Genomic DNA, 71,559 nt, shown 5'->3' with positions numbered 1-71,559 from the left:
GATATCATATTATTCCTTATTAACAATTGGAATTGTGATTATCTATACTATCTATAAGAGGATTCCTCTCTTTAGACTGAACTTTTATATGGTTTAAAAATACTCTCATTAATAAAGGATAATTTCTCTTAGAAATAAGTTCATAAATGTCAAATAATAAATTTTATTTTGAATTCAAAAATAAAACTTCTAAAAATTAGGATTTGTTTCCTTCACGTTTATCCTTTTTATTCCCTAAAATTTATTTTTTTTTATTCTTTTTTCATCCGAATAAAAGTAAAACACCCCCATTTAAAAAATAAAAATAACCATTGCGCACTCTTGTCGGGATGGTCACTCCACAACTATAAGTACTTATGAAGTGTGGGACCGAGATTTAAGTTTTTAGAAGGGAGCTTCACAAACATACACTCTTAGATTAAGCTAAAGTAAAATTTTTATCTTGTATAAAAAATATAAATATAAATATAAAAAACTAAGAGAACTCCTAAAATTTAGCATTCTTTCCTACTCAAATTTATTTTATTTTTCCTATCCAAACTTTTCTCTATATTAGTACACCACTTTCAAATACACATTCAAAATATCTCTAAAATTTTTCTTTTTTATTTATTTAAAATATATATATTTTTAAATTATAATATATATAACTTTTACCCAAAACAATTATAATAACCTTTGAGTAATGCGCGAGCTTAAAAGCTAGAATAAGATAGGATTGTGATCTTATCAAAATATTATAGGATTGTGATGATTATATTATAATAATGATAGTACTTTCTCTGGCCCCTGTTTTTGGACTTGGGGTGCAATGATCGTTGACATGATATTGTATTTGCGGCTAGCGAACAAAGAGATAGGGGTTATATATATATTATAAAAGAAAAAGAGACCTTTTCAACAATATCATCTCTTTTCAACAAAAAAAACAAAAAAACAATATCATGCATCAGTAACTCGGTCAAAACTTTTGAATCCTAACTTTAGGCTTTAGCCATATCTATCTTTGATAGAGATTGGCATATGTTAGAATACAACCAAAAATGCTGAACCATGACAACTTGGCAACAGGCAAATACTTTAAACAAGGTGGATAAGATTGGCATTCCAAGTTTTTTTTTTTTTTTTTTTTTTAACATATTGACAACTGAAAAACAGGATTAGTCAAAGTTCTTATCTTTTTTTATCCATATTGTGTATGGTGGTGATCCTACTATGTCTGTCATGTTAAGTTATTACTTATTATCCTTGAAAATAATATAGAATTAACACTATTTTTAAAAAAAATTATATTTTCTTTAAAAATAATAATGATTGTGACAAAATCTAAGCCATTCATTTAATCTTAGAATTGTAATTATTTATTTTCATTTTGGGATAGGACGTTAGCCTAATAATTTTAGAAGGTTAGGATCAACGGTGTGTACATTAAATTGTGTAATCTCTTCTTATCCACTAACAAAATTAGAGAGGATTGGCAGTGTGAACCGAAATCTCTGCTATATTATAGGAAAAATAATAATAATTCAGAGGAAGAACACAACTGTGAGAGAATGGTATTTGGTTTAGCATTAGAGAAAGAGAGGGAGAGTACAGCACAGCTGTGTCTAAATATATCCATCCAATTAGTCTGTTTTAAATCATTGTAACCAATATAAATATCTCTGAAGCTGAGGAAAGAAGCATCTATTTTGCAAAGATAAGGGTTTCTACCCGCTGGCATTAAAGTGGGGGTGTCCTTGTTTATCTATCTCTATTTATTTGTTTGTGTGGGTGAGTGTTATACCAAGAACAAAAATCCTGGTAACGTATCACCAAAGATTCCATGAAAATGAATATGTTTTTTTTTTTTTTTTATATGCATTAAACTATATGATAGATTAAATAAATACATTTAGTCAATGCATGTTATTGTCATACACATATGCTTATCTTTTCAAGTAGTATCAATCAATGGGTTTGAAAATTTAAATACTAACGTTTATTGAGCTTTGTTTCTTTACTTGACCTTATTTGATAGACTCTAGCTGTCGGTGTTTATATAAACATATATTCTGAACTTTTCTGTTCATATAAAAACAGATACTTTGCAAAGGTAAAGATCCTCAAGAAACTCTTGAGAGATGGCAGTTGGATTTGCAGTAGATCAGAGCGCTCTTAAGAGGGCCCATCTGTATGAGTACAAAATTACTGGATATTTCATCTTTGCTTGCATAATTGCAGCTCTTGGAGGGTCTCTTTTTGGGTATGATCTTGGTGTTTCGGGTGAGTTTTTTTTTTTTTTTTTCGTTTCATTGACTCACAATTTATTTTAAATCTTTTGGCCCGTTCTTTTGATCTGGGTTTTCATTCTTATATAACATATGGGTTATGTTGTTTTTGTTGTTGATGATATTGTTTGCATTATTGTTATTTTTATAGTTAGAAAGTAAAGCCCAAAAAAGAGAATGATAATAATTGTAATTAACATCATGATATTACTCAATATCACCCAAACAAACCATAGATTTTTAAATCATATAAAGGTTGGTGATAATAGTGAGATTCATTTGAAATTTTGACTTGACAGATTTTGGAAAAAAGAAAAAAGAAAAAATTGAGGCTCCTTCCGCACATGGTGGGGTGAAGAGAGAGGGGAAGGAAAATGGAGCATGAATTATGTTTTTCTTTTCTCTCGTTTGGTAGAAGAGAAAATGTGGGTAAAGAAAAATGGTCGTGCGTAGGATTTTCCACCGGAACCCTTCAATTTTTTTTTTGGCAAATTACCACTCTACGAATCAGTTCCATTTTTTTTTTCCCTGAAGTTGCTCTCTTACAAATTTTTTTTTTCTACATCATTATTATTTTTTCCCTGTGTGTGTATTGATCCAACATTAATAATTTTTATTATTAATATTTTACATAACTAATTATGTGTATCTATGATTTTAAAAATATTTCATGATTTTTCTATTAAAAAATATTATTGTGCCTATCCTAGGCATATACTACTAATAAAAATTAATTCCTTCAAATATTTTCTTAAAAGGAAAAAAAAACAATCTTCTGCCATATGGGCATAAGAGTAAATGCATACATTACAAAATACAAACTACCTTTTATATGGTCTCATTTTTTTAAACCAAAATAAACAAATCATATTAATTATCAGTAATTCCATTTTTCCATCTTCTGAACCAAAACCATAGGAATATTATAGGAACACACATGGCAGCTACATTATGATCTTATGGATTCCATTTTCCAGAAAGTAGGTTTGGAATAGCTAGTTCATGTGTTATAGACCTTAAAAATAGCTTCATGACGTGCAGCCTCACCTACCGTTGCACAAATTCCTTTTACTGAATTCTTATTTTATCAAAACAAACAAAACAGATCTATAAGGATCTTTATTTCCCATGCATGGGGAGATAGATACCACACTCTCTATTGTATGTGAATGTCATTATTTTCTTAATTCCTATTTACAAAACAGAAAGAAAAAAGATACTTTATTTTTCAGATTACAACATGAGGGGAAAAAGAAAAAGAGGAAAGAAACTCTTCCCATATAACATTAGGAATTGAAATGCTTTATGCTGATTTCAGGTGGAGTAACTTCGATGGATGATTTCCTTAAGGATTTCTTCCCTTCCATTTATAGAAGGAAGCAAAAACATCTCAATGAAACCGATTACTGTAAATATGACAATCAGATCCTCACTCTCTTTACATCCTCTCTATACTTTGCGGGCCTAGTCTCCACATTTGCAGCTTCCTATGTAACCAGATCATGGGGCAGGAGAGGCAGTATCCTTGTTGGTGCAACCAGTTTCTTCTTAGGAGCAGTAGTTAATGCTGCTTCAGTGAACATTGCAATGCTGATAATTGGTAGAATCTTACTTGGTGTTGGCATTGGATTTGGAAATCAAGTAAGCCTGATTCTCAACAATTAACAAAGAAACTTTTTTTTTTTTTTTAATTTTATTTTATAGAAGAATTAACAAAGAAACTTGAAATATATTTATTGCAGCAACTTCTCATTCACAAACTGCTTTCTTCTGATGGTACAGGCTGTTCCCTTGTATCTTTCAGAGATGGCTCCTGCAAAAGTCAGAGGAGCAGTTAATCAACTGTTTCAATTAACTACTTGCTTGGGGATTCTGATTGCAAACTTAATAAACTATGGTACTGAAAAGATCCATCCATGGGGCTGGAGATTATCTCTTGGTTTGGCTACAGTCCCAGCAACTCTTATGTTTATTGGGGGTATTTTCCTTCCTGAGACCCCCAACAGTCTTGTAGAACAAGGCAGATTAGAAGAAGCAAGAATTGTATTGGAGAAAGTCAGAGGTACCAACAAAGTTGACGCAGAGTTTGCTGATCTCATTGATGCAAGCAATGCAGCAAGAGCAGTGAAAAACCCATTCAGGAATCTCCTAGCAAGGAGGAATCGTCCCCAGTTGATAATAGGGGCTTTGGGGATCCCAGCATTCCAACAACTCACTGGCATGAACTCTATACTCTTCTATGCACCCGTCATATTCCAAAGCTTGGGTTTTGGATCAGGGGCATCTCTATATTCATCCATTTTCACCAGTGGAGCACTTGTTGTTGGTGCACTTATATCAATGGCATTGGTGGATAAGTTCGGTAGAAGAGCTTTCTTCCTGGAAGCTGGCTGTGAAATGATGATCTGCTTGGTAATTGCACTTTCATGTTTTTTATCCCTCAACTCTTTTCTAAAGAAAACTTCACTGGCTTAAGTACTTACACAAGTGTGTTTGATCTCTGCAGGTGTGTGTGTCAATAACTCTGGCTTTGAAGTTTGGAACAGGAGAAGAACTCCCAAAAGGAATCGGCATCTTTCTTGTTATTGTGATCTGCGTGTTCGTCTTGGGTTATGGAAGGTCTTGGGGCCCTCTCGGGTGGCTAGTTCCTAGCGAGCTCTTCCCATTAGAGACAAGGTCCGCTGGTCAGAGTGTTGTGGTCTGTGTCAACCTCTTCTTTACAGCATTGATAGCGCAGTGCTTCCTTGCAGCACTGTGTCATCTGCAATATGGAATTTTCTTGCTATTTACTGGATTAATTCTCATCATGAGTAGCTTCATCTACTTCCTCTTGCCAGAAACAAAGCAAGTTCCAATTGAGGAGATATATCTTCTCTGGAAAACTCACTGGTTCTGGAAGAATATAGTAAATGAAGGTGAGGAAGCCACAGACTTGAACGGAAAGTCTGGAGGACAAGTTTAAACTTTTCTAGGAAAATGTTTCCTGATTTTATTGATACAAATTGTTTCTTGGAAGCATACTTATGTATTTTGAATGCATTAATTTTTCGTAAATTATGTAAACCTGGTGTTAAATTTAAAAAGTTTCGAGGATTGGATATCAATGTGATGTATGTAGGACCTCTGGGAGATGTCTAACATATATATTTATTTCAATATGTGATCTAAGTGCAATTATAAGACTATGAGTCAGGCTTGCTATCAAAATTTTCTGGTTGGTTTATTTTTTCGTCCATTCTTTCAAATTTGGATTGAGCAACAAAATTTATGTAATTTTACATCTCAGAACACACCCTTTATGCCAATAGTTTAGCAAGTTCATCTACTCTTAAGCTTCCTTGTGGTACTACATCTTGATAAAGTTCATCAAAATCATTGTGTCTTTTGACATTAGAACTCTTGTTCTCGCTTTTTTTTCCTGAGGGATCTCGCATGTTATTCATCACTTTCAAATCTCCAGTTTCTTGTCCCACTACCTCCTTAAGCTTTTGAACTGCTACCTTTCTTGGTCGATGCCTAAAAACAGGACCAGGTGGGGCAGACCGGGCAAAGGTAACTGCCGTTTGATAAATAACATCCGCATCCAAGGAAGAACCATCCAAAATAACTGCACTCCCATTTTCAACAGCTTGCTGTTGCAGTAGGAGAACTCCCACTATGCAGGGTGCACTCAAACTTGCAGGCTTATTGAGATCAGCCTCTTCTGAAACATCTAGCAGCTTGTCATGAGTAGTAGGATCCACTAGAACAGCTTCCACCCTACTTCCATTGATCCCTAAGGTTCCTGCATTGATGCCATATCCCATTGTTATTGTCTGAAGTCCTTTGTAAGTGCAGCCTGCTTTATCCAATATGGCATCACTTCCGGATTTATTGCTCAGAGGTTCTGAATTATCATCCACATCCGTAGAAACCAACATGGTTTCACTATTGCAGCAGCCATTCCTCCTAGGTTGTGGTCCATCATCAGAACAGCCTATGATATCGGATAAGGTTTCACTTTTATAGGTGTTCCTCACATCTGAAGCCTCATCAGCACCAACAGATGGCTTAACATTTTCCTCACTTGCCTCTACTCCCACATCTACAGTGTCCATAGGTGACACGCTGGTTTCAATTGTTTTGAGACTCGCATCTTTCAGTGAGATTGCTGATACTTCTTGGCCCTCTAAGGGCAATTCAACAGAAGTTGCATCATTGACATTGGATATTTGGGCTTCCTCATGATCGTTATCTAGTTTTGGGAGGGAAGAATTCCAATTTCGTCCTCTCCACATAAGTATGTGCTCATGTTCAAATGATATAAGCACACATGGGACAAGATCCTGCAGTCAAAAAATTTATGGGAAACATTTTTAACCTTTTTGAACGTTGATTAAAGAGAAAAGTAATATAACAAAGAAAATTTCACAGACCTTGAGTTTAGCACCTATTCTTCGGTAGTCACTCCCATTCACCCCTTGACAATTTATACGCACTAGTTCGCACTCTTCAAATGCCTCTCTGACATTTTTTACTAGGTCACAGTACACACCATTTTTCCCTGAGAGCCATACACCAAAAAAAAAATTCTCACTTTACTGGGGAGCAAAAATTAATATTTATTGTAAACTCTATACGAAGAGGATACCTAAGCAACAAAAGACTGACTTGACTTGGAGGAAAAAATTGAAAAGTGTAAAGTGCAGATAAGGAAGATACCTAGTTTGCATATTGGAATAAGTTTGCGTCCCTTTTTGCGCATTTCAGTTGCTTCTTCGAGTGTTAGACCCTCAGGAACCCGCTGAATGAGCCTTGGATATACAGGGGGAATAGGTTTCCACAGCATGAGAGGAAAGCGGGGACGAGTTCTATAGTTGTAGTTTCTTCCTCGGAAAAGGTAGATCACCCCACCTCTACAAGAAATAACCTTCCCCCAGGTTCTTTCCTGTCAAGAACTCAAATATTTATATTGTACACAATTAGTATTGACAATTGACAATTGACAATTGACAATCACACACATATTCCAAAGGAAGGAAAGGAGCAGTTAAGTAAGTGCAGGAAGAGTAAACATTGTTTGAGAAGTAGAATCATGAAAAAGCACCTCCAATTGGTGGCGCACATTGTCCATGTCGACTGTACACACTCCCTTGCATTTTATCTTGCATACTCTCCGCCGCTTCCAGTGAGCATGTATGTTATCCAACATGTTGTGTGTCAAACCATCTCTCCCTAACAATAACAACAAACCTCCACAGCTACTTTTGACAAAATACACTGGATGGACTGATATACATACCCTAGGCCTATATTATTCAAATGAAAAAAACAAAACAAAACAATACCATACCATACCATACCTATATTCAATTGTCGTGACGTTTTCATGCACCGATTCACCAAATCGTCGATTTCCTCTTTCCTCAACGGCTCGCCCAATATCTCCTCCCTGGACTTGGCCTTGACGTACCGGCTGGGGGGACCCGACCCGGCCAAGAATGGGCCGGGCGCCTGGACCGGTTTGACGCCCTTCTTGTGTGGCGGAGGAAGCTTGAATGAATCAAACTCCTTGAGCTTCTTCTTGCTAGGTGGCAATGGGGCCCGCCCTGTCCACGGCCGAGGCATCGTGGTGGGCCCAAACGGCACATACGGCGGTTCTCGTAGCTTTATAGGCTTCGCTTTCGGCGTCTCGGTGTAACTGTACTTGAACTCAAACGGAGCTCCGTCTATGATATATGAAACGCCGTCGTCTGCGATGGTCACATTGGCATTGGCATTGACTTGTACTGGATTAGTTGCAATGTGGATTAGGCGAAAGGCAGGGTGGGAATCGGAGGAGCTAGGGTTAGGGTTAGGGTTTTTGGAGTACTTGGATTTTTTGCCTGGGATGGAAGGGGAGGAAGGAGAGGAAGGTGTGCCAATGGATTTGAAAGTTTCGTTGTTGGCAGCGGCAGTGGCAGTGGCAGTGGCAGTTTCGTGAATATTGGTGATTCTGGTGGCGGAGTTGAAGCGGCGCTGGAGGCGGATATCGTCTTCGATTTCCTTCTGTGCTCGACGCCGGTCTTCGAATTTCTCGGCGTTGGCGTTGTTCCAGCGGGAGAACCTCACCTCCGTCGACGGCCGGTGGTTTTCCGGTGGTGGCGCCAAAATTGGGAACAAGAGGATAGGACATTTTAGGCTTAGCGCCATATGATATATGATTCTGAGAATTTGGCTTCCCCTTTTTGATCTTTATAAAAAACGAGAGTGATTTCATTTTTTTAAGAAGACGAAGAAAACGACGTCGCAAGGTAAGAGATTTTAATTATTTACTATTATAATAGGAGTAATTTTTGAATGAACAGGCCCACTCACTTCCAGCCACTGCCACAGACAGGTTGGGTTTTTTCATTTGCTTTCTCTCGTCTCATCTCATCTAAACTCAGAATTAATTATACGCTAATTTTTAATAAATAATACTACTACTTACTTACTTAGTTACTACACTACTACTTAATTAATAATAATAATAATAATTAATAAGAACGAGTGAGTGAGTGAGTGAGCTGAGCTGAGTGCAGTAAGCAGTGAGGAAACAGTCTTTTTAGTTTGTGTCAGTGGCTTCGGCGTAATATTTTGAAACAACAAGGGTACTTTCTTTCTGTAGCTGTTACTTTTTTCTTTCTTCAGTCAATAATAATAATAATAATAATATAGAAATGCAATGGTAGTTGGGGGTTGGGTGAACCATGAAGATTGAAGATGATGTGAAAGCCCTCCTCAACAGCCACACCCCAAAGCCACAGCCACAGCTACAGGTACTTTTCTTGATTCGGCTCACTTCAACTTTTCTTTATGGTTGTAATTGTTTCCTTGTCTAGTAGTAGTAGTAGTAGTAGTAGTAGTAGTAAACACCCAATTCTGAAATGTTTGTGCTTCATTTCTTCATGCATTGCCCCATTGTTCTGTTGATTTTTATTATTTGTTTTACAAACCATATGTGTATCACTGTTTTTTGTTTTGGAATATAGTATCTCTTCTCACCCAATCATTGTGGAAATGAATATATATATATAGACATTCCATTGTTCAATTTGGAAATGCTGCATGCATTGCAAATGCAATGCATGATTGGCTAATTAATGTCGGTTTTATTTATTTATTTATGTTGTCAATTAAAGAAAGGCGACGTGCTTAGGATTTTTATGGAACTTCACTTTTTAGTTTTTATTCTACCAATCTTTTAATTTGTTCTTCTGTTCTGGAAAGCCCTATTATGATTTTTACTAGTATTAATTTAACTGCCTTTGCTTGATTGATATCCGATCATTTTGTAACCTAGTGAAGTGAGCTCAAATTCTTATAATATGGATATTGCTGTCCTTGCCCAGAGGCGGCAGCTATGTCACTTAACAATCTGGAAACTTCCATTGATCATTGGAATCGTAGTAATTGCTGGTTTGGTCGTTTCTCAGTGTTTTGCTTTTGCATTTCTCTATGGCAAAACATTTTCTTTATATCCCTCTAATAAGGTTTCAATAGTTATGGTGGTTCGCAATGCCACAGTTTTTAGCAGTTCACAATCAAATAAATCTTTTGTTCTTGATGATACTTATGCTTCTGATTCTGGTAAAGAAGCTAGGTATGAGAATGAAACAAAAGAGCCAGATAAACGCAATGATCCAGCTTCAGTTGACAAGGTCAAGGATTTCAAATTTGAGAAAGATGACCCTAAAGCAAGCACAAAGTTAACATTGAGCAATGTTCAAAATCAAGCTGGTATCTAGCCACTTGTATCACAAAGAACTTCTACAAAGGCCATGGGAAGCTCTGATGCAGATTCAAGGACTTTAGACTCATTAATTGCTGACAAGATTTCTGTATCTTCAGTGCGCAATGTTAAACAAACTGAGGGATGGCAACCCAAGGATAGAAAGATGAAGCCACTGCAATTTGTTTCTATCACCTTCAACAATAACAATTCTACAATGACAAGTATTTCCAGTTCGGTATTGAAGAGGTGGGAGAAGCAGCCAATATTCATATCTCAGATGAACTCAATATTGCTTAATGGTCATGTGTCTTCTCATTATGTGGTATGACACTAGCAATGAGGTTTCAATATGAACAGTGGATTGGTTAAGTTTTCTAGATTTTTTAACTTAAATTCTTATTCTTGATAGAGACCCAGGTGGTTTTCTGTACGTGATCGTGAACTCCTATCCGCAAAATTACAGATTGAGAATGCTCCTGTGATAAGGAATACACCAGGGCTTTATGCTTCTCTTTTTCGAAATGTTTCTATGTTTAAAAGGTATATTTATTTTTATTTATATATGTTTAGGTATATAGTATTTTCTTTTATGCCTAATTTTCTTAAATTTTGGTGAATTAGGTGTACAGATTAATTGATGTTTAAACCAGACCAATACTTTATGACTAGTTGTAAACCAGATTAATGCACCGATAAAAAAGAGTGAATTGATTACAAAAATAGGTAGAGGAAGACCAAATATAACATTAGTTGAAGTTGTTAGAAAGGAAATGTGAATTAAGGAAATAACAGAGGATATGACTTCAAATATAATAGAATGGAATGTAGGGAAAAATATATATTTGGTCAACTTGAACTAATCTGTTGAGGATCTGTAGTTGACCCAAAAAATTTGGGCTAAGGCTTTGTTGTTGTTTTGTGTGGGGGGGGGGGGGGGGCGCTCTCTCTTAAACTCAGAGCATTATCTGTTTGTGGCCTGTAAGACCAACAATATCTGTGACAAGCACTGAGAAACTAATAATTTCATTCAATAGTTTTGATTATAGGCTTAAGATGAAGAAATTAGCAGAAATAGTCTTGTTCCCATGGACTGGTTCTTCCATTTCATTCAATAATTATTACTGACATTTTTTTTTATATACAATTTGAAAAATGAAGATCACCGATGACAGATGTACATCTGTAAATTGTATTTTTGTCAATGAATCAATCCTTTCTTTACAAATCCAAGGACTATGCTGAATCATAATTGAATGAATATTTATATTATGACATCTTGATAATTTTCAATCCATTGAAAAGTGTTGGTAATTTTCTAAACTACTTGAAAAAATCACTGGGCACCACCTGATCGTACTTATTGACTGAAGAGACACATTGTCTTGTGCCCTCTTTTTATAAGTTCATCCTTTGAAATTTAAATATGTTATACGTCCGACTTGCAGGAGTTATGACTTGATGGAACATACACTCAGAATTTATTTCTATAGGGAAGGAGAAAAGCCCATATTTCATCAGCCACGGATGAGGGGAATTTATGCCTCAGAAGGATGGTTTATGAAACTGTAGAGGGAAATAAAAAATTTGTTGTGAGGGACCCCAGAAAAGCTCACTTGTTTTACTTACCCTTCAGTTCACAAATGCTAAAGACTGAACTTTCTGGAAAAAATATACACAGTCAGAAGGATCTAGAGAAACATCTGAAGAACTATATAGACTTAATTGCAGGAAAATATCGTTTCTGGAACAGAACTGGTGGGGTAGATCATTTTCTTGTTGCTTGTCATGACTGGGTATGCTTTCTGTGCATCATTTATATTTTATAGTTTTGTTGGATAATATTGTATATGGAGTGATTGTTGTTGTAGGGAGAAGTAGCTCTGGGCCATGGCTTGCTCATTTTATGCACCTTGTAGTTTGGTCTAGGCAGGACATATGATTGGGAGCAATGACCAGCACTGGTCAAAATTACTTCTCAAGCCATGAGCTACCCTACCTGCTTTACAGATTATGCCTTAATTGGAATGTTGAGGTAATAGGAATTTTGTGTAAGATTTCCTAAATAATGAAGCCCAGATTTACCTCTGGTTTACTAAGGAAATTTTGATAAGCATGAGCTGTACTGAATTGTTCCCTGCTATCCTCTAGCTAAGCCTGATCCTAATGAAGCCTCTTAATATTCTGACTAATAGATGAATTAATGTATCATATGAAATTTCAGGCCTCCCAAGTCACAAGGCAGCATATGAGCAATTGCATCAGATCTCTTTGCAATGCCAACGTTGCGAAAGGCTTTAAAATAGGGAAGGACACTACTCTGCCAGTTACATATATACGTTCTGTGGACGACCCAGTAAAAGATCTTGGAGGTAGACCTCCTTCACAAAGATATATTCTTGCCTTCTTTGCAGGAGGCATGCATGGTTATGTTCGACCAATCCTGCTGCAGTACTGGGAAAATAAAGAACCTGATATGAAAGTTTTTGGTCCAATGCCACGTGATATCGAAGGCAAAAAAATCTACAGGGAGTACATGAAGAGCAGCAAGTACTGCATCTGTGCCAGGGGTTATGAGGTTCATACGCCTCGAGTAGTTGAATCCATTTTTTATGAATGTGTCCCAGTCATAATTTCCGATTATTATGTGCCTCCATTCTTTCAGGTATTAAACTGGGAGGCATTTTCAGTGTTTATTCAAGAGAAAGATATCCCAAATTTGAGAAACATTCTGTTGTCAATCCCACAAGAGAAGTACCTTGCAATGCAGTTGAGAGTAAAAAAGGTGCAAAAGCATTTCCTTTGGCACAAAAAGCCTGTGCAGTATGACTTATTTCATATGGTGCTTCACTCAGTATGGTACAATAGAGTTTTCAGATAAACCCCAGAGGATAATGTGACGAGTTCTTGATATCGGAAAAGAAAGAAGATAAGCCCAGCTATAGATTAACTGATAAGACCAGGGCAAAACAAGACAAAATGAAGAAACATGGGATGTAACTCAATTATTGCCAATACAACCACTTCTATGCCATCGTGATCCAAATGAAACTGACAGTTGAAATGTACAGAGAGCTTATGGCATGAGCACCATCTTTGTGTAATCTGCCTCTTAGTTGCCACTCTTTGATCAATTTTGTTAAAAGCTTGTTGCTATACTCCTGTTTAACTCATATTTTCACAGTGCAGCCACTGGTGAATTGGACATAAAATTCTTAGCTCCAATGTGATTCTACCAGTGAATTTTGGCATTTCTATTGATTATCTAGATAGGTTCCCAGAATCCAGATTGGTTGTAATGAGTGCGTTCAGATACATACCCTAAATGGTACACCTGTAGCTTTGGGCTGGGCCTGGGGTATGTCAATGATACACTATATTCATAATGTGGAAAATTGAATGTGTGCATTGTGTTTTACATGATATTTGCATACATTATGTTCAAGATAGAACTTAAATAAAATGAGTTCTGCTCGTTCTTTTGTTGCTATCATGAGCTGGTAATCGTTTGAATATTGTAAAGAGTCCATATAATGTTATAGACGGTCAGGCCAAGCAAAAAAAAAACGATGAGGAAAGGATGAAAAACTTCACTGATCTCATTAGACCCTTGACCCTCCTGTCCATTGACTACTGGATAGAGTCTGCATTTAAATAATGGATAATGTTATTAAATAGTGCAAGTTAACTTCAATCATTGAGAGATGGTCAAGACTGGATTTTTTTTTTTTTAAATAGTTACAACATGCTACTAAAAGTCTAAAACCCACCCACGACTTGAATTCTTTCTTTTTAAACCTCTGAATACTTTGTAAATGAAAGTGCTAATTAAGCTACAAAAATTGATTATGCAAAACGATATATTTTACTAGTTTTGTCAATTTATCAAAAAGAATCAAAACAAAATAATTGTAACTTTATGAAAATGAAAAGGTTTACACATAAACAAAAAGTTCGATACATGTTGATGTGAAATTAAAATAGTTATGTTAATAGTTTGAACAAATGAAAATTAATAAAAATTATACTCCATAGAATTTTACATTAGTAAACAAATTTAGAAAACTTTTTATAAAAAAATAACGGATTAATTTAACAAATTTTTCAATTTTTCGTAAAATATTTGAATAAACCCATATTAATATTATAGGCTCCAGTCAAGTCTTGTATTTCCAAACAAAATAAACGTGATCCTGCGCAAAATGTCAATCCCACTCTCAGAGTCAGTGGCACTCTTGTGAAATTAAAAACAATTTTTTTTTTTTTTGCTAACTAAATAAATAGGAGTTACAGAAAAGAAGAGAGAGACAAAGACAATCCTTTTGGCCGTCCATCAATAATGGCGATCAGAAAGCTTTTATGACAATTTGTTTCTTTCTTTTTTGGTTCAATTTTCTTTTCTCTTTTAACTTCAAGAGGCAATTCTCAAGCATAAAATATTATTATTATTATTATTTTCTGTTTGGCGTATGAGAGAACTTAACTTTGTAAGTCTTGACTCTCCAGTCCAGTGCATGCAGAGTTGTTACAGTGTAGGTGAGTTCAAATTTTTCCCTTTCGTTTAGTGTTATTTTCACTACAACCAAACACCCACTATGTATTTTCCTCTGCTTTCACGTCACTTCACTTCTCTCTCAGGCACACATAATTGTTGCTCAAATCTCTTTTCCCCCGATCCATTTTTTTGCTACTTTATCATTTAATTTTTTGGATTAAACTTGAACTGTAGTCTGTAGCTAGAGCTTGAGCTAATGAGCTATTGCCTCAATTTTGTTTTGAGTTTGTCAATTTTCCCATTTTGCTCTTTCTATCGTCTCTAACTATCTGACATTCCCATAATTTGGTTTTCTTCTTTTGGGGTGGTGAAAGGGTGTTTGGTTATGTGTTTTGTGGCTACTCTAGGAACTTAACCAGCATTTAACAAAAGGAGATTGTAGATTGAAATAATTTGTGCTTTGTGGCTGAATTTTAATGCTCTGGGAACTTAAGCAGCATTGGACAAAGGGAGATTGAAGATTGAAATAATTTTGGCCAAAAATTATATGAGTAGCAAACTATAATTGTGGGTGCATGTGCATTGCCTGGGATGGACTCATTTCACTTTCATAAGCTATGTCACAATAAAAAGCAGAGATGGGTTTTCATGGTGGTGGTATTGGCTTTTACTTATATTTTGTTTGAGTCCCTGCTGCTTCCATATGAGAAAGCTATTCGGTCATTGTTGCCGGATGATGAGGTTCGGATAGGTGGTGAAAGTAGCTTTCTGAATATACATTCTGCTGCCAAGTCTTTGATGGTTCGTTATCCAGTAATCGTTAATGCATCGGAGTTTAGTACTGATTTGATGTTAGTTGGGGTGGTAAAAAATGAGGATAACTCTGATGCTGGAGGAAAATTTGGGCATGGTGGTGGGGTAAATCACAAGGCCATTGATATAGAGAACGGTTTTGCATCTGAAGTGAAAGGCGTATATGATGGCCGTGAACATGTTGTGGATGGAAATTTAAATGGCAGTTCTCCATCTGAGGTTTTTGTATATAACAATGAGAGTTTATCATTGCATGGTGTTAAAAAACAGGAAAATATTTCAGTTCTGGATGAGGCAAATGAAGGTACAAATGGTGTTTCTCTAGAGCAGTTTGTGAAACCAAATGATGGGGTTTCTATGAGCAAAAATATAGAAGCGAATACAAGTCTGGCTTCAGAAAAATATGAGGGAACAGATACAACCATCCAGCCTCTTCCGTTGGCACCTCCTGTAACAGCTTCACCAATCACCATCACCTATCTAGAGAACGTGGTATCAAATGCAACCTCCTCAATTGGTTCTGCTGTTCGGCCGGGTGATGGTGCAATTTCAAAAAATGATTCTGTAATGACGAATAGTACTGCAAAGAAGGAATTGAGGTGTAACATGCCACCAAAGTTGATAACATCAATATATGAGATGAACCACATACTAGTGAGGCACCGAGCTTCTTCACGTTCAATGGTAATGAATATTTTTTTATTTTTAATTAAACTTTTCGCCCAAAACTTTAGTTCTATGCAGGAAACGTTTACTTCTTCTAATTGATCTTGTAGAGACCACGACGGTCTTCTGTACGTGACCGGGAAATGGTAGCTGCAAAGTCACAGATTGAGCATGCACCTGTTGCAATAAATGATCCAGAACTTTACGCTCCTCTCTTTCGAAATGTTTCCATGTTCAAAATCTAAGCCTAATTTACTTGTATAGGATTGATACAAATTTTAAGGTCGAAAGGTAATTTTCCATTTTCATAAATGGGTTCTGGAAAAAGTTTTGGTTGTCATCACTTTGTACATGCTTTACTTTCATGAATGATGTGTAATGAATATTACTTTAGGACATTGCTTAGATGTAGAAAGAGAATAGATAAAACACCAAAGAAACACAACTATACTAGTCAGTCATATATGCAGTGTGCCCCATAATCATGGTAAACTTATTGTTATACAAATTTTCACCAAATGAATAACCAAATCTGATAAAAGAGACTCAGTACAGTGAAATAAGGGGGTCCAGCTGATTCTGTTCAGGCTTCTTGACATTAAAAGATGTTGAACTGCAATTGTATTTTTGACAGCTCTTTTATATATCTGTGCCTAAATCTTGCAGCAACTTTTGGAAAACAAGTTAAGCCCACTGATGGTGGTCTTTTGAAAAATGAGTTTCATTTTCAAACTTCCATTGGATTTCTTTTTCAGAAGTTACGAACTCATGGAGCGCACACTCAAAGTGTATGTCTACAGGGATGGGAGCAAACCCATATTTCACCAACCAATACTAAAAGGATTATATGCCTCTGAGGGATGGTTTATGAAATTGATGGAGGGAAATAAGCGTTTTGTTGTGAAGGACCCTCGAAAGGCTCACCTGTTTTATATGCCATTTAGTTCGCGGATGCTGGAATACTCCCTTTATGTACATAACTCTCATAACCGGACAAACCTACGGCAATATTTGAAAGACTACTCTGAGAAAATTGCAGCAAAATATCCTTACTGGAACAGAACTGGTGGAACAGATCATTTTCTTGTTGCCTGTCATGACTGGGTATGCTTGCTGTTTAACTTTCCTTTCTCTTGCTTTCACTATTGTGCTAAGATAATTGAATAGTAATATAGAAGTGGTCTAAGTTTGACAATTTGATGATGACATTTTTCATGTCAACCATCTCCCATCACATTGTATCAATTCAATACCAAATCACAGCATTGGCTTTGCTTTAATCATTAAAATGTGGAGATCTGATCTGGTGAACTTTTTTCTAAACATTATGTATATAGTGAGTTATTCAACAATTGTGTATACTGTATACTAAAGTAGCTCATATCACACCACTTTAAGTCTATTTAAAATCAACTAAAAACAGTATGGGTGTTTGTGTGTTGGTTTGTGTTTGCACATGTATATTTAATATGATTCAATATTGGACTCTTATAGGCTCCATACGAGACAAGGCATCACATGGAACATTGCATAAAAGCCCTCTGCAATGCTGATGTGACAGCAGGCTTCAAAATAGGAAGGGACGTGTCTCTTCCAGAAACCTATGTCCGAGCCGCAAGAAATCCTCTTAGGGATCTTGGAGGAAAACCTCCATCTCAGAGGCACATTCTAGCCTTCTATGCTGGGAATATGCACGGGTATTTGCGTCCTTTCTTGCTGAAGTACTGGAAGGACAAAGACCCCAAGATGAAGATATTTGGTCCAATGTCTCCTGGTGTTGCAAACAAAATGAATTACATCCATCACATGAAGAGTAGCAAATACTGTATCTGCCCCAAGGGTTATGAGGTGAACAGCCCACGCGTGGTTGAAGCCATCTTTTATGAGTGCGTGCCTGTGATTATATCTGACAACTTTGTGCCTCCATTTTTTGAGGTTTTGGATTGGGGAGCATTCTCATTAATTCTTGCAGAGAAAGACATTCCCAATCTGAAAGACATACTACTTTCAATACAGGAAGAGAAGTATCTTCAGATGCAACTTGGGGTTAGGAAGGTTCAAAAGCATTTTCTCTGGCATGCTAAGCCCTTGAAGTATGATCTTTTCCACATGACTCTTCATTCAATTTGGTATAACAGAGTTTTCCAGATAAAACTTCGATAATGATGTGTTTTTCTGATAAGCATTTAGGATGTAGAGCACAGATAGAGATGCTAGCCTACCCATGAAATGGGAATGAGGCTGTTAATTACCATCTCCTTTTACATCCTTATTGTCAAGCTATAGAAAGAGTTTCTGTTTGCATTGGGGAGGAACATGTGGATCACTTGTAAATGGATTGTCACAATGATGCTTTTGTATGTGTCTTGTAACAATGTTTTTAGTGAGATTCAGAATTTTCTTTTAAAAAAAAAAAAAAAATTCCTGCATTCCACCGGACCAATACGTGGTATCTTACCATTTTCAATTGCCCAGCTCTTTTTACCAAATGAATCTTTAATTGACATAATATTTATATTTCATTTAGAATTTATAAGGACATACCAGAGAACCTGAATCTGACTGAATCCTACTTAAATCACTGAAGACGATATGAACTTGCAGCAGTTTATTTTACTTTACAGTTTTCTATGGCAAGCTAAGCATCTAGTTTGATCATTCAAGTACTTCCATTCCTCTTATTTTGCTGCATTAAACCCGTTGTTCTCTCTTATATTGATACTAAACCATGTTAGATGATTTTAAAAAAAGAGACGGTCTATTGATGACGACATTGTAGTTCACAAATATAGAAGTGAATATAATGCCACATAATTTAAAATCGGTTCCCATTTCGTTTACTACCACGTACACCTTAGATGCGTGGAAACTAAAATCTTCATGGAATGTACCCTCTCCATTTTAAAACAAATGAAAAGGATCTTAAGCTGTTAGAATAAGTTATCAAAGCAGAGAGTGAAAGTGGAGTAGTGCACATACAATCCTCCAAAATTCATGTTAAAATTAAATACTAGCTGCTATAGTTGCTTCCACAGCCTCCCAAAGTTTGGTATTTATGATGGATGCACCAGGTAAGCATGGCGAGTTATAAATTCTTCATAGGATTTCTAAAGTTGTAGTCTCTGCAAATTAGCAAGTAGTTTTAAAGCTGCATACCCAATAACACATATGTACGTGTAGATACTAATTACATGCAGCAGACAACTTTGGCTGCAAAACTGAATTTTGGCGAAACGAATATTTTTTTTTTATATTCAGCATTATGTATATGGATTCATTATCTTGCCACATTTCCTGATGACTCCTACCCAGTGACTTCCAACAAACCAAACAGAAAGCAAGACACAGCCAAATTTATAGGAGTGTTTTTTGGGTGCTAAACTGAGACTTCCTTAAACCAACAAAAGAAACAGCAACAGGGAATCAACTTTGCAGGCATGAGAGCAGGGGCATCCGCATCAAGCTTATTTTATTAAGCCAGCACGCAAGTGACAGACGGATGATGAGAACAAAAAATTTTACAATCTAATTTGATGATGCCGAAAATATCACCAGTGAGTTGCAAGCTCCTCGAACAAAAGCAACACCTGCAAAAAGAAAATAAAGGACCTAGAAGAGAGCACCGGTGTGGTGTCGGCCGAATACCCTCCGAAGGTCAAGTTAGAATCTTGTTTCTTTAACCCTAGAGTGCCAGAGTTAAGAATATTATGCGTACCTTCGTATCTAGGGTTTCTGGGGTATTTATATTGAGTGGAATTACCTTTCTTTTAGGATACAACTTCCTTCTCAAGTTCCTTTCCATATAGGAGTCTTCCTAAACGTGTGTCGCAAGAAGTCCAAGTATGCACGTTTGCGTGGGGATAAAGCAAAAGCTCATCTGAAATATATCGAACGAAATGCCACGTGGAATCCACAATTTTATACAAGACGGATATTCAGCAATACTCAACCGTCATAGCCGAGTCACTTACGGTGTCAATCCGTCCTCATTATCTCCGTCCGTTTACTATTTTTATCCCCTTCAGTTGCCCCCTTCAGTCCTTGGATCCGTCCTTAGAATCTGACGGATCCATGGAATGACTAAAAGCAATGTATTAAATGGGGACGGCCTTGGCATACCACGACGGATGACACGTGGCCTGTATTTCTGACGAAGAGCACGTGGCCCTCGTGGATTGGCTATTTCCCCAAAACGAGGCGTCGCTTCGTATTCCGTGCCTTTTGTTCTATAAAAAGCCAGGTTTTTCTCTCTTCATTCTATCTTCATATCAAAAACTTGTGAGCAGAGCACAACCGTCATATCTATCGTGTCTTCCTGTAGTTCAGTAGATCCGTCCATCGTTCCTCGTCTGAAACAATCTCGATCCGGTATGTATTCCAAACCTTTCTCCGTCTTTCCTCATTACGTAGTCTGCTTCGTCATGGCCCAGGCATCTTAGATATGGTCGGGAGAATCCTCTTTTGTGGAGGATGCCTTTGATCAGTATGAATCGGGCAGCCCTAACCTTCAATTTCCTTGCTTCTTCCTTCCCATCTGGCAGCTTGCCGTCCTTGAGGTACGCCACAATTGGAACCGTCCAATCGTCTTTAGTGGTTAATTCCTACACCTGAACGTTATCTAGCAACGACGAATATTGGACGAAGGACAATACCTGTTCTGGGACGACCATAGGTTCGGCCGAAGCAGCCTTTGCGAGTCGATCCACTTCTTGATTCTCTTCTCTCGGGATTTGAGTTATTGTGAATTGGAGGTCACTCGTTCGACCCTTCACTTCTCCGAGGTACTTTCTCATTCGTTCACTCCTACAATCATAACTCCCATTAACTTGGCTAGCTACGATTTGGGAATCAGAGTAGACCATTGCCTTCCTGGCCCCAGCCGCTATTGCAAGCTCCAATCCCGCCATCAGGGCCTCATACTCCGCTTCATTATTTGTAGTGGGGAACTCCAGACGGATCATACATTCAATCTTATCTCCTTCTGGAGTATGGAGTACAACTCCGACTCCTCCCGCATGCTTGTTGGAGGATCCGTCTGTGTGAATTCTCCATGTGGGCGTCTCTTCTGCCCCCTGCTCCTCATGTGTAGTGAATTCCGCAATAAAGTCTGCCAATATTTGTCCTTTCACAGCTGTTCGTGGCTGGTATTGGATATCGTACTCACTTAGCTCGATAGCCCACAAAGCCATCCGTCCGGCGGTTTCAGGATTGTTCATTGCTCTCCGCAATGGCTGATCCGTCAGGACTATTATTGCGTGTGCTTGAAAATACGGCTTCAGTTTTCGGGCTGCAGTTACAAGTGCGAAAGCGAGTTTCTCCATCCGTGGGTACCTCTCCTCTGCGCCTCGTAGCGCCCGGCTTACAAAGTACACGGAGCCACGTACCTTCCCTTCCTCTCTAATGAGAGCCGCACTTATCGCCATGTGTCGATGAGACAAAGAAGGTACGTGAATAATTCCTCCCCCCGGTGTAGACGGGCTAAGCAATGGCGGGGCGAGAGAGATATGCCTTCAACTCTTCAAATGCCCTTTGGCATTCGTCCGTCCACTCGAAAGATCTCCTTAGCGTCCTAAAGAAAGGGAGACACTTGTACATCGTTGCTCTTGATACAAGCCTATTCAAAGTTGCTATCTTCCTGTCGAGGGCTTTGCACTTCCTTCACCGTCCTTGGAGGAGATAGATCCATAATTGTTTTCACTTTCTCGGGTTGACCTCAATGCCCCGGTTGGGACACCATGAACCCTAAGAACTTTCCGGCGGTTACTCGAATGCGCATTTGCTTGGGTTCGGCTTCATTTTGTACGTTCGAAGAGTGTCGAAAGTCTCTGGAGGTCCCAGGATGATTCGACGCCTTTACGCTTTTTACCAACATGTCATCTACGTAGACTTGGACGTTGCGGCCAATCGGGTGCTCGAACATCTTGTTCATTAATCGTTGGTATGTGGCTCCCGCATTCTTGAGCCCGAATGGCATCACCTTGTAGCAAAAAAGCCCTGACTCGTCACAAATGATGTCTTCTCTGATCTGTCTTCTCCAACTTAATCCGGTTGTACCTCGAGAAGGCGTCCATGAAGCTCAACAACTCATGTTTTGTGGTAGAGTCCACTAAGGCGTCAATCCGTGGGAGCGGGTAAGCGTCTTTAGGGCACGCTTTATTTAGATCCCGTGAAATCAACGCACATTCTCCACTTCCCATTTGACTTTTTGACCATTACCACATTTGCCGGCCCGGTCCCAGGGTAGTACACCTCTCGTATGAAGTCCGCTTCTCGTAGCTTCTGCACTTCCTCTGCTGCGGCTCGATCCCGCTCAGGGGCAAACACGAGTTTCTTTTGCCGAACTGGGGGGAAGGAAGGTGATACATTCAATTTATGGACTATGACTGCTGGATCTATTCCCGGCATGTCGTCATGGCTCCATGCAAACACGTCTTGGTTTTCTTTGAGGAACAGTAGGAGGGCGTGTCGAACCGTTTGGTTGACCGAGGTTCCTATCCTGGTGGTTCGATCGGGCCTTGAATCATCTAGTTGTACTTCTTCCAATGTCTCCACGGGTTCTGCCACCGTTCTTTGTTCTTCGATGCTCATTGTCTGTACATGGTCATCCATCTCCATCATAGCCACGTAACATTCCCGTGCAGTCACCTGATTTCCACGCAGTTTTCCAACTCCATGTTCAGTGGGAAACTTGATCATCAGATGGTAGGTTGAAGTGATGGCCTTCCATGCGTTGAGAGTAGGACGTCCGAGTATGGCGTTATATGCCGAGGAGCAATCGACCACTAGAAAGGAGACATTTTTAGTTATCTGTTGTGGGTAGTCTCCTACCGTCACCGCCAATGTGACGGATCCTAAAGGATGGACCCGGGTTCCCCCAAAGCCGACGAGGGGCGCGCATGCCGGGATCAGGCGCTCCTTTGCAATCCCCATCTGCTGGAACGCAGGATAGTAAAGGATATCTACTGAGCTCCCGTTGTCTACTAGAACTCGATGGACGTTGAAGTCTCCTACCTGTATGCTAACCACAAGCGCGTCGTCATGGGGGTGGTGAAGGCGCCGGGCCTCGTCTTCAAAAAACTCGATACTGGAGTCGCTCCGCCGTATTCTTTCCAGTGAAGGTCCCGTCGACTGGACACTTTGTACCGTCCGTAAATAGGTCTTTCTGGCCTTTTTGGACGATCCTACTGAAGCGTTGCCCCCCATGATCATCCGTATGTCCGCTACCGGTGGTTTGGGACGCTCGTTTTCCCGTCTAGGATTCTGCTCCTAGGGCTGATCAGTTCTTTCCTTCCTTACGAACCTCTGCAACCTTCCCTGCCTTATAAGGGCTTCAATCTGTTGTTTCAAGTCATAACAGTCCGTCGTATCATGGCCGTGGTCACGGTGAAAACGGCAATATCTATCTCTTGGCCTCTTGTTCGGATCTCCCTTGACTTGCCGGGAATGTCAAGCTTCCTTCATCTTTGATTTGCATAAGCACTTGGTCGATTGAAATTTGTGAGGGGGTGAAACTTGTAAACCTCCCCGAAGGTGGTTTGGGTCTCGGTCTTCTCGTCGATCTCTCGGTTCTAGCCACTTTTCGTCCGTTATACGGTTTCATATCTTCCTGTCTTTCCCTTTTCTTTGGTTTATAGTCATCTCGGCCAGCAAGGCATCCTCCGCGTTCATATACTTCGTCGCCACGTAATAGACATCGGACATAGTCTTTGGGTCATTCTTACATAGGGAAAATAAGAACTTACCCTCTTGTAACCCGTTTGTGAATCTTGCCACAAGTGTCTTGTCGTACGCCTCGTCTATCGAGAGGGATTCCTTGTTAAAGCGGGCTATATAAGACCTTAATGTCTCACCTTCTCGTTGTTTAATTCCCGGTATACATGCAATAGACCTCTTGTGTCGATGACTTCCAATGAAGTGTGATACGAACCGTAATGCACCTAGTTCCTTAAAAGTGCCAATGGAATTAGGCATCAACCTGTGTACCAATCACTCGCGAGGCCCGCTTCAAGGTGGTGAGAAAAGCCACACATAATTTCATCTGGTACACCACGAAGATGCATTAAGGTTCTGAAAGACTCCAAGTGATCCAACGGGTCCTTGGATCCGTCATAGTTTTCCACATGGGGCATGCGAAACTTTGCTGGAACGGGGCATGAATTCACCAATGCTGTGAATGATGAATCCGTTCTATGGACTAGGTCGTCCAAATTGCTGGATACCCGTCCTTTAAGGGCGTTCATCATTGCATCCATACGTTCCCTCATCTCCTGCATTTCGGTGGCTATGTGAGTCGGCACAGCGTCTAAAGCAAGTGGTTGATTGGTTTCTTGTCGCTCGGGTCTAGTCGGAGCGTTGCTGCCCTCAGGTCTTTCCACGTTCCTTCCTTCAGGACTAGCGCCCTCTTGATCTTCCTGCGGTGCACTCTGATGTGCGGTTATTTGCCGCAACTGTTCTTCCAAATCATGATTCTGCTTAGTGAGGCGCTCAACCGCCGCCGCAAGCGTTTGGACCTGCCTCTCCAAAGCGGTGGTGCGTGGTTCGTCGCCTTGATTGTTGTTCATTGCCATCGATCGGGTGAGTGCCATGCAACTCTTTGTCTCAGGGATAGAGTGAGGCTAAAATAATCAGAAGATTTTCTTCCTCCTTTTTCCCACAGACGGCGCCAACTGATGATGCCGAAAATATCACCAGTGAGTTGCAAGCTCCTCGAACAAAAGCAACACCTGCAAAAAGAAAATAAAGGACCTAGAAGAGAGCACCGGTGTGGTGTCGGCCGAATACCCTCCGAAGGTCAAGTTAGAATCTTGTTTCTTTAACCCTAGAGTGCCAGAGTTAAGAATATTATGCGTACCTTCGTATCTAGGGTTTCTGGGTATTTATATTGAGTGGAATTACCTTTCTTTTAGGATACAACTTCCTTCTCAAGTTCCTTTCCATATAGGAGTCTTCCTAAACGTGTGTCGCAAGAAGTCCAAGTATGCACGTTTGCGTGGGGATAAAGCAAAAGCTCATCTGAAATATATCGAACGACATGCCACGTGGAATCCACAATTTTATACAAGACGGATATTCAGCAATACTCAACCGTCATAGCCGAGTCACTTACGGTGTCGATCCGTCCTCATTATCTCCGTCCGTTTACTATTTTTATCCCCTTCATAATTGTTTTCCTTAATAAACGCTAGCTTGGAATATTTAGGCAAACAGAACCCAGAAAACAAAAAATAAAATAAAATTTTAAAAAGAAAATGACAGGGAAAGAGGGATGCCTTGAGACTCACATGGCTATTTAAATAAGCTAAAAGATTGCAGGAAAACCCTTTCCCCTTATAAACCATTGATAATAGTGCCAATTTACTAAAAAACCTGTCTTATTGCAAAGCCATAACCCAATTACTGCTCATATTTTTCCATTTAGCATTACCCAATTATATCAGATCTTTTCCAAATAAATTCTTCACCATCACACCCCCAACAAACTGGAAAATTAAATAAATAAAACTAAGATTGGGGATCACAACCAACGTCAATCACAACACATGATAATAACTCAAATGTCAATAACAAAAAGAAAGATTTATGTAGCCCACCTTTCGTTTTTTTTTTTTTTATAATAACTCAAATGTCAATAGCAAAAAGAAAGATTTGAGTAGCCTACATTTTTTTTTAAATTCTACTTTGATAGTTGGCCTCCTTTACAATCCTCTCTTTCTTGTCTCTTATGTTCTTCATTTGTTTCATTGTAAAATATTTGCAAGAAAATATTTTCTAATTTTACGTTGTTTGTTTTGTAGTAAAATACTTTGTTAAAATTAAAATATTTTCAGTCAACTAAATCAACCTAAAATAATTTATGTAAAATAAAATATTTTACAGTTAGACTGTGTTTGTGTTGACTGTAATGGAAATTGGGAAATCATTTTACACCATGAATGTTTGAGTCTTTTGGGTAAATATTACTAAAAATGAAGTTTTTTGTGGTTATAGTCACTATTCCAAGTTATTTGAGAAAATGAGGAGAGAGAGTGAATTTTGGCAACAGTGTTGCCGAAATTCTAAGAAAAGTAGGAGAGAGAAAATGGAAAATGAGGAGAGAGAAATTTTGGAATTTCGGCAACAGTGTTGCCGAAATTCCTTCTGCCCAGCCCCTGCCCGAATCAGTGAGTGCTCAATGCCCATGCGCGAGTGCCCAAAAGCAAAACAAAAAAAAACAAAAAAGGTTTGTGGCAATCCCATTGCCGAAAATGGAGGGAAAAAGGAAAAAAAAAAAAAAAAAAAAAAAAATTGTGGCAATGTAGTGCCGAAATAGGGAAGGAAAAAAAATAAAAAAAGAATTGTGGCAATGGTATTGCCGAAATAGGGGGAAAGAGAGAAAAAAAAATTTGTGACCATGTAGTGCCGAAATAGGGAAGAAAAAAAAAATTGTGGCAATGGTATTGCCGAAATAGGAGAAAGAGGAAAAAAAAAAATTGTGGCAATGGTATTGCCGAAATAGGAGGAAAGGAAAAAAAAAAAAAAGAATTGTGGCCATGTAGTGCTGAAATAGGGAGAAAAAAAAAGAATTGTAGCAATGATATTGCCGAAAAAAAAATAAAGAATTGTGGCCATGTAGTGCCGAAATAGGGGGAAAAAAAAAAGAATTGTGGCCATGTAGTGTCGAAATAGGGGAAAAAAAATTGTGACAATGGTATTGCCAAAAAAAAAAAGAATTGTGGCAATGGTATTGCCAAAATAGGGAAAAAAAAACAATTGTGGCAATGGTATTGCCAAAAAAAAGAATTGTGGCCATGTAGTGCCAAAATAGGGGGAAAAAAAAAAGAATTGTGGCAATGGTATTGCCAAAATAGGGAAAAAAAAAAAAAGAATTGTGGCCATGTAGTGCCGAAATAGGGGAAAAAAAAAAAGAATTGTGGCAATGGTATTGCCGAAATAGGGGGAAAAATAAAGAAAAATGAGAATTGTGGCCATGGTGTTGCAGAAATAGGGGAAAGAGAAAAAAAATTGTGGCAATGCCATTGCCGAAAATGGGAAAAAAATTAAAAAAAGGAAAATCAATTGTGGCAATGGCATTGCCGGGGGAAAAACGACAAACTCAAGTACGCTGAGTGTTTGATTCTTGTCTATTTGTCTGAAACAAATTCAAGTACCGTTTGATTCTTATTTAAAGTACATAGATTCTAAAACGTACATGAAAGAAAGTTATAGAAGAAAAAAAAAATGATTGATGTGTACCGTAAATTAAAAAAAAAAAAAAAACTGAGATTTTTGTAGAGATTCTTTGCAGTGGCATTGCCGAAATAAAAGAGAAAAAAAAAATGTACACAACATTTTTATTTTTACAATAAATTATATGTGGTTAGTTGTTATTGGTTCAAATTTGAACCTAACGCTAAGATATTTTTTTGCCCTAACAATAACAACTAATAACAACCTGACACTTATAATTTGTTGTGAAAATATTCACCTCTTCCTCTCATTCTTATTTTCTGCCTGAAATGATTCCATTCATCCTTCCCAATAAAACCATATCACGCCTAAAATTTGGTTTCAGAGATTTTTTTTACTTTTTATCCCTCCTCCTTGTGACAAGTCTCCTCACAAAGTTGATCTTTTTGGCTTTTTGTTTTTTTATAAACTGTGTTGTATTTGGTAAATTTTTATTAGTACAGTTTAAAGTACATAGATATTTTTATTCAAATTCTTATCCCTGCATGGGAGAAATTTATGGAAGAAAAAATGATTGATGTGCACGGTGTAAACAACAAAAACACAAAAAAAACTGAGGATTTTGTAGAGATTCTTTGCAGTGGCATTGTCGAAATAAAAGGAAAAAAAAAAAAAAAAAACGTACACAACATTTTTATTTTTACAATAAATTATAGGTGGTTAGTTGTTGTTGGTTCAAATTTGAACCTAACGCTAAGATACTTTTTTGCCCTAACAATAACAACTAGTAACAACCTGACACTTATAATTTGTTGTAAAAATATTCACCTCTTCCTCTCATTCTTATTTTCTACCTGAAATGATTCCATTCATCCTTCCCAATAAAACCATATCACGTCTAAAATTTGGTTTCAGAGATTCTTTTTACTTTTTATCCCTCCTCCCTGTGACAAGTCTCCTCACAAAGTTGATCTTTTTGGTTTTTTGTTTTTTTATAACCTGTGTTGTATTTGGTAAATTTTTATTAGTACAGTTTAAAGTACATAGATATTTTTATTCAGATTCTTATCCATGCATGGGAGAAGTTTATGGAAGAAAAAATGATTGATGTGCACGGTGTAAACAACAAAAAAACAAAAGAAACTGAGGATTTTGCAGAGATTCTTTGCAGGATTTGCAGAGATTTATAAATGATTGATGTGCACTGTAAACAATAAAAACAAAGACACTTTGAGATTTTTTGCAGAGATGGTCCTTGTTGTATTTGGTCAATTTCTATTAGTACAGTTTAAAATCTAAGAATTTAACTTATATGAAACTTGCATCTTATTTAAACAACACCAATATTACTTTGGTTTTCCCGTTTCTTATTTTCCACTCTTTTCCCCCTAAAAATTATATCAGCCTTCTTCTTCACTCTTATTCCCCTCATAATTCTATCAACCATTTTCAATTCATGCGTGCCATACATTCTACAAACAATTATAAGGAACAACACTTGCAAATACCTATCCGTGTTTATCATTTTACAAGGTGAGTTACATCTCTTTAAGTAGTTACTTTTCTTTTTATAATATTCATGTTGATATGTTTTAGGGGCATAGCTAAGCATGAAAATTTTGTTTTTGTTAAATTATTTGTTCATGAAAATCTTGTTTTTGTATTATGTGTTTTGCAACAAGAACTGATTTGTATGATATGTTTTAAACTATGGGTCTTGCCTAAAATTTCATATGGCAAAAATAAATTTCAAAATTGACATAAATTTTTCTTAAAGAAATTCTTACTTTGTTAGCCTAAAATATACATGTATGCTATAAGAAAACCCAAAAAAAAAAAAAAGTTTAGTATATGCCCCTAAATCAAAAATCTAAGTTTTAGTTATAATAATAATAACAAAAATTATACGATATTATAAATATTTATCTATTATCGTAATGATGCATGAGAAATATAATCTGTCTTATTTTAGAAGAAGCAAAATGAAGAGCTACATAAAATAATTTACGTAACCATAACAGATCATTCTAAATAATTTTAACTACTATGATAGACAATAATAAATTATCAGTGAACCAATCCTCTTTAATGAAATTCTCTTAACTCTAGCTATTTAAACATTGAATATTTTTAATAGATTACCTTCTTGTATTGCATTTTAATGGTTGTGTAGTGTTAATATATTAATACTACTTTTATGTTTTAGTGTGAATGGCAGAAAAGTTGTTCATTTTTCTCATCCATTCCGATGGAATAATTAAACATGACGAAAATGGGGTTTATTACCAAGGGCCACCTCCTTCTATGCTTCCATTAAGCAGGGGTGTGACATTTGAAGATCTATGTGATAGAGTAGCATCCACGCTTCATATAAACAGAGAAAATTCAAAACTTACTATTTGGTATAAATTTCATTTTCAATGTCATCCGCAAATATCAGTAGGGACGGAGGAAATGTCTGCTTCCATCGATAACTTCACTCGAGTAAGGCCCTCTACTATTGCCGGAAGGACTTGTTGTGCAGTCAAGTCAGCCCTCCCTTGGTTTGCAACAGCCGAAGTTAACATATTATTAATTTCCGTTTGCTGCCACATAAAAAGAAAAAAATTATTAGTGCAGTATTATTGAAAATGCTAAAATAATAATTTGTTATCAATATTAGTGCAGTATTGAAAATGCTAAAATAATAACCTGGTACATATAGGCAGCCGCCTCTAGTGTCGTAAATAAGTGACCATGTTGGTGGTACCATGTTGTGTAGTCCACATCTAGATGGAAATTTTCATCCCCAACTATATTTTGAGCTCGCTCGTTCCAAAGTCGGTAGTAATGTGCATAATGCCTACACCAATCAACACCAGCCTTTCCTGTCAACTTTACACAATGCACAGATTTATCAAAATTGTCAGTAGGCCACTTTGGACATCTTTGCAACAATCCAAATTGTCGCATGACTCTCTCTGGATGGTAATACTCAACAATTTGGAAACATAGCAATGGCGCTGTTGTAAGCCATATACGTTTTCCTGCAAGACACCATGGATGCAAATAATTATCGTATGATGTCCAAACAACCTGCGATTTCAATTACAACAACTATGTTATAATCGATCAAGACAATAATATAACTAGTAAATTAACCATTGATGCATTGTGACAACATATATTACCTGATCCTTATTATGTGTGTCGTGATTAGAACGGTACGCAGGTAGAACATGCGTTGGTGTGTGAGTATACGTTCTCTTGGTATCCCACCTATACACAATTAATGATTACCACTGATTTTAGGGTTTAGAAGTATCAAGGATAAACGCTACAATATACAATATTGTATAGAAATAGAAAGTAAATATTATACCGAAAACCGTATAGGTCGTCACCATTTAAATTTATTGGAATTATTGAAATTGGGGTCAGATATGGAAGATGCTTCCATGCCCATAATTGTAATATGAAAACAGGACCTGCAACCTCTATGGTTTTTTTAATAGAAGCAGTACACAACTCTTTATAAAGGAAAGCAAGTGTGGCACTACCCCAGCTATATTGACCAGCTACACCAAAGTCCGCTAACAGCTTGAGAAAGCAGCAATGCAATTTATTTTGGCTCTTATTTCCAAATAGTAAAGCCAAGACCTGGAACATGTATGCCCTAGCATACTGTTGGGTTATTACAGCATTGGCACCCTCTGGTAGGTTTAAAAATGTATTCCTAACCCATGTTATTTTAAGGCTACCATATGTCAATGCAGTTTCAGGTGGTGTCACTCCAAATAAATTCTGACAAACTGGTCCCCATTCCATATTAGTGGGCCCGCACACTGCATTGCCATCAATAGGCAATCCTGTAATGATTGCTATATCTTGTAGAGTGATCGACATTTCACAATTAGGTAAGTGAAATGTATGAGTTTCAGATTGCCACCGCTCCACCAAAGAAGTGATAAGACTCCAGTCAATATCTATATGTGGTAGGCGGGTAACACGGTATAGTCTACATTGATGCAAATATGGGGTGATACGCTCGCCTAACTGCCGGGGGGGTGCAAACCGTTGGGGTCGCACTCATAACGTGGAAACCTGAATTTTTTTAAAAAATGTACAATGTTATATTGCTAATGTTGAAATTATTTTCATGTAAATTGAATCATTGTAGATATTATTAGGATATTAATAAATTTGGATCTCGCAACGTACATTGCCTTCCATTGCATCATTAGAGATGTGATATTGTTGTTGGGTTGGCAGAGAATGATCGAATGACCCACACTCCATTTCAAATATATCCTACATTAAACGCTACAATGAGTTAAACCATATCTGAAGATGCGTTTTCATAGTATCTTTAATATATAAATACTGAGATTAAAAAATTACAATATCTGAAGGTACATTTTTTACAAATCATCTATATTAAAAAGTACAAACTAAGCAAATAATTTCCAATTAAATTAGGGGCTGAGAAGCTTACTACAATTGTGATACGAAGTGAAGGAATGTAAGAATTATAGAGTGATGCTTGCAAGAAAAGAAAGAAAGAAAAAAAAAACATAATCAGATAATCATAAATATCTTCTAAGAACAAAAGAACAACAATAAAATATAATAACATTAATATAACCATACATAAAGCATATAATTAATTTTTATGTCAACTAAACTTTAAAGAAAAAGAAACACAAATGTACGATTTATTGTACTAAATAAAAAAAAATACACATACATATCTTTATTATAAATCAACAAACATATTATGCTGCAATATATATTTTTCCAAGTAATGATGTAATAACTAATAATAATAAAGTAAAATTGATTATAAAAAGATCACAATAATACAATTTATTACAATTTTTGTGGTCATATACTAATAATAACAATAAATAATATTAAATAATTTCAAAATTAACAAAACATATACGTAAATTTAATTAGATAGAGAGTTGAGATGCTTACGATAATTGTGATACCAACTGAAAGAGTAAGAATTATAGAGTGATACTTGCAAAAAAGAAAAAGAAAAACACAATTAGATAATAATAAATAAACACAAAATAACAACAATACTAAAAATGTTTGTAGTCCTAACCATAAAAAATTCATTAATCTAAAATTTGAATAAAAACAACAACAACAACAACAACAACAACAACAATAACAACAACAATTATAATCGCTGAAGCAAAAAGTAAAAAAACTTACATTAACCCAAAACTTACAATCTTTAGTTGCCTACGCTGAAGCAAAACTGAAGAAAAACTGAACAATCGGAGAGATGAAAAGTAGAAGTGTTTTGTGAGAAAACTTCAGGCAGAGATGAAAAGTAGAAGTGTTTTGTGAGAAAACTTCAGGAAGGGCTTGCTTTTTATTACAAAGATGTGAAATAAAAGACAAAAAAAAATTCATTTATCACGGAGGCAAACTGAGATAGGTTCTCTTTGTTACATCAATCATTTTTTTTTTGTAGAGATTCTTATTCAAGTACCGTTTGATTCTTAGCAAAGTTTGATTCTTAGCAAAGAATCTCAGCAAAGAATCTTAGCAAAGTTTTATTCAAGTACCGTTTGAGTCACATCAATATATATTTTTTTCTATAACTTTCATGTGTTAGAATCTATGTACTACTTGAATTTGTCTGAGGCAGATAAGAATCCTTCTATTTCGGCAATGTCATTGCCACAATTGATTTTCCTTTTTTTTTTTTTAATTTTTTTTCACATTTTCGGCAATAGCATTGCCACAATACCCACAATTCTTTTTTTTTCTTTCCCCCCTATTTCGGCAATACCATTACCATAATTCTCTCTCTCTCTCTCTCTCTCTCTCTCTCTCTCTCTCTCTCTTTTATTTTTTATTTTTTATTTTATCTTTCCCCCTATTTCGGCAATACTATTGCCACAATTCTTTTTTTTTTCTTTCCCCCTATTTTAGCAATACCATTGCCACAATTTTTTTTTTCTCTTTCCCCCTATTTCGGCACTACATGGCCACAATTTTTTTTTTTTCTCTTTCCCCCTATTTCGGCAATACCATTGCCATCATTCTTTTTTTTTTTTTTTCCTTCCCTATTTCGGCACTACATTGCCACAATTCTCTTCTTTTTTCCCCCCCTATTTCGGCAATCCCATTGCCATAATTTTTTTTTTGCTTTTGGGCACTCACTGATTCGGGCAAGGGCTGGGCAGAAAGAATTTCGGCAACACTGTTGCCGAAATTCCAAAATTTCTCTCTCCTCATTTTCCATTTTCTCTCTCCTACTTTTCTTAGAATTTCGACAACACTGTTGCCGAAATTCACTCACTCTCCTCATTTTCCCAAATAACTTGGAACAGTGACTATAACCAGTATTGCCGAAATTCACTCACTCTCCTCATTTTCCCAAATAACTTGGAACAGTGACTATAACCACAAAAAACTTCATTTTTAGCAATATTTACCCAAAAGACTTATGAATGTTTGGTTTGGGCTGAAAATTTAGTCAACCTGAAATTTGATATCTTTGACTGTAAAATAAGTGGGCCTAAGTTGTAAAATTGTTTACGCTTTGAATTTACCTTCAAATGATTTTCCTACATTTACCCAAACCGAGAGAGAGAGAGAGAGAGAGAGAGAGAGAGAGAGAGAGAGAGAGAGAGAGAGCACAAGCCACCAGAGACAAAGGCCGCCGATGAGGGAGAGAGCACCGACGTCCATGGTTGTGCCTGTAACCGCTGATCAAGGTAAACTCCAAAACCGATTTGGGTTGTGATAGTTCCTTCTCCCTCTTCTTTCTCCCTCACCGATCTTTCTTTCTCCCTCTTCCTTCCAAACAGATCTGTCTTCTCTCTCTACCCTTTTGTCATCCCTTTCTCCCTCACCGATCTACCTTCACTCACTGATTTTTGCTTTCTTTGATCTTTGATTTTGTTGTTGTGTTTGGTGTGGGTGGTGGAGTTTTGGTGGGTTTTGTATGGGTGGTGGTGTATTTTGTATGGTGGTGGTGGTAGACTGATTTGTGGGTGGTGATGGCAATAGAGCAGTGGTGGTGGTTTTTTCCCTCTTCCCGATCTGGATTTTGTGTGGGTGGTCGTGGGTTGTGCTTGTCCTTAGTAGTGGTGGCTGGTGGCTGGTGGCTGGCAGCTGGCCTATGCTTCCATTTTCTGAAAAATAGATTTTTTACGTCCAAAAGACCAAAGACAAAGACAAGAAATAATTTTCTAGTGTAATTTTCACAACACAGTTAGCAAAACATGTTTTCCTTTAGGTACAATATTTTCAACTGAAAATATCTTATCTTACACTCGGAAAATATTTTACATATTGTCAAACACAGCTTTAAAATTTTGGTAAAACATTTTAGCACTTTCCTTAAAATTTTGCCAAACACATCACTCCCTCACTCCCACAGTCAATTTCACGTTAAACTCTGTTAAGGACATATTTTATGTAATTGGCTATTCCTTTAATAAAACACACTTTACTTGTAATTGGATAGATCTAGGATGAGTTTAGTACTTCAAGAAAATAAGTGTTCAAGTTGAGTATTGGAGTCATGCAAGTCAGACAAAAAAACAAGTGAAGAAAATCTGTTCATTAATGCTCGACAGATACCTCGACAGAAAATCTATCGAGACTTAATGAGAGAAACTTGACAGAAGCTGAATCTATCGAGACTTATGAAATAAGAATTTTCAGATCTGATTTTTGGTCCATGCTTGTATATTTGTGTAGGGTTTCTTTTCTCACAACTCTAGACATATATAAGACTTATTTTAAAGGCTGTCACATATGCATTGGGGATATGCACATAGAGAACATATGAAAAAGTGACCGAGTGTCTTATTCTCTCTGTAAGAAGTTACTATGTCTTTTGCGCCTTAAGGTTGTGTAATCAAGTACTTCTTGATCTTCATTGTTAATGAAGTGAGGAACTTTGCAGCCAACAACACCTTCTTCAAGTTGCTGGAGTTAGTCACGTACTGGGATCCGTGCATCATTAGTTAGTCATATGATGGGATTCGTGCAAAATGGTGGCGGTCATATATTGAAGAGTTCAGAGATTCTGAAGCGGTAGAAGGTTTTCTATTGTAAATTCATCTACGGGGATTATAGAGTCTAGGAATAAAAGTTTTGTACTAGATCTGAAATTTCTCTTTATTATAGTGGATTGCTTTTCAGGAAGGTTTCTCCACTGGTTTTTACTGTGAAACTAGTTTGTTTCATTGATTTTCCAATGTCATCATATCTTGTCTTATTTACTTTTCCGCTGCGCTTGATATTGATTTTTGTTTGTTTTAACCAAGTTTATTCATAATAAATCTAATTAATAATTTGGGTTTAAAACTTGTTAATTCTATCAACTGGGGTCTAAATTTTCCAACAAGTGGTATCATTGCGGGTACACTTTGATTGGATTAATTTCCTGAGTGTGATTCTTGACCCCCCTTGTCATGGATTGTGGACGATCTCTTTTGATTCTTCCTTTGTTTGATGGTATTAACTATTCGTACTAGAAAGTTCGTATGAAAACTTTTTTTGCAGGCTCTTGATGAAAAAGTATGGCAAGCTATTGAAGTCGGCTAGGTTAAGCCAAAGGAAGCGCCGGTGGATTGGGATGAAGCAAAAATCAAAGCAGCAAATTTCAACAGTAGGGTTTTGAATGCTCTATTTTGTGGGGTGACCAATGAGGAATTCAAGAAAATATCATCCACGGAAATTGCTAAGGAAGCATGGACCATTCTTGAGACTACCTTTAAAGGTACCAAGACAATAAAGACTGTGAAGTTTCAAAAACTCACTAGTAGTTTTGAAGAAATAAGGATGAAGGAGAATGTGACCTTTGATGATTTCTATGTTAAACTCAATGATATTGTGAATTTTGCTTTCAACCTTGGAGAATTTATAGCAGAATCTAAAATTGTTAGGAAAATCCTTAGGTCTTTACCTAAAAGATTCTATGCTAAGATCACTGATATTGAAGAAGTGAAGGACATTGATCAAATTCCTTTGACTGAGCTTGTAAGGAACCTTCAAACCTATGAGATGGGATTAGGTTTAATGGGAAAATATGAAAAAAGTAGAAACTTGGCTCTTAAGAGTACAGAGGAAGAGATTTATAACTCTAAAAATGAAGATGAAAGCGAAGATGAAGATGAAGATGATGATGAGAATGAGGATCTAACCTTCATAGCTATGAGATTATCAAGCTTCTTCAATATAGGAAAAAGGATGAGGACAAACCTCCTACAAAATCTAAATCCTCTAGGAATGGCAAGAATGAAAAACCCCTCATCTAGTGCCATGAGTGCAAAGGTTTTTGGTCATATGAGCATAGAATGCCCAAACTACCTTATGAAAGAAAAGATCAAGAATTTAAAAGGTAAAAGGTTAGTTACTACCTTGAGTGATATTGAGAATGGCTCTTCTGATGAGTATGTGGATGAATGTGGTCATTTTATGGCTTTTACTGCCACAACCGATAAGGTGATTGTAGAGAGTGCTAGTGACAATGAGGATTCTTCTGATAAGCTATGCACTGAATTTATAAATGTTAGGACATATGTGATTGGTTGTTAGGAACATATGTCAACATTTTATGTAATTGGTTAATCCTTTGACAAAATGCACTTTACTTGTATTTGGGTAAGTCTAAGTAAGTTCAAGATGATCATTACAAGTGGTTAAATTGAAGACACGAAGATTACTCAAAAATTACTCAAGAAAAGTGCAATCTGTAGGTCTCGATACCTCCTCGACAGAAGCTCAATTTGTCGAGATTCATTAAAACTCGACAGATGTCTCGATCTATCGAGTTTATGGGATTCAGACTATAGCCAGCAACATTTTTATTCTAAAAGGCTATTTGTTTATGGGTTTGTATAATCCTTATTGGACTAGGAAAGCCTAAGGTTTGTGTAAACCTATTTGGAATAGGAGAGTCCATTAAGCTCCTATTTAAAACGAGGTGGAAAAAGAAAAACCTAACTCTAGAGAGCTTCATAAGGTTTTCTTTTTGAAACTCTAACTTCCTCCTACAGAAGAAAGAGTTTTTGCTGCGTTTCTTGTACGCCTTTAGGTTCTGTAACCAAGTAAAGTCTCTTGCACCGACATTGAAGATCTTATTGGTGTTTCTATATGAAGCTGTTGCAAATCAACTACAACAATCAAAGCGTTACTGTGGAGTTAGTCACGTATTGGGATTTGTGCAAAGGAATAAGTCGCGTACTGGGATCCGCGCATCAATTGGTTAGTCACGTATTGGGAGCCGTGCATTGGAAAGGAGAGATTGTCACTACAGAATAAGTCCAATTAGGTATTGGGGTAAGGGTTCAACTATAAGTTGGTATAAGATACTGAGATTCTTTTATTTGTAACCGTTTGTTTTGATAATAGTGGATTCTCGAGAGTAGTGACCTTAAAATCACCCGATGAGGTTTTTGCCGTGTTGGTTTTTCCCGTTCATAAACAAATCACCGTGTCAATTTATTTTCCGCTGCACTTTAGTTTATTGGTGATTTATTTGTACTACCACGCATTTGCATGTTAATTTGATTAATTAATAAACCTGGCTAATTAATTAATAAATTTATCACAAGGAGTCAATACGTTTTTAGCCTTTCAATAAAATCTGAAAAGTCTTATCATCTTTGTAGAAAAGAACTTAATGAGGTAAAAACTGAAAAAGTTGAACTGTTAGTCAAACTAGATGAGATTACAAGGTTAGTTGAGACTCTTGTTGTAGTAAACATCTCATTAGAAGAGAAGGTAAAAAATCTTGAGGTTGACTTTAGTCAAGCTAGAACTCAAATAGAGAGAATGTCTAGTGCAAAGCTTGATGAGGTCTTGAGTACTCAAAAGCTTAATTCTGATAAGGCTGGCTTAGGATATATTGACTCCTCCGGTTCCTCCTCTTCCACAGCTCTTTAAGTACTCAAAAGCTTAGTTCTGATAAGGCTGGCTTAGGATATATTGACTCCTTCAGTCCCTCCTTTTCCACAGCTTCTGGATCACAGACAATCTTTGTGCCATAATTTGAGAAAGGTGATAAAGGTATAAAATCTATAACTGATTTGTCTAATTTCTAAATCATATATTAGACCTCACTCTAGGAAGTCTAGTAGTCCTAAAATTGCTCATGTTTGTCACCATTGTGGTATTTTTGGACATATTCGTCCTAATTGCTTTAAGTTGTATCCTCAAAAGCAAGTGTCCAAACGGTCACATATTTTCTCTCAAGGAACTGTACTTTTGTTTGGAGAGTTATTAAATTGAGCTTTTTAACTCAATTTCAGGAGAATTATAATTCTTCTATGTCATTTCGTAGATATACTAGGACACGTGCCTTTTCATCTTCAAAGAAAAAAACTCGCGCTGTGTGGGTGAGAAAGGAGCCTAAGACTTAATTGTCTTTTCTATCTGTCCTCTACTTTAATTCTTTCTATCTAAAGTAGGACTTTCTTATCTGTTTTTGGAATCATGATTTCATACATCTACATCTATCTTCATACTTTCATGTTGTTTATATGTTTTTGTTTAATTGCTTAGTCTTTATTTTGTTTGTTTTTAAAAATAAAAAGAGAAAAATAAAAAAAAATCAGAAAAGTACAAAAACAGTGTGTGTATGTGCATATTGGTACTGGTGTACCTTAGATGACCATTAAAACAAAGTTTTCTAAAATTTGTATTTCTTGTACCTTAGATGAACACTTTAATGCACAACTAAGTAAATGAGCTTTGTGGCTTGTGTTTGTAATGAGTACAATTAAGTTTGTCTCTCTTACACTTAATACTCATATCACTCTTTTTGACGGGAATGACTAAAAAATCCTAAGAGAAAAACATAAATAACCATCTCACCACTGAAACTCGACAATCATGTATAACATTTGTATGCTTTGGCATAGCAAAATTGTGATATTTTTGGCTTACATAATTGGGTATTTCTTCTTTCTCTACATGTTCTTATGCATGATATGTTCAAAAAGAAAATATGCAAAGAATATAAAAGCAAAACGAATCAAAATGCTTTTAAATATGGTTGCAAGCGTGTTTCTAAGAGATTTGGGAGTTATAGGATATACCTCGAAAGTGATAGCTCTCATCAAACAGTTATGATTGTGTGTGAGTGTATTTGATTTTCTCATATCTTAAATCATCATAATATGAGAAACTTGTGCACACTTGTTATATTTTTGCACACAACATGCATACTCTTTACTACTCTTGATACATGTGCAGCTAAAATATGATTTGGCTACCGCAAGGAATACATGCGTTGATATATGCTCACTAAACTGTCTTAACTTGTTTTTTAAAAATAAAGGGGGTGTTTGGGAGAGGAGTTTGAGTTATGTTATTTAGGTGTTTTTTATATACGTGTGGGTGAAAAAGTGTGTGAAAATATGTGTAATATTATTTAAAATGTGAAAAAATGTGTTAAAACTAACCTACCAAACACTCCCAAAATTGCTTAGATTTGTTTTGTGTGTGTGTGTATTTTGGATCTATATGCTTTGCATCTTGTTTGAGATGAGTTTTGAGAGCTTAATATGTTGGTGTGATGTTTGAGTGAGTAGCTTGATTTATGCATTCATCTCTATGTGTTTTTCCCTTTTGAAAAACCTCTTTTCTTCAAAGCTCGATAGCTCCTCGACACATCCTTGACAAATATTCTTTCTATCGAGCCTTCTTCTTGTGATCTCGACAGATCCTCGATAGCTTCTCAATCCATTGAAGAAATTTTTTGAGCTTTCTGTCTACCCAATAGATTCTCGACAAATCCTCAATTCATTGAGATTTCTAGGTTTTCTCTCGATAGCAGCTCAACAGCTTCTCGATCTGTTGAGACCCTTTTGCATGCATTATTTTTCACATGTTTTGCATCTTTCTTTTATCTTGTCATCCATAGCATCTTGTTTCATTACATTCATGCATTTATATGGTTTCCTTGATCATCTTTATGTTTCTCAAATGAAGTTTTTGAGCTTCTTGTACCCTTTGTCAATCATGACAAAAAGGGGGAGAAAATGTGGTTTCTCTTTAAGATTCTACATGTTAGGGAGAAAAATGCATGCCTCTGTAAGGGGGAGTTGTGTTTCATCTTGTTAGGGGGTGTTTACCTCCTTGTTGTTTTAGGAGCTTCTTTTAGTTTCTTGTACACCGGTCTTGTGACCATTTTTACATACATTGTACTTATCTTTGATATATATATATATGATGTGTGTCTTCTTTATCTATCTTTACATGTGTTGTTTCTTTTATCTCTTTATACACATTTATTTATGGATGCATTTTTTTTTTTCTGTTTCACACATGATGCCTTAATGAGTTTTGTTTAAGTGATTTAGAAAGACAGGTTGTGAAAGTCTATCATGCCATGAACTCTTTTCTTGTAAAGTTTTTCAAGAGTTTGTAGTAAGTATAAATTTATTTTGTAATACAACAAGTGGTTATGAGTTGAGTGATTTAAGACTTCTCTCATGATTATTTTTTTTTTTTGTGGTTTTGTCACAAATTGCCAAAGGGGAAGATTGTTATGGACATATTTTATGTAATTGGCTAATCTTTTGACAAAACGCATTTTACTTGTAATTGGATAAATCTAGGGTGGGTTTAGTACTTCAAGAAATCAAGTGTTCAAGTTTAGTATTGAAGTCATGCAAGTCTGACCAAGAAACAAATGAAGAAAAGTTATTCATTAAAGCTTGACAGATACCTTGACAGAAAATCTATCGAGACTTAATGAAGGAAGCTTGATAGAAGCTGAATCTATTGAGATTTATGAAATCAGAATTTTCAGATCTGGTTTTCAGTCCATGCTTGTATATTTGTGTAGGGTTTCTTTTCTTACAACCCTAGACATATATAAGGCTTATTTTAAAGGCCGTCACATATGCATTGGGGGTATGCACATAGAGAACATATGAAAAAGTGATTGAGTGTCTTATTCTCTTTATAAGAATTTACTGCATCTTTTGCACCTTAGGGTTTTGTAACCAAGTACTTCATGATCTTCAATGTTGATGATGTGAAGAACTTTGCAGCCAACAACATTTTCTTCAAGTTGCTGGAGTTAGTTGTGTACTGGGATCCGTGTATCATTGGTTAGTCACGTACTGGGATTCGTGCAAAAGAGTGGCGTTCATATATTGAAGAGTTCAGAGGTTCTGAAGCAGTGAAAGGTTTCTGTTGTAAATTCATTTATGGGGACTGTAAAGTATAAGGACAAATGTTTTATACTAAATCTGAAACTTTTCTTTATTATAGTGGATTGCTTTTCGAGAAGGTTTCCCCCCAGGTTTTTACTATGAAACTAGTTTGTTTCATTAGTTTCCATGGTCATCATATTTTGTCTTATTTACTTTTTCGTTGTGCATGATATTGATGTTTATTTGTTTTAACTAGGTTTATTCATAATAAATCTAATTAACAACTTGGGTTTAAAACTTGTTAATTTTTTCAACTGGGGTCTAAATTTCCCAACAAGCTCCCCCCTCTTAAATTTCTCTTCAAAAAACCCAGTCATCTTTGGTCCCTCTCGCCCATCCATCACCGGCTCTAAGGTCTGAGGCACCACAAACAAGCTCCACCATCCGCGGGTGTTGCCCATCGCCAACGAAACACAAGTAGTTTTTGTCTCTTTAGATTAGATTTCTCATTTTCTTTTCATTTTTCTTCATCTCCAACCTTCTCTGGTTTCTCTTAGGTTCGATTTCTACTTCTTGCTGGAAAAACACCTCAAAGTTTTAGGTTTTTATTTTTGATGAATCATAATTTTTACACATATTTTATTTCTTATCATTTTTCATATGGATTTTTTGGTGTTGATTTGGTTGTGTGGGATTTATTTATTTCTTTGATGCTTTTGCTTTTGGTTGATTGATATGAGTTAGGGTTTATGAGTTTTAGTTATGGGTAATTTCACTCTTTTTGTATGAAATGGCTTTCCTTTAGGAAGATGAAATTAGCTTCCCATGATATAAGATTCTTCCTTACAGTACTATGTCTAGATTGGTATATTGTGGGGTTTGTGTAGCTTGATGATTCAATGTTTGTGGAAATTGAAATTAGGTAGTTAGTGGTTGTGGATGATCTTGATGGGCCTTTCACTGTTAAGGTTTTTGATGACAACCACTGCCCTGGTAATTTTTTCTTCTTCTTTTATAGTTTTTGATTGACTCTGTATTGTATTTTGCTGTTTGCTTGGTTTGCTTATGTGGGTTTTGTGAAAATTGTAAAATTTTGTTCTTATTGTTGGATATATCATATTAAATGTATATGAGTTTGATTTTATTTTGGTTTTGAATTCTAAGAGGTCCTTGTGGTATTCTTACCTAGGAACGAAAGCAGACGCAAAGAAGGAGATGAAGATTGTTGCGTCTTCGTCTTCCGTCTGCTAGTACGATAGGAGAAATAGAACAACTAGGATAGCAACTCAAAACTAGCTACTAGCTACTCGGATAGGACTAATAGAAGCTAGGATAGGAGCTGTCAATCAATAGAAGATAGAAGCTAGAAAGGAAGGGAATGTAGTAATAGGTAGCTAGTGTGGGTTATTTTTTTTTTTTTTTTCAGGACACAGGCCCAAGTATGAACAAGAATCCTGAGCCCAATACTTATTATTTTAAGGGACTAAGCTTGGTTTACCGCAGCTAAATTTGGGTTGATTTTGAACCAAGTAGTGCACAGAGCACGAATCCTATAACACATAAATGCTAACATACGAGAAATATATGTATTGAACAAACAAGAAGGTAGCAAAGGAACGAAATGATAAAGAAAGGCACAAAATAAAACGCTAGGGATCCTTGAAATAATATAGATACTTTGTTACTTTCTTGGTTATATAATACACTACGTTCGCTAGGATGTGTTACAAGGTCTAAATAAGTTCGAAAATCATAGACTTAGATGGATTTTAGGCCTTTAAGACTTGCAAAGTTTGAATCCCTTTGAATCCAAGTATGTTCTCCAGTGCCTGCTTAAGGATATTGGACGGTATTTCCCTCTATTTTCTCTCTTTTTCAGATTCTCACAAAGCTTTCTCTTAAGAATTTCACTCTAATTAACTGTTGCTAAATGCCTTTCGCATGTAGCTACTTCCCTTTTTATAGTGCCATCCTAAGGTTTCTAGGGTACCACTAATTCCCTCCATTTGCTCCCCTGGGTACCAGAACCAATGTTGTGCCAACAATGTTGGTGGTTGGTCCCTTCCTTATTCCTCATTATTTTCCTCTTTTGGGGTTTCTTCCTCAAAAGCCTCTTGCTGACATTCCGTTCTGGGATATCCTACAGAGCTGACCTTTGATCTTTCCTCTTTTAAGGCTTCTAGATCCCACCTTTTCAGATTCAACTTTTGGCTACCCTTCCCTTTGTCATTTTTTTCCAAGTGAGTTGATTCCTTCCTGCTAGGTTGAAAGTTTCCCAGCTACCTTCCTTCACGGTTCTTCTTTCTGGGTACCCCGAGTTACCAGCTCGCTGCTCATGAGTTGTTGGTTCCCAAGCCTTCTGATCCATTTTCTACATCATTGGGTGGATGATAGGGACACATCTGCTCTTGTTCTTTGTGCTTCTTGGCATACCCCCTTGACTTGTCTTAATCCAAACCTGGCCTTACTGCTCGTCCCAAGGATCATAGGCTCCTTGGAGTTCCCAGATATCTTGGCCCGGTTATTTTTCGAGCTCCCCAGTGATTTTTTTGACTTTTAATGACTGGGTTGGGCTTTTTTCCTTCCTTTATTTCGTGGGGGTCGAAAGTTGCCCATCCATGGGCTCAAGCCTTTCTTGACGGACCCTTAATGGGTTTGGATCTCTCCCCCTTTTTATATTAGGAGCCCAAATGCTTTATTATTTTCTCAGGCTTCAATCCTTTACGTTGTTTTGGGCCTTGGTACATCATTGTGATTTTTTGGACCTCAACAAATTGTTATTAGGGTTTTTTTTTTTACTGCTTCTCAATGATAGGATTTGTTTAAATATGATCTTATAATGATATTTGGTATTTAATATTTACGACTGAATAGAGATTGGAGTGGATGTTACCCTGAGAATTAGAAAGGGATGAATTAACAGGTGAAGCAGATATGTAGTTCCAAGCTATTTTGGAGAAAAATTTAAGTTAATGGCATGAAGCCAAGTTTAATAAAAAGTCTATAACTTCAATAAAAATAAGTACTTCGGAAGAAGTCAGAAGAAGCCAATCTCCTTTTTCTGTGTGTGCATGCACCTACTTTTGTTTTTTGGGAGTGGGGAGGATGTTACTCTATTTTATTATGAATGAGTTTAGGCATTGTGAACCAAATTTATGTTCCATGATCTAGCTAAATTCAGATTTGAGGCGAAGAAGAATAAATAGCATGTTCATCTGTAACAACATATCCGTGGTCTCAGGTGATGAAGATGTACCACTAAATTGTACCCTTAACTGTTTTGCTAGTTCCATTCCTTGAATTAGTTCACTAATCAGTGTCTTTTGCTCCCAGCTCCAACCATTCTCCATCTTTTATAATGTTGTAAATAGGGACTACAAGGACAAGCAATAGTCTATAAGTGTGGAAGTGATCTGCTAGTACATTTGATTTTTGAGTAAGCTTATTGGTAAGCGTTTTGCTAGTTGATACCAAAAACAATGACCAGCATGCTTCTAGATTGGATATGTGTTGTCAATAAGCAAAAGCTTTCCACTAAAAGTAGAAGCCAGGGGAATATGGAAGACCCAAATGGTGAAGAGAATTGCTATGTACACAAAATATTCACAACATATCATAGGTGGTTAGTTGTTATTGGTTCAAATTTGAACCTAACACTAAGATTACTTTTTTGCCGTAATAATAACAACCACTAATAACCTGCCATTTAAGACTTGTTGTAAAAATATTGTGAAAATATTGTGGACATATCATTTTTTAATGATGAAAGATAAGAGTGGCATAAAGAGTAGCTTTGTTTATGCTATATGCTGAGAGAACAGAGAAAGAGAAGCTCTAAGTTCTTGCATTTGAAGGAGTCAGTGAAGACCTTACATTTATAGGAAGCACTTTTGGGTTGAGAAAAATATTTAACTGTCTTATCAAAGGCTAAAAGCATTCTCTATGGACTTTGATTCTAGTTGTGTTTTAGTTTAGTATATTGCCTCAAGAAACTGAGGTGCATCATGGGAAAAATTTTGTTACAAACTTAATCTTTTTATTTTTGGTAATCAAATCTTATTTTCTTTCACAATTTATTGCAGATATGTTAAGCCAGTACTGGTTGTGAACTACTAGATTTATGGCACTTCAATGTACAATGCAAGATGGTACATGACACTGTTTATCACTGCTCAAATTGATCTTCAATGAAGATTCTTAAATTCCAATTTGTAAAAGATTCGTTTCCTGCGGGTTTGTTCTAGGAATGGGTAATGGAAGAAGCTTAGAAAACCAAAAAAAATTATTAAATTCATTTGTTTCTAAGCTTCCCTACATGGTTTCTAAAATATTAAGAAAAGTAAGAAGTCAGGAGTTGGATTTGAGAGAGTGGACCAAACAATTTATGTGCTGCTCAATGCTTTTATACATCATTAAGATTTTACATGTAAAAGACTGTTGCAAATATTTTACATGTAACAATTTTTATTTATTTATATAAGTTGACGTAACAAAGATTTAGTTTTAGTTTTAGTTTTTTGTTTTTTTGAATTTGCATAAGACAGAACATGATGATTGAGACCGATAAAATTCAGATAAAATTGTAATACCATGATAAGAAAAAACTGCTTTCTTTTTTTAAAATTTAGCTAAAATTTAGGAGTTTTTAAATTTGTAATTTTATATGCTTAATCCTATTATTTAAGTTTTATAAACAGGTAAATTTGGGATATTGTGGACTTAAAATTGAGATTCCAAAACAAGGAAATTTTTTTTTAATTTATAAAAAAAAATCGCTTAAATAATAGTATAAGTAAATAAATTTAAATTGAACAATTACATATAACTTAAAAAAAAAAAAAAAATCAAAGCATGCTAGTTTTTAACTTTTTATTTTCACCGATCACAACATATCAACTAAAAAAAGAAAAAAGATAAAAAGAATCGGATAAAATATGTTGCAGGCCCTCCATTTGTTAACCATATATCCAAGAGATGATTACCAAAACGCCACGTGTATTCCGTATTGAAAGCTAAGCTATCATTGACTACTAGTGGGAGGGTCCCACTCCCACAGCCACAAGCCCATACCACGTCTGCAAAGAAAGCAAGACTTGTTCTTTCCGTTCTGTCCCGTCTCACTGCTTCTTCAAGAGACACGAGAGAGGGAGGGAGGACGGCCTTGGCCTTAATTTCTGGTTTTCACTGTTTCAGTTTTCACTGGTTTTCACCGTTTGTTTGGACTGAAAACAGTTTCAGGAAATCATTTTCCGCGTTTTCGTATGTTTGGCAGCCACGGAAAATTCGGTCAACGGAAAACCATTTGGCCAATCGGAAAATCAGCCCTCTCCAACGGAAAATCATTTCCACTTTGATTTTACCTTCAAATGGTTTCCGGAAATCACACTGAAGAGAGAGCTCCTCACACAGTCCAAAACTCATCTCCAAGCTCACCTCAGCCAAACTCCGGCCAAGCTCGGCCCAAACGCCGCACAATCTCGCCGTCCGAGCCGTGCCTCGCACCGCGCGCAATCCGAAAGACCGAAGCCTCCACCGCGCGATCTCGCCTTCGCCGTCCATCGCGCGATCGAACCTCCGCCACGTGTCTCGCCTTCGCCGTACATCGCGCGATCGAAGCCTCCACCGCCGTCGATCTCGCGATCGAACCTCCGCCACGTGTCTCGCCTTCGCCGTCGATCGCGCGATCGAACCTCCGCCATGTGTCTCGCCTTCGATCGCGCGATCGAAGCCTCCGCCGCCGTCGATCGCGCGATAGAAGCCTACGCCGCCTTCGATCGCGCGATCGAAGCCTCCGCCGCCTTCGATCGCGCGATCGAAGCCTCCGCCGCCTTCGATCGCGCGATCGAAGCCTCCGCCGCCTTCGATCGCACGATCTCTCCTCTCTCTCTCTCTTCCTTCTTCTCTCCCAAAGTTGATGATTTTTTTTTTTTTGGTTTTGTTTGTTCAGTGTTTATCTCAGAAACGATTTTTGTATATTGATTGGAAGCTAAGAAAATGTGAGAAAATGTGAGAAAATGTGAGCAACAAATACAAAATGCATTTTCTATAATATTTTCAAGATGACAACCAAACACCTGAAAAAAAATTTCAAAGTATTTTTTCAAATGTTACCAAACACCTAAAAATATTTTCTTTTCCCGAAAATGTTTTCAGCTGAAATCATTTTACACCCGGAAATTATTTACTGCCGAAACAAACGCACCCTTAATTGAAAAGCTTGTCTTTTTCTGTTAAAAAAACACACCTCCATCTGATTAATTTTTGTACTACAATCCCAAACAAAAGGATAAACTAAAATACATAAAATAAAGAAACTTTCTTGCTATTGAAGCTTGATAGTGAACATAATTAGGTGGGCCATATATAGCGGACTCATTCAAGAAATAAAAAGCAATTGGATAATGCTCTATGATCATCTATTGCTCCACTCCCACATCACTGCCTTTTCATTCGGTTGGTACAGTTCCCTTTTTTTTTTTTTTGTGATTTCTTTTTCATTTAATTATTTTACTTTTGTTTGTTTTTAATCTGAAATTTCAAACTTTTTTTTTTGGAAATAACGTTAGCTGGTTTTTTTTTCCCCCCTCTATAAATTTGAATTGGTTTGGTTCTGATGAATAACCGTTTTCTGGGTTCTGCAGATTTGAATCTCTCTTTCAGTGTTGGGCTTAAAATTTTGAACTTTGTCAGTGTAAGTCATTCACTCTCATCTTTATTTGCATGTCAATGCTAAGCTAATAAATTAAGCCTGGTGGACGAATGGTGTGTTTTTTTTTCTTCTTCTAATGCCTCTTCCCAATTATTTGTTAATTTTCTCATCTGGGTATTCTTTGTTATATGCTAAATTTGATTCAATTGTTGTTGGTCTTTCTAGGTAAATGTGGGAACTGGAATGTGTTTGAATCTGATTTCTCTGTGTCTGTGATAGTGATAGTGATAGTAATAGTGATAGAGGAATGATTGTTTTATTCCAAAGAGACATATGGTCATTTTGATATTGCTTCAAGCTGAATGTTCTGAGATATGAAAGGGTTTAAACATTTCAGTCCTTGAATTTGAAAGAGGCCATTGCATTTCTCCCATTCCCCTGGTTTGACAAGCTGAATGTTCTGAGATATGAAAGGGTTTAAACATTTCAGTCCTTGAATTTGAAAGAGGCCATTGCATTTCTCCCATTCCCCTGGTTTGACATCTTTTCATCGGTTTATTTGAAATACAAAGTCATAAAGCATAAGTAATGATGCATTGCAACTTTTTATTCAGTGAGATTTCATTCTGAGACCTACCCCGCCTCCAAAAATCCCTTTTTATATCAAAGATTGAAGATAGTTCTATTTTCTTTAAAAGTCTCTATCTTGATTTTAATTATTTTTTATTCCTTTCCATCCAAACAAGATTGTTTTGTTCTATATTATTCTATTCATTTCCATTCCATACTTTGTAAGTTACTCATCCTAGGTACTGATTCCTCTATTATTATTAAGCTTTTTGAGTGTTTTCTTTAGAGATTCCTTTTGTATGCTTCAGCTTGGGTTGGAGTTGCATTGTTGTCCACAACTCCTCTGAATTGTGTTAATTATGTAGTTTCATGATTTCAGGTGTTGGCGAATTCATGGGAGATGTACATATCAAAAAGGAAATATCTGAGATCCCTTCAACAGTGAGTACTTGTTTATAAGCAAGCATAACTAAGTATATACCTTGAGAAATCTTGATGTTTCATTCTGTGGTGTCATTAATGTATTTATTCTTTTCTTCTTTTAATTCAAGTCACATCAGGTCAGACGTTTTTCAAGTAATGGTTACCTCCTAGAAGTACATAGTCATCAGACAAAGCATTTGGTCAGAAATTCTCTGCTCTTTATCATTTATTTGTGTCTGCATTGTCATTTTTTTTATTAAAATAACCAACTTGATGACACCAATAATGTGTTATCCGATGGTAGGGATAGATGCTGAGACACCTTATTTAAAAAGATTCAAAGTGGTTTCCATTCAACCCATGGAGTAGGGTTCGCATTGACCAAAGGGCTTCATTCTTGTTTGGCCACTTATCAATAATGAATACCATCTGTTTGGAAAAAGGAAAAAATAGTAATAAATATATTCAAAAATGAAATTTGTGTATCCCACATTAGGTTTGCCCATTTAGTAAGTGAAGAAGGGATCACTCCAAGATCAAACTTGTCAGCTTGCATTGTTCACATTTAGGTCATAGGAATATAGTTGATGTGGGAGCTTGTTCTCTAAATCTAATAGAGGTTAGTGTCTCAGGCCCATGGTGATGCTGTGAAGAACACTAGTCTTCTTATTGATACTCTCGGATTTCACTCGTTAATGGATGATATTTTCACCCGCTTCTTGACACTAACTAGTTATATAAGTCGTCGTTTCATTCAATTTATTGGTGAGTTACTTCTTTGTTTAATAAATGCGTTATTTTGGAGATCATTGTTCTTGTCATGAGAACATCAATGCCTTCGCAATGTAGGATGTTTTTTAGTTCATTGAAGTTCTGTTAACATCCAGGTTTTTGGAACATAATGGCTGCATTTGGGCGTGCTGTTATTGCAGAGGATCTTGTATTTAGAGATGTCATTAGATGCTCAGAAAATTTGGTGGTAATTTCTTCTGAACGGAATCCAGGATGTTCTTGTTACAGCATTTGTACATCTATTACTGAAGGATGTTCATCGTCTTCTAAACCTTGCATCTCCATTTCAAGCCCTACAGTCCTGGAAGGAAGAACATCAGGACTTAGGGAAGAATTGATTGTGAATGCAAGATCTGAAGTTGTGGAAAGCAATTACAACTGTAGGGGTGTCCCTATCTTTTTCCAAGGGTAAAAACTTTCTTTCCTTTAAGATTATAAATGATGCCAATCTATAAGATTCAACCATGTATATCTAAGTCATAGTCTAACCAATTTGATCAAATCTGAAATTCTGACAATCAGTGTGGATGGTATTTTTAAATGAATTAAATGATTGACATTCTTTGTGCTCAATCAGTTTCACCTCCTTGTTTCAGTATTTTTTAAACAAGACAATGTTTAGTTCCTTTTCATGAATTAGTTGACTGCCAAGTACTTTTGTGTGGCAACCCTCTGTTTAAGACTATGAAGTGGTAACCACCATATGGTGCAATATAAGGTAGGATTTTTGTAATGGTACTGCAGCTCTTTAATAATTTGATTGCAAATTTTGGCCATCTTCATCTTTAGTTGCTTCATCTGGGTGTAGGTTGATGCTTCCATTGTCCAGTTTACGATTTGCCTGGAGATTGTCATTATTCTCCTGGAAACAGTTTTTTTCTTACTTGAGATGCATTCAAGTTCAAGTTCATAGGTAAAAGAATTAGATTTTAACCATGAACTCATGGGTGCATGTGCCATAGAAGAATCTGTGGATGGTCTCCTTTAGTTTCTGTTCCAGTTGATGTTATATTTACTCTGAATTATCAATTATTTGCTTATACGTTTGTCTGGTTTTTAATTTGGTTCTCATTCAACATTTTTTAATTATCTTCAGCATTACATCTCGAGTGTGTACAACTTTGCGTGGTTCTTCCGATGATATTGGATGGTTGCAATGCACACCCGGAATGGCTTCTGTGGTGGATGGTACATCGAGATTTTTGGAATTGCTTGCAGGCATAAGGTATCATGCTAAATCTATATCTTCTTACCCCACTATAGTTGGGCCCCTGCCCCTGCCCCAGAGAGGGGAAGGGAGAGGACTTGTGTTGGTTATGATTCATCTATGCATTTTATCTCTGGTATTCTTTTGATTACTATGGACTTAATTGATATTTTTTTGGTCAGTCTTTTCGTTTTCGTTTATTGGAGATGTGCTAGTAGAGTGGATTTTTCCAATATATTCGTCATCTAAAAAACTTTTTTCTTAGGCTCAAATGGATAAAACCTTGTTGAAGTTGCTTAATATTTGTCCAAATTCTGTTGCTGGTCAATCTGCTGTGAGCAAATAGTTTTATGTCATCTGCTTAGCTGAGTTTGCCAAGCACTATTTCCCATCATCTTGCTACCTAAAACACATCAATGATATCATCGTGTATGTTTGAATTGTAACCCTAGGGCTTCCCCCCTCTTCTTCTAAGATAGTTAACTTATATGCTTCATGATTCCTTTTCCTTTTACATGCTGTTTGAAATTTCAATAAAATATACTTATATATGTTTTGTATAACTATATATCTTGTTACTTTGGTAAGTTTTTTTGTTCTATACTCCCAGAAATGGAGAGCACAAACTACCCAACTCATTTGTTTATCTACTAATTCCAGGTAAGAGAAGATCCCTCACCCCTTTGGCAAGAGTTTGGTTTTTATTCATTTACAATTTTGCATGGTTAAACCCTTTTTAATGGGAACTATGATCTGGCAGGCCTCTTTAGTAATCATTGTCCCTTATATTTTGTGGGTGCTAAAAAATTCTTTTCAAAGATGGGTCTAGCTTGTCATATTGCAAAAATTCATAGTGAGGTACGAAATGAATGATTACTTGGTATAAGCATGAAATTTTCATTTTTCTACTTAATTTATTTATAGCTGGTGGTGGAGTTATTATTTTAATGATTGGTTCTCTTGTCATGCCACTTCTCTTTTTTTTTTTTTTTAAATTTTTTCTTCCTTTCCAATTACCTTTTTGTTTCCATATAAGTCATAAAAAATAATATTTTGGCAACTAGTTTCTTATATTTTTTCTTGCACGCAGGCATCAGTTGAGCACAATGCATGGGAACTGAAGCAATATATTGAGGAGCTCTACTGGGGATCTGGCAAGCATGTAATGCTGCTAGGACACAGCAAGGGTGGAGTTGATGCTGCAGCTGCATTGTCTGTTTACTGGTCTGATTTGAAAGACAAAGTTGCTGGTTTGGCACTTGTACAGAGTCCCTTTGGTGGCACCCCTCTAGCTTCTGATATTCTCCATGAAGGCCAGATTGCTGACAAAGAAATCCAGAAGATCATGGAGTTCTTGATATGCAAGCTTATTAAGGTATTCATTTCCTCTCCTCCCCCCCCCCCCCAAAAAAAAAAGAAAGAAGAAGAAAAAAACTATAATTTATGCTTGATATCATCTCAGAATCATGCAGGAAGAACTTAAATTTCACAATGGGGAATTGTTAGATGCTTTTACTTTTTGTCTTAGGTCATGATGACATGCTCGCGTAGATCTCCATTCCTGCATCATAGACATTGTTATACGCCACCCTGCTTCCATTCTATTAGAAATTTCTTGTGCAAACTTTCTTTCAATTTTTCACTGAGTTCTTACTTTCCATCATTCCTTTTATTTCCTCTTTTCCAGGCTAGGTTACTCATAATGCTTTGGTGTAGTTTTGGTGAAGTGTATATTATTTCCTGCAGCATAACATGATTTTTTTGTTATTTTCAGTTTTCCCTTTAAGGTTCTCATCATGACATATTTCAATCATGTATGATAGGGTGACATAAGGGCATTGGAGGATCTCACATATGAGAAGCGGAAGGAGTTCATCATGAAACACAAGCTCCCTGAAAACATCCCTTTGATCTCCTTCCATTCTGAGGCAAGTATAGCTCCTGGTGTCCTTGCCACAATGACTCACATAGCCCATGCAGAACTTCCCTGGCTTCCGTTTCCCAACTTTGGCAATGAGGAGTCTGATAATGTTCAAGCAGGACGTCAAGTGCCTGTAGTGATTCCTTTATCTGCAGCCATGGCTGTATGTGCACTCCACTTGCAGCTCAGGTATGGGGAGAAGAGTGATGGTCTAGTAACATGCCGTGATGCTGAAGTTCCAGGCTCTGTTGTAGTCAGACCAGACAAGAAGCTCGACCATGCCTGGATGGTGTACTCATCAAGGAAGAAGAATCCTAGTGAACCTGATGCTTGTGAAATGTGAGGCTCTTTTGACACTGCTTGTGGAGCTTGGGAAGATGAAGCAAGAAGCAAGGGAGAATTCTAAGGACTAATCCATAGTTCAAACAGGATTCTTTGTTATATCTTTACATTAAAAAAAAGAAAAAAAAGATAGTATCTTTACTTGAGTTAACCATATCATGTCTCCTTTTAACAATTATTCAGAAACAGTTCAACAAAAAGGAAAAAATTCAATAGAAATGAATGGTGGCAAAATCTTGCTACTTTGTTGTGGATCTACTATGTTGTTATTGAAATGCTTCATTTAGAGCTTTGAACAGAATTCACTTTGTTGGTAAGAGCATTCAAAAGGCAAAGACTGGGTTCTAAAAATGAGGGCATATGAGAATGAGGCGTGGATAGTGTAGCGGGGAAGAATAAGGACTGTGTTTAACCTTTGGTTATTAACCTGTGTTTTTCCTCCGGGTATGGACTGTGTGTTCTGGGCCTTCTGGCAACCCTTCCCCTATCCTCACTTACTAAAAGCATGCATTCACATTGAAGCTTCCAAAATAGCTAAAATGCTATTTTAGCACTTCACACACTCGCAAAAATTGCTCCATCCAAGGCGACTAAAAAAATTTGGCAACTAGCAATAGTACTATGTTACTGTTGTGATTAAAATAATGTAAACTTACGTGCAGATTTTTCACAAATAATAATAATTGACACTAATCTAAAAACCTCTATTATTAAGCAAAAAATAAGAATAATTGTTTGTTTTTCCACCCAAAGATGGAGTAAGATAATATTGAAAGTTCATGAATAATATAATGGTAATAATCTAATAATGATATTTTTTTTTTTGAGAACCTAATAATGATATATTGGAATTGAAATATTTCATCCCAAACATTATAGGCAAGAATTAAGCTAAAATTCACTCCATAGTGATTGCAAAATATCATTCGGGTAGGACAACTGTCGTGTATATGTAATGTGTTGAGAAGTTCCAATTTCAGAATTCTTGAATAGTAAGTGCGTAGTCGGCACTCATTTATGAAGTGTGATTAGAGGCATGATTTTTAATATCTAAAGTTATATTTAATTATAAACAACACGTGAGACCGCCATGAGTACTTAGTAATCTTCTATGATTTTTGGCAAAAATTTACCTCTTTGTATAAAAGATGATGACCGCCAATCATTTACTATTTTCTTTGTTAATAAATTTGATAGTTATAATGCAATATTAGGGTCTGTTTGACAATTGACATGTGAGTTTTAACAAAATAACTCATATTTTAAATATTACACGCATTTTCATATACTTTTCACCCACATGTATATCAAAAACACTCAAACAACATAACTCAAACTACTCTACCAAACACCCCCCTTAGAGATTTAAGCTCTTAACGTCTCAGTTAGAAACATCAGGAGGTACCAATTGAATTATAAAACTCTTGGCATAAGAATATCAATTTAATACAATCTATTTTCAGAATAAAATGGAATATATATATTTATATATATATATATATATAACTATTTCGAATAAGAAGCTCATGTAATGTAAATCAATCCACAATTAAAAAAAAAAAAAAAAAAAAAAAACTAAATTCAGAATTATTTTTCACAATATGCTTGAATGCCAATTTGTGATTTAGATTATAATACTTATACATGAGACCGGTATGAGTACATAGTAAGATAAAGTGGATTTAAGTACTCTAATCATAAGTTAATAATTAAGTTCGTTATGGACTGGGAGGTGAAAAATAAAAATGGATGTATGTCCATAGTTTTGCAATGTATAAAGCCGAAACATACTGTCGCTTACCCATTAAATCATCACAACTATCACAAAATCACATGCATAATCCAAGAGTTTCTGCGCATCACACATAATACAGCTTTTAATTAATTCGAAGTGACTACACTTAGCTGGATATATAGGGTTTATGGAGGCCCTTCAAAGCCCAAATTTCAAATTGCATTATTGGGCCTGTGAGCAGGTTAATTCAGAAAACCGAAGGACACTGAGATTAATGGCTGAGCTCAAAAACAGAAAGCAGAAACACACAAGATTTTTTACTTGATTAAAAAAAACCCTAAATAAAATGAGAAAACACGTGTGCTGTTAATTGTTGGCCCTGATTGATTGTCATCAATGGGTGGCGGCCCCTCAAAATCAAACACATGTATTGTTAATGATTCATGACGTGTACGGCCAGGATTAATCAATTGGGACATTATAAATTTTGGTCTTGGGGTCCCCTAGGCCCTAAAATGCTAAAGGGAACAAGGTTTGGGAAACTATTATCTTAGGAGAGAGATTTCTGGTGTGTTGATTTTGTACAGTGAGGGAATTAATCTGGACCCATTTATCATTCCTACAACAAAGCCCATAAAAGCCAAGCTGGATTAATCCGATACAATGAATCTTTGGTACATGGTACACCCAAACTGTCCCCAGCCCATTAACTAAATACCTTTAAATTTCTTTGGTGGAAGTACCCAACTACCTGTAATAACCAGCTCATAAAGGCATCTTGCAATTATAGCCCACGACTCGACAGTTTCCAAGCATATGTCATTGCCCCTCCTTACGTTTCATCGAATTAGCTTTACTTCTTTAAAAAAAAAAAAAAAATCTAGAGACACACAATTGCACACTCAATTTCACAAGTTGCTAACTCATGCAACTGTTAGCAATTGACATTTTTTATCCACTATTGACACGTGCAACCCACCACTATTCGTTATTATAGGGTTATAAATGAGTTGAGTTGAACTGAATATTAAAAATTCAAGTTTGTTTATTTTAATTTATTTCAAACACAAGTTGAGTTTAAACTCAAGATCAAACAAGATTACATGTTTAAGTTTGGTTCATTTATTTGTCGAGCAAGCTTAAACTTGTTAACGAATTACTTAATTAACTTATTCTTTTCCTATGTATAGTAAAATCATGACTAAAATATTTTAGCCATTCATAAATTTATGAATTTTTACTACAATTAATACTTTTATACCATATGAACCAATTTTTCAAATTTATAAAACTCAGTTTCAAGTCTATATAAATATATTTCAAACAAGTATATATATAATCAAGGCTAAAATTGGGTCTGGGCATAACTTGTTTACTAAACAAATGAACGTAAACAAGTTTTTTTATTTTATTCTAGATGTGATAGAATTTGTATCTTTAGCATTCCTTTTATGTTATTGTTCTTCATCATTAGGTTAAGTCATCAATGAAGTTCCTTTTTGGTGTAAGCAAAATTTGTTCAACATCTCTTATTTAAGATAGAATACTTACCTATTTGAACTAACTAAATCCCACAAGCGTTAGAAGGTTGCAGTCATAGTAGAAGTTGCATTGTTCAAAAGTTAAGCATGAGTATATGCCCATCTTGAACATTATAAGATTACTAAACAATTTTCTCTAATTTTCTTAATCTCTCTAAAAGGCAATTTTAAAAATACATATACAAATTAAGTTGAAGAGTTTTGTATTTCAGTTCTATTGTCTAGTCTCTTTTATGAGAAGAACTAAAATTCAAATCTACCTTCCCCATTTACTATAACAATTGAATTATATAAAATAAAAATTACATACACTACAAAGCTCTGGAGGTAAAGCATTGGTATGCAACCATTAAAAGGAAAAAGAGAAAACTAAAATAAAAGAGTCAATGTTTTGTGTTTAAAATTTTATGTGACAGAGATGATGGGTTAGGAATTTGGAGCATTCAAGATAATATAGTTTTCGAATTTATCTATCAACTAATTTATGTTATGAACAAATTTACCTGCATGGCTACAGGATGATAATCAGATACCTAAGACTCACCGATTTTCAGCCACCATTGTAATAACTGGGGAAATGTATAGATATTCATTTATGTTTACAATAAGAATTTGAAGATATATTATAGCAATGTCTTACTAAATCTATGAGAGATTCGTAACAACTTCTGAGTATGGGTGGCAAATGTTTTTTGAGAAAGTTTCAACTTATGGCATCCGTTCCTAATGATAGCTATTTATCATTAGACCAAGACACCAATTAGTTTTTGGTGTAGGCAGGGATTGAATTCCAGATCTCTTATACAACCATTAGAGACTTTACCAGTTGAGCTAACTGGAACCTATTATGGGTGGCAAATTTATTGCACGTGGATAAGATTTTTTTTTGGAGAGAGTTTCAACTTATGGCGTCCGCTCCTGATGATAGCTCTTTATCATCAGATCAAGACACCAATCAGTTTTTGGTGTAGGTGGGGATTGAACCCCAGATCTCTTAAACAACTATCAGAGACTTTACCAGTTGAGCTAACTGGAACTCACATGGATGAGATAAATAATCAAACATTAACGTATTTGATTCTCAAAAAAAAAAAAAAAAAAAAATTAACATATTTATCTCTGCCAAAAAAATTGAGACGGCTCCACTCATTAATGAATCAAAGCTTGGGTCATATTCTTTGCAACTACTCAAATGTGAAATTTTTTCCCATCACAATCCACATGTACATCTTCAATCAATTGTGAAATAAATGTTCTCGTCGATTTCAATGTCATTTTAGGCCATACGATTGATTTTTATAATTTAAAGAAATTTTTTTTTTCAAAAACATTGGGGGTGTAGAATTTCTTTTATATATATATGGGATTGTTGATGAGGATTTTGGTAGTGTTTGTTAGAGGCATTACTTGCTTGAGGTTCACTTGTTCACAACAATCAATGATCTTAGCTTCCAAAATCCCAAGATATACAAATGTTTTAATAAATTTTATAGATGTAAATCCTTTGATGATACAAGAAATTAATGGGCTGATTGTTCAAACCAAGATTAGTTGGAAGACTTGAAAAGATATAATAGTTACAATCGAAGTGCACTGGTGTAAAATTGGCTAAAGACCCTTCGACGGTTAAGTTAGAACTCTCTATAAATCTCCAAAAACTCTAAGCATTTAAGAATTGGAATTCTCACATACCTCAAATTTGGTGAGGTCTAGCCTTTATATAAGAGATTTTGAGTGGGTCTCCTTGCTTTATGTCACTCTCTTCATAGAAGATATATTGGCTGAGTGGAGGTAGTAGGAGCGAATTATGGGGAAATTGTTCCCACTTTCTGAAGTAGTGATCTGATGTGGTAAATCTCATTTTTGTCAAGTTGAGTGAAATTTTCTCTAAGTGTTGAGTAGTTGTGCCTATGGACGGAGGGATATGTTTGGATGACAATCATCATGTGGACGGTCTTCTGCTTCCTAAATGACCCTATAGATGAATCTACCATTTTGTTCCTCATCAGTCTTAATCCTAAGCATGTTCTAACATTCGAGGTAAATTAAACACGTGTAACTACAAAAGTAATCATCTTTTACACTAATGAGAGAGAGAGAGAGAGAGAGATTGACTATATAATACACACCAAGTCTGTTGTGAGTTACTCAATGGTCAAGATCAAAGTGTCAAGATGCAACCCAGACAAGTAAATCTATAAGGATTCAACAGTTGTTTGATCATTATTCAATCGTTCGAAATCTAGGATTTCAACAAACTTTTGATCTTGACTTAATCGATCAAAAATCATGTATTGAAAATATGACGTGTTTTAATAAAATCAGTGTCATGTATCATTAAATCCTAATTGGAATGCTTATACAAAAGAGGTTATACATGACATCTAAGAGGGTCGGAGTGGTAGAAACCCTATGCTAATCAAAGAGAAAATCCTAACCTCCATCGTGTGTGCATGTGAGTTTACAAGATATATTCTTTGAATTGTTTTTCATTGGTGAGATCAAAAGTTGAAGCCACAGAGGTATCATCCTATTGTTGTTGTAGAGTTCAAATATTCAAGAGGTTCTTGGAGCTGGTCAGGGTCTTGGTCGTGAACATGAATGTGTCATCTGTGAAGGTGTTTATATATCAAAAGTTTAGAAGTTTTAGAGCAAAAGAAGGTTTCAACTATAAGTTAATCTACTAGGTAGAGTCTTAACTATTAAGGTTTTATGCTAGATTGTAAAATTTCACTTGATAGTGGTTTTTCCTTTGAAAGCATTTTCAGTTGATTTTTCACTTCATCACCATATCGTGTGTCTATTGCTTTTTTCTTTTTCTTTTTCCTCTTGCTTTAAGATATGGTGCACTTTGATTTGTGGTAATCGATATTGCAATTTTGATCATATAATTCGGTTAATTGGTAATTAATCTAATAATTTGTTGCTTAGTCACTTTAGGGTCAAAACCGGTCTTTTCAATTGGTATTAGAGCTTAGGTACACACTTGCAAGATTTATTTCTTGAATTTGACCCTTGTTTGTCATGGATAAGTAAAAATCTAGGAAAGACTCTAGAAATAAAAAATGAATAAAAATAATCAGGTTATGCAATGCATTAAGTGCTTAGATAAAGTTAAATAAAGAGACTGGGAATTGTACTTAATAAGAAAGATTTTTTTTTTTGTCATTTCAATTGTAGTAGGGACGAGGTTAATTGTATATTTTTTTATTGATAGGACGAGGCTAATTGTATTGAATCTTCTAATAATGAATTTGATGGTCTTGAGACTACATATGGTGAAATTTCTAGGGCTTGTAATCACTTTCACAAACTTTCTTTTTGGTCTCCTTATTTCTGGTGCTAAATTGTATATAGATTCTTTTAGTTCTATTATCTTTTCTCATACTCGTAGATTGTGTAATTCTGTATTTCATAACTTAGCTAGACATGTAATATATGTTAGTGGTTTATATGTGTGGATTGAGAATGTTCCTTTACATCTCAATGTTGTACTTCTATCCGATTATGACCGAGTTTAATCAATAAATTTCTTTTGTCTTCTTTTAAAAAAGAAAAAAAAATTCACAAACTCGCTAGTAAATCTCTAGACGAATTCAATGAAGTCAAATATGGAAAGGAGGCCTTAAAGTTAAATATTTAAATGCAAGAAATGAATTGGCTGAAAACTATAAAGTAGTATGTACATGTCGATAAACTGAAAAGTGTAGAGAGTGAACTTGATTTGTTTAGGACTAAATTAAAGATAATGTCTAGTGCTAAGCCTAATGTAGGATCATCTACCCACATTGACCTGAAAGTCCTCCACTCTAAAATAAAATATTTTGTTTATACCCCCAGGTGATAGGAGTGAGAATACGAAAAGTTTAACTAGGGTAAACAAAGGTAAAATATTAAGGGAGTGTTTGGCAAGCTAGTTTAAACATATTTTCACACATTTTAAAGAATACTACACACTTTTTCACCCACACGTATATCAAAAAAACTCAAACAGCATAACTTAAACTACTCTTCCAAGCACCTCCTAAATACCTCTAGATGATGTTCATGTTTTCAAATCCATGTTTAGATCCCCTTCTAGCCATTAAGATAGATCTAAGTTTATGACTACGGTCGTTTGGATAGAACTTATTGCTGAAAACTAAAAACACTGTAGCAAAATAATTTTTAAATGTGTGAATAGTACTGCGGGATCTATTTTTAATAAGAAATTGTTGAAAAAGTTCGCGCATAGTACGCGCACAGTGCGTGCTGTCCCCTGCAGTAGAAACGAAAAAAAAAAAAAAAAAAAGGCAGAAAACTCAAAACGCAAAACACAGCCACAGTTAAGTTGGATCCAAACGCATTCTACATGTCATGGTTGTGGTGGTGTTGATCATATCAAACTGAATTGTTTCTCAATTGTTATCAGGTTTTAAGACGTTCTTATATTAAAGAGTTTAGAAGTATTGCACCTGTTAGAGCATTCTCACTAAGAATGCTAAATGTTATAAATGCTAAATTTTAATGTCAAGTTTGTAAAAAGCACAAAAAAGTAAGCTACAGCAAATATGCTAAACTTAAAAAAAAAAAAAAATACAATCTGAGCTACAGTGAGCTTTCATCTTTGAAAGCTCACTATAGCTCTAATCTTAAAAAAAAATTATTATTTTAATGCTTGTGGTGGATGATAGTGACGTTTTTAAGGAGGCTGACGGGAATATACAACCCGTCAGCCAGTCTCACTAGGATGCCTCCTTTGTGACGTTTGAGGCCATGCCCCTTACGTAGCGACGTTAGGCTAACGGAACAAGCTGACGAGTCAGAGCTGACGACCTTGGTTGTAAAGGTCCTTGGCTGACATTCTTTGTGGAGACATACATAGGCTGACGGCAGTGTAGGAGGTACGCGTGGGCTGACGACCTTGGCAGGGGTCAAAGCTGAAGGAGTAATCCAACCTTCATTCTTAGCTTATTTTGACTTCTACATACGTGAATATAAGGAAAGTTCTTGCGCTACACGTTCGACTTTGGTCAAGAAGATTCCTATAAGGAAAGGGCTCAACACAATAGGCAAAGATCCACGAATTACTCTTTTAAAAGGAAAGTACTTCTTCACCAAGGCGTTTGTTTCGGCCCCATACCACTATATATACCCCAAAACCCTCATGACCCAAAGGTATGCACAATTATCTCAACTCTGGCACTCTAGGGTTGTTTAAAGACTCTAACTTGATCGTCAGAGGGTTTTTGGCCGGCACCACACCGGTGCTCTCTGTCGATCATCTATTTTCTCTTCGCAGGTGTTGCTTCAATCGGAGGAGTACTCGTAGCTTACTGGTGATTTCTTCGGCATCATCAGTTGGCGCCGTCTGTGGGAACAAACGCGACATTTTCAAATATCTCAGCCGTGCTCTATTCCTGAGACAAAAAGTTGCATGGTACTCACTCGATCGATGGCAACGAACAACCAAGGCGACGAACCGCACGCCACAGCTTTAGAGAGGCAGGTCCAAACGCTCGTAGCGGCGGTTGAGCGCCTCACCAAGCAGAACCATGATCTGGAGGAACAGTTGCGACAAAGGACTGCACACCTGAGTGCACCAGAGGAAGACCAAGAAGGTGCTAGTCCGGAAGGAAGGAACGCAGAAGGACCTGAGGGTAGCAACGCCCCGACTAGACCAGAACGACAAGAGACCAACCGACCGTCCGTCTCGGACGCCTTGCCGACCCACATCGCTGCGGAGATGCAGGAAATGAGGGAACGTATGGACGTAATGATGAACGCCGTTAGAGGACGAGTATCCAGCAACCTGGACGACCTAGTCCACAGGACGGATTCGCCTTTCACAGCGCTCGTGAATTCATGCCCTCTTCCTCCAAAATTTCGCATGCCACACATGGAGAATTACGACGGGTCCAAGGACCCATTGGACCACTTGGAATCCTTCAGGACCCTAATGCATCTTCAGGGCGTACCGGACGAAATCATGTGCAGGGATTTTCTCACCACTTTGAAAGGACCTGCGAGGGATTGGTACAGCAGGCTGACGCCTAATTCCATCGGCACTTTTAAGGAACTAGGCGCACAGTTCGTATCACACTTTATTGGAAGTCATCGACGCAAGAGGACTACTGCATGTATACTGAGTATTAAGCAAAGAGAAGACGAGACATTAAGGTCATATATAGCCCGCTTTAACAAGGAATCCCTTTCGATAGATGAAGCAAACGACAAGATACTTGTGGTAGCCTTCATGAACGGGCTACAAAATGGTAAGTTCTTGTTCTCTCTATGCAAGAATGACCCAAAGACTATGTCCGATGTACATTATAGGGCGACGAAGTACATGAATGCGGAGGATGCCTTGCTCGCCCGAGAGGACAAGCCCAGAAAAAGGGAAAGACAGGAAGATGCACAGCCAGACAGAGGACAAAAAAGGGGGAGGACCAAAGAGCGATGAGATGATCGACGACCCAAGCCGCCTACAGGAAGATTCACGAACTTCACTCCCCTAAATGCGCCCATCGACCAGGTGCTGATGCAGATTAAAGATGAGGAAACTTTGGCCTTTCCTGGCAAACTGAAGGGAGATCCCAACAGGAGACCAAGGGATAAATATTGCCGTTTTCATCAAGACCACGGCCATGACACCACCGATTGCTACGACTTGAAACAGCAAATAGAAGCTCTCATTAGGCGAGGAAGGTTACAGAGGTTCGTCAACAAAGAGAGGGCGGACCCGTCACAAAATCAAGCTCCTCGGCGAGACAATGATCGCCCCAGGCAACCCGTAGGAGACATAAGGATGATTGTAGGAGGCACCAGGAGGGCCGAATCTTCCAAGAAAGCCCGAAAGACATACATCAGAGCGGTCCAGAACGTCCAGTCGGCAAGTCCCGCGCTTGAAAGGTCACGGATTGACAATCCCCCATTGAATTCTCGGAAGTAGACGCCCGGCGCCTTCATCATCCCCACGACAACGCTTTGGTCGTCACCATACGGGCAGGAGACTACAACATACACCGAGTTCTCGTAGACAACGGAAGTTCAGCAGACATCCTTTACTATCCCGCTTTCCAACAGATGGGAATTGAAAGGGAGCGACTAATTCCGGTTAATGCCCCACTCATTGGCTTTGGAGGGGCGAGGGTACATCCAACGCCTTTGTCACTTTAGCGGTAACCGTTGGAGACTACCCACGGCAAGTCACCGGAACGTAACATTCTGTAGTCGATTGCTCGTCGGCACAATGCCATCATAGGACGTCCAACCCTCAACTGGAAAGCCGTAACCTCGACATACCATCTGATGATAAAATTCCCTACTGATCATGGAATTGGAGAATTGAGAGGAAATCAGGTATCCGCACGAGAATGTTACGTGGCCATGATGGAGATGGACTGTCACATTCAAGCCATGAACATAGAGGAACGTCGGGTGGCGACAGAGCCTGTCGAGAGGCTCGAAGACGTACCTCTCGACAAAGCCCACCCGGAGCGAACGACAAAAGTCGGAACCCTGGCCGATCCGGCGATACGTCAAAAACTCGCAACTTTCTTGAAAGAAAACAGAGACGTATTCGCATGGAGCCACGAAGACATGCCGGGGATTGACCCGTCGGTCATGGTGCACAGGTTGAACGTGTCGCCATCTTTTTTGCCCGTCCGACAGAAGAAAAGAACCTTTGCCCAAGAAAGAGACCAAGCAATAGCAGAAGAAGTCCGCAAACTGCAGGAAGCGGGATTTATCAGGGAAGTGTATTACCCCGATTGGTTGGCGAACGTCGTGATGGTCAAAAAGAACAACGGGAAATGGAGGATGTGCGTCGACTTCACGGACTTAAACAAAGCATGCCCCAAAGATAGCTACCCCCTCCCGCGGGTCGACATCCTGGTGGATTCTACGGCCAAACATCAGTTGCTAAGCTTCATGGATGCATTCTCCGGGTATAACCAGATCCGAATGGATGAAGCTGATCAAGAGAAGACTTCGTTCGTAACAAGCCAAGGCCTTTTTTGCTACAAGGTCATGCCCTTCGGCCTGAAAAATGCTAGCGCAACCTATCAGAGGCTCATGAACAAGATGTTTGTACGACAGATTGGAAGGAACGTCCAGGTGTATGTCGACGACATGCTGGTCAAAAGCCAAAGGAAAGAAGCTCATCTGGAGGATCTTAAGGAAACATTCGATACTCTTCACTCCTACAACATGAAGCTCAACCCAAGCAAGTGTGCCTTTGGAGTGACGGCAGGAAAGTTCTTAGGGTACATGGTATCCCAAAGAGGAATCGAGGCCAACCTGGACAAGATTCAGGCCATTATGGGGATGGCCCCTCCTAAAAACATTAAGGAAGTACAAAGCCTCAATGGTAGGGTCGCCGCGCTTAGTAGATTTGTGTCGAAGGCTGCAGATAGATGTCTACCTTTTTTCCGAACGTTGAAAAAATCCTTTGAATGGACTGCCGAGTGTCAACAAGCGTTCGAAGATCTAAAGGTCTACCTCTCTTCACCACCATTGCTAAGCCCCTCACAACCAGGAGAAGAACTGTTCCTCTATCTGGCCGTTTCCCCAGCAGCTATCAGTGCGGCCTTAATTAGAGAAGACGATAAGGTCCAACGACCCGTGTACTACGTGAGCAAGGCATTGCACGGTGCAGAAGAGAGATATCCCCCCATGGAGAAACTTGCCTTCGTTTTGGTTACAGCGGCTCGTAAGCTCAAGCCATATTTTCAAGCCCATACAATAGTCGTCCTAACTGACAAACCTTTGCGGTGAGCAATGGGCAGCCCTGCAGCTGCCGGGCGAATGGCGTTGTGGTCGGTAGAACTAAGCGAATTTGATATACAATATCGCCCTCGCGTTGCCATCGAGGGAAAGCGGTGGCCGACTTCATTGCGGAGTTCACCGGCGCGGAAGGCGAAGGGAAAAGAATCCCCGATGGAGCATTTTCAGCGACGGGTCATCCAACAAGAAGGGCGGCGGGGCGGGCGAGTCGTGCTTAACTCTCACGGAAGGCGACGAGCTCAAGTGTATGATTCGCCTCGATTTTCCTACAACTAATGAAGCTGAGTATGAAGCCACGATAGCGAGGTTTAGACCTTGCTCGAGTTGTAGGGGCCACGAACGTGGTTGTTCATTGCGACTCCCAAGTCGTCACAAGCGGAGTAAACGGCGAGTACGAGTGCAAGGGTGAAAGAATGAAGAAATGCGGGAGCAAGCAAAAAGAAATAAACGGGCTGCGAAGCCAAAATAGTTCAAATTCCAAGAGGAGAAAACGAACATGCGTGACTTTCCAAAGCCGCATGCGGAGCCTATGACCACCATCGACAAGGTACTTTCTTTTACAGTCCTCACCGTTAATTGACGTTGTCGGCATACGGAAATTGGTTAGAAAACAATTGGACCACGCCCTTGATCTCCTACCTAAAAGATGGCACGTTGCCTGATGAGAAGGAGGCTGCCAGGAAGCTGAAGGTCCGGTCTGCACGGTTTGTCTTGATAAAGGACGTCCTCTACAAAAGGGGCTTTTCTCGACCATACCTAAGGTGCGTAGACCCCGAAGAAGCAAGCTATGTTATGAGAGAAGTACACGAGGGGATATGCGGCAACCACTCTGGATCACGGTCATTGGTACAAAGGTTGATTCGGGCCGGATACTATTGGCCGACAATGCAAAATGACGCCCAGGTTTATGTGAGAGCTTGCAACAAGTGTCAAAGGTTCAGCAACATCATCCGGCAACCGGCGGAAGAATTGACCCCCATAACTGCCCCATGGCCATTCGCCCAATGGGGGTTGGATATCATGGGACCGTTCCCGATGGCAGCAAGGCAGCTGAAGCTCCTCGTCGTCGGCATCGATTACTTCACCAAATGGGTTGAAGCTGAAGCCCTAGCCACAATCACTGAAAAGAATATAAGGGGTTTTGTATGGAGAAACATCATTTGTAGGTATGGAATTCCAAGAGTCTTAATTTCGGACAACGGTAAACAATTTGACAACGACTCCTTCCGAGCCTTCAGAGTTTGGAATCAAGAACCATTATTCCTCCCCAGCCCATCCTCAGGCAAACGGACAAGTGGAAGTCACCAACAGATCCTTGCTTCGAATCATCAAGACTCGGCTTGAGGGGGCAAAGGGCGTATGGCCCGAGATGCTACCCAGCGTGTTATGGGCATACAGAACGACAGTACGAACCCCTACAGGAGAAACCCCTTTCCAGCTGACATACGGAAGTGAAGCGGTCATTCCAGCCAAGATAGGACTCACAAGTTATAGGGTGGCTAATCATGACGAGGGAAGAAATGATCAAGAGCTTCGTTTACAACTGGATCTAATTGACGAAGTAAGGGCGGTGGCTGAACAGAGACTCGCACGATACCAGGACCTTGTAAGCAAGCACTACAACTCCCGAGTCAAGCACCGAGACTTCAAAGTCGGAGATCTTGTTTTAAGGAAAGTAATGGGTGCAGCCAGAGATCCCACACAAGGAAAGCTCGGCCCGAATTGGGAAGGACCCTACAAGATCGTATCATGGCGAAGAAAGGGCACCTATCACCTAGAGACTCTTGACAAGCAGAAACTACGACATCCATGGAACGCCGAGCACCTCAGAAAGTACTACCAGTAGAAGATAGCAAGCAGAACGTTACTCCTCATTACCAGTTTATGATCCTTAGTTATTTGTCTTAGCTTATTCCTGTCTACAGTATATTTTAAGTCCAAAGGGCTGAAAGTTTATCTTTCCTATTTTGAACAAAATTTTACTTATGCATTCATCATAATAAGAGGAGGTTCATTCAGAAACGACCAGTGAATTTTTTATGTCTTGAAGAAAACAGCAAGTCCTCTACAACTAAGTCCACAAGTTGGACAATCTTATGGCCAAATCCACAAAGTGGACGGCCTACCTCTAAATCCACAAAGCGGACGACCTACATCTAAGTCCACAAAGTGGACGGCCTATTTCTAAGTCCACAAAGCGGACGGCCTATTTCTAAGTCCACAAAGCTGACGGCCTACCTCTAAGTTCACCAAAGTGGACGGCCTACCTCTAAGTCCACAAAGCGGACGGCCTACCTCTAAGTCCACAAAGTGGACGGCCTACATCTAAGTCCACAAAGTGGACGGCCTACATCTAAGTCCACAAAGTGGACGGCCTATTTCTAAGTCCACAAAGTGGACGGCCTATTTCTAAGTCCACAAAGCGGACGGCCTATTTCTAAGTCCACAAAAGTGGACGGCCTACCTCTAAGTCCACAAAGTGGACGGCCTACCTCTAAATCCACAAAGTGGACAACCTACATCTTAAGTCCACAAAGTGGACGGCCTATTTCTAAGTCCACAAAGCGGACGGCCTATTTCTAAGTCCACAAAAGTGGACGGCCTACCTCTAAGTCCACAAAGTCGACGGCCTACCTCTAAATCCACAAAGTGGACAACCTATATCCTAAGTCCACAAAGTGGACGACCTATTCCAAAGTCCACAAAGTGGACAACCTGCTTCTAAGTCCACAAAGTGGACAATCCCACTGCTGAGTCCACCTAGTGGACGGCGTCATAAATAAGTCCACAAAATGGACAATCTTACACCTAAAATCCACAAAGTGGACGACCCCAATCTGAGGACAACAAGGTGGACGACCTCATTACTAGAAGGCCTCATCACCACGTGCATAAGATGTACAAGGGCAATAAAATGCTGATATGTTCCCTCTTGGGCTCGTCACCTTGCCATGATGCAACAAAGTGACGTTGTTATGTTCAAAGTGACAGCATAATAACTGTGTTATGTTCAAAGTGACGGCATAATAAGTTAGCTGACGGCATTGATCGTAGAAATGATGGGCGTATTGCCAAATGGATACATCCAACTAGATTAGCTGAAAAAGAAAAGCTGACGCCGTTAGGAAACTAAGGCATACAATTAAGTTGTCCAACGACATCGCCCATGAAACTGACGGAATGATAAAAAACGACCCTAAGTTTTCATGGAAAAGAAGCTGACGTCGTCATCAGTTCAAAAATTGAATTGAAAGAGAAAAACCCCGTCACCTTTAAGCTGACGAGCTCATCACGAACATAATTCTGACTTACAATAAAAAGCACACATACTTGAAGCATAAAATGACATTAAAATAAAAATAGGCGATGTCTTTACAAAAGCCCAGAAAAATGGGCGTTAAGTACTACAACTCCGTCTACACTTCTCAAAAAAAAAAAAAAAAAAAAAAAAGAGAAAACTTTAAGTTCATAAGGGGAGCGTCAGTGTCTTCCATCGTCTTCCGCAGTAAAAGGCTGGGCACAGGAGAGAGAAGGGCTGACGGCATTTGGGTCACCATTGTGAGGATTTGGAGTCAGAGTGACAGAGTGATCCGCAGCTGGCTGAGCTAGGACGACGTTGTTGTCTCTCTGACTATTGTCGTCAGCTTCTTCATGGACGGCGTCGCCTGCAGGGGTTGGCAGGATGGACTCATCCATTGAAATCCTTGACAAATCCAAGTCAGGATAGACAGATTTTACTTGCTTCAAGCAGTCCTCGAACCCGTCACCGTAGTAGGCAGCACAAGCGTCTATGAAGGCTGACGAATCCTTGAACTCCGTCACAGCGTCATTCCTAGCCGTCTCCACTTGGACTAGGATGGACCTCAACTCCTTCTCCGCCGTCACCTTGGCCTCCGTTTCCCTCTCCTGTCGGCGGGTCTCCTCCGTCAGCTTTTCCTTATAATCCTTCAGCTCCGTGCCCAAGATGCGGTTCGCCTCCTTGAACTGCACCTGACCGTCAGCCAGGTACTTGACGCGCTCTTGCAGACGGGTAATCACCCCCTCCTTGGCAAAGCACCTGCCTGACAGAGCCTTCATGCGAACCATAGCCTAAAAGAGAAAAGGGGCGAGACAACGTCAGGGTATAAAAATTGGTCAGGCACCAAAGTGGAAAGCGAGGCTCACCCTGGTAAGGTCAAAAAGGCCTGACGCCTTTATCTCGTCAATAGTTTGCTCGGCACAAGGGTCCATTTCCTCATCCTTCAAAATGGACTCCGTCATCTTTACAGGGTAGTCTTTGTGGGTAAGCAGACGGCGTACAGATCCCTGGGAGATGGGACCTGACGAGGTCATGGGCCCCTTACCCGCCCCATGAGCGGGCCTGGGAGGTGACGACCTTCGTGAAGACTTGTCCCCGGGGGTTGGGGCAGCCTTCTTTCCTGGACGGTCTTCCCTACCGTCAGGTTTCCTCTTGGCCACGACCTTTCCGACGGGCTTAGGGGCTGACGGCGGGGTCGACTCGCCCCCAGCCTTCTCTTGCTATTTCTTCTTGGCTGCAGCGGCAGCTCGAATCCTTTGTTTAGCTGACTCCATTTCTGCGAAGAACAAGGGTTAGAAAGAGACAGCGTCAGGATAAAGACAAGAAGTTGAAGGACACTCACGACGACGGGAATAAGCGTTCAGTTTGCAAGCTTCCTCCGTCGGTTCAGGACCACCACAATATAAGTGAAGAGTATCTAATGTGATTAGATCCCGACACTTCCTCTCGTCCAAGGGAATGGCCGTCACTCGACGAATGAAATCCTCTTGCTCCTCGGTAATACGTGGGTGATTGTTAGCTGCAATGAAAAGTGACGGGTTAGGATAGCAAAAAGTAGACGGAGCAAGAAGGGTCGACGGGATTAACCTAAATCTTTGACATATGCCCATGTGTTATCAAAACCATTGGGCATTGACTCCCACTCCTCTTGACGACATACCCAGTTTGTTCCTTCTACAAAGAAGTATCTGCCCTTCCACTTCTTATTGGAGTCAGGCATATCTGACACTAACTTCAACTCCTTTTCCCTCACTGCAAAATGATACACCCCTTTTGACGAGGAAATGTGCTGAGGACGATAACACCAAAAGAACTCGTCCAAGGTCAGCTGACGGTTCCCACCGCTCAGACAACCCCATAAGATCTCGACATCAATGAAGGTTCGCCAAGCATTGGGGGCAATCTGACTGACGGATATACCAAGGAAGTTAGCCAACTGACGGTGTAATGCCGTCAGCGGCAGCCTCATTCCGGCCGCGAACATGGCGTCATACATGCCGACGTCCGCGGTTCATCCCGAGTAACACCTCTCACCCTCCTCAGGAAGACGGATGGGAATGTCGTCTGGTATTTGGTAACGGGACCGCAAACTTTTGAAAACATTCTCCGACATCGTCGGAAGAAAATTGTTGACGGACCACTTTGAGGGTAAGATGAAGGGACGGTCATCGCCAGAGGATCCCGAGGTGCTCTCTAAGGCTTCCTCGTCGCCGTCACTCTCACCCCCGTCACTGATACTTGCCTTTTCATGAATCCCCTGGTCTTCATCGTCTACCCCTTCTTCATCACCACTGACCTCACTTCCTCTAGAACTCTCTACTTCACCGTCAGAAGGAGTTGACGATTCTCTTTCTGACGACCAGGATAGGCCCTCCGCGGGCTCACGACCTGATGGGAAAACTTCGTCGTAACCCGCTCCGTCGCGGATTGACGATTGATCACTCGGCGTCTCCCTAGACATCTGACTACCTACAAACGACGGGTTTTTTCTAAGATCCTAGGCAGACGACTTCACTAAAGGGCGTCACTAGAAAAAGTAAAAAGGTAAAGTAAGGAAAACTTACGTGTAGGAGGACGGTCTCAAGAAGTTGACGATTGCACGATCGACGGTGTGATAAAATTGGCAGTGACGAATTCTTCCTCTCAAGATGAACAAGGCGAAAAAAGTGGGAAAAAGGTAAATAGTGGGGTATATATAGGAGAGAGGAGGCGCGAAAGACGAAGCGACACACCCGTCCAGACACGGAGCCAATCATTCTACGCCATGTGTCCCACCATTTAATGAAGATGGCACAAACTACCATGCACGAACCATTCCCCCAATAACGAGAACTCCATGACCCGTCACTCATAGCTAACGGGGCAATGGAGTGGGGGCAGTTGATAGTGACATTTTTAAGGAGGCTGACGGGAATATACAACCCGTCAGCCAGTCTCACTAGGATGCCTCCTTTGTGATGTTTGAGGCCATGCCCCTTACGTAGCGACGTTAGGCTAACGGAACAAGCTGACGAGTCAGAGCTGACGACCTTGGTTGTAAAGGT

General features: G+C 38.0%; 5 protein-coding genes and 2 pseudogenes across 7 annotated transcripts; 4 read left to right on the top strand and 3 right to left on the bottom strand.

Moving 5' to 3' along the window:
• The first annotated feature begins 1,412 nt into the window (after positions 1–1,412).
• Positions 1,413–5,455, top strand: LOC142622540 (sugar transport protein 14). 3 transcript variants are annotated; one of them, XM_075796029.1, is made up of 5 exons: positions 1,413–1,773; positions 2,083–2,265; positions 3,589–3,911; positions 4,053–4,682; positions 4,777–5,455. In XM_075796029.1, exons 2-5 carry the CDS (start codon positions 2,124–2,126, stop codon positions 5,230–5,232), a joined length of 1,551 nt encoding a protein of 516 aa, XP_075652144.1. In that variant the 5' UTR covers positions 1,413–1,773; positions 2,083–2,123; the 3' UTR covers positions 5,233–5,455. The 3 variants fall into 3 exon arrangements, with proteins under 3 accessions (XP_075652144.1, XP_075652146.1, XP_075652145.1); XM_075796031.1 differs by having other exon boundaries at positions 1,413–1,803; XM_075796030.1 differs by lacking the exon at positions 1,413–1,773 and having other exon boundaries at positions 1,867–2,265.
• Positions 5,456–5,465: 10 nt separating this feature from the next.
• LOC142622539 (CRS2-associated factor 1, chloroplastic) lies at positions 5,466–8,572 on the bottom strand. The gene is made up of 5 exons (XM_075796028.1): positions 7,613–8,572; positions 7,357–7,484; positions 6,972–7,197; positions 6,686–6,813; positions 5,466–6,595 (listed from the first exon to the last, which is right to left on the bottom strand). Exons 1-5 carry the CDS (start codon positions 8,439–8,441, stop codon positions 5,567–5,569), a joined length of 2,340 nt encoding a protein of 779 aa, XP_075652143.1. The 5' UTR covers positions 8,442–8,572; the 3' UTR covers positions 5,466–5,566.
• An 81-nt stretch (positions 8,573–8,653) lies between these two features.
• On the top strand, positions 8,654–13,442 carry LOC142622541 (putative glycosyltransferase At5g03795; annotated as a pseudogene).
• A 1,646-nt stretch (positions 13,443–15,088) lies between these two features.
• Positions 15,089–17,828, top strand: LOC142626964 (uncharacterized). The gene is made up of 5 exons (XM_075800719.1): positions 15,089–15,994; positions 16,087–16,208; positions 16,732–17,080; positions 17,471–17,673; positions 17,789–17,828. Exons 1-5 carry the CDS (start codon positions 15,089–15,091, stop codon positions 17,826–17,828), a joined length of 1,620 nt encoding a protein of 539 aa, XP_075656834.1.
• A 28-nt stretch (positions 17,829–17,856) lies between these two features.
• LOC142640049 (uncharacterized) lies at positions 17,857–18,097 on the bottom strand. The gene is given in 2 exon segments (XM_075814156.1): positions 17,857–18,000; positions 18,002–18,097. Coding segments are annotated over 2 exon segments (240 nt in total).
• Positions 18,098–29,565: 11,468 nt separating this feature from the next.
• Positions 29,566–31,027, bottom strand: LOC142626958 (serine/threonine-protein phosphatase 7 long form homolog). The gene is made up of 4 exons (XM_075800710.1): positions 30,504–31,027; positions 30,313–30,400; positions 29,834–30,217; positions 29,566–29,727 (listed from the first exon to the last, which is right to left on the bottom strand). The coding sequence occupies exons 1-4, from the start codon at positions 31,025–31,027 to the stop codon at positions 29,566–29,568; spliced, it is 1,158 nt and encodes a 385-aa protein (XP_075656825.1).
• A 16,454-nt stretch (positions 31,028–47,481) lies between these two features.
• Positions 47,482–53,433, top strand: LOC142622780 (uncharacterized; annotated as a pseudogene).
• Positions 53,434–71,559: the final 18,126 nt, after the last annotated feature.

The sequence above is a fragment of the Castanea sativa genome, chromosome 1 (genome assembly GCF_040712315.1).
Source record: "Castanea sativa cultivar Marrone di Chiusa Pesio chromosome 1, ASM4071231v1".
Taxonomy (NCBI): domain Eukaryota; kingdom Viridiplantae; phylum Streptophyta; class Magnoliopsida; order Fagales; family Fagaceae; genus Castanea; species Castanea sativa.
This window is presented reverse-complemented; position numbering and strand designations above follow the sequence as displayed.

Excerpts from the sequence above, each read along its gene's own strand:
- LOC142622540 (XM_075796029.1), top strand. The coding sequence starts at position 2,124 with ATGGCAGTTGGATTTGCAGTAGATCAGAGCGCTCTTAAGAGGGCCCAT. Across the intron at positions 2,266-3,588 it reads GTATGATCTTGGTGTTTCGG|GTGGAGTAACTTCGATGGAT; the intron begins GTGAGTTTTTTT and ends TGCTGATTTCAG. Across the intron at positions 3,912-4,052 it reads GCATTGGATTTGGAAATCAA|GCTGTTCCCTTGTATCTTTC; the intron begins GTAAGCCTGATT and ends CTGATGGTACAG.
- LOC142622539 (XM_075796028.1), bottom strand. The coding sequence starts at position 8,441 with ATGGCGCTAAGCCTAAAATGTCCTATCCTCTTGTTCCCAATTTTGGCG. Across the intron at positions 7,198-7,356 it reads ATGTGCGCCACCAATTGGAG|GAAAGAACCTGGGGGAAGGT; the intron begins GTGCTTTTTCAT and ends AGTTCTTGACAG. Across the intron at positions 6,596-6,685 it reads GAATAGGTGCTAAACTCAAG|GATCTTGTCCCATGTGTGCT; the intron begins GTCTGTGAAATT and ends TTTTGACTGCAG.
- LOC142626964 (XM_075800719.1), top strand. The coding sequence starts at position 15,089 with ATGGACTCATTTCACTTTCATAAGCTATGTCACAATAAAAAGCAGAGA. Across the intron at positions 16,209-16,731 it reads CTCTTTCGAAATGTTTCCAT|AAGTTACGAACTCATGGAGC; the intron begins GTTCAAAATCTA and ends TTTCTTTTTCAG. Across the intron at positions 17,081-17,470 it reads TTGTTGCCTGTCATGACTGG|GCTCCATACGAGACAAGGCA; the intron begins GTATGCTTGCTG and ends GGACTCTTATAG.
- LOC142626958 (XM_075800710.1), bottom strand. The coding sequence starts at position 31,027 with ATGTCGATCACTCTACAAGATATAGCAATCATTACAGGATTGCCTATT. Across the intron at positions 30,401-30,503 it reads GACGACCTATACGGTTTTCG|GTGGGATACCAAGAGAACGT; the intron begins GTATAATATTTA and ends AATTGTGTATAG. Across the intron at positions 30,218-30,312 it reads ACACACATAATAAGGATCAG|GTTGTTTGGACATCATACGA; the intron begins GTAATATATGTT and ends TTGAAATCGCAG.